The following is a 72089-nucleotide window of genomic DNA, read 5'->3' as shown; positions in this document are numbered from 1 at the left end:
AGAGAAATCATCTACAAATATAAAATAATACTTATTCTTGGACATGGACGCTGTCGAGAAAGGTTCGCACACATCAAAGTGGACCCTTTCAAGGACTATTTGCGCTCTACTATCCCAATCATTGAAGGTGCCTTTTGTGTACTTCCCCAATGTACACCATCTGCATGTATCTCGTTTCTCTAGTGTAACTTTGGGGAGACATGTAGAAACATGGTGCATGATATTCAAAGCTCCATAATGCAAATGGCCAACTCTCCTATGCCATAATTCACCGATGTCTTGGATTTGTACCTTCTTTTCTTTTGTACTCAACATTGCACAATCTACTACATATAATTTGTAGAGGTTCTTCACTCGAACCCAAATATGATTCACTTTTCCTATGACGATATGTCTTAGAAAATCCTTTCTTTTGCTGAAAATCACATCGTAGCCATAGTCTTCCAACACCACTAAGAAAACTAGATTCTTCTTCAGACCTGGTATAAACATCACATATTTTAGCTTGAGAGGGGAGACAAACTCCCTCTGAAAAGTAATTGTACCAATAATGGTCGCATGATACCTTCCATCATCTCCCATATTGATGTGCATCTAGAGATCCTTCTCCTCTAAATCACTAAAAAATTCTTTATCCCCCATCATGTGGAACGATGCATCACCATCCAAATACAACACACTACCCATCACTGTGATTTCCATGCAAGAAATGAGGGTGAATTCCAACTCGAATTATGAAGCCAAAGCTTCAATTTCCACTCCTCCTGATGGATTCTTGCTTGCCTTCTTGTGTAGACACTTCATGGCATAGTGTCCTAGCTCACAACAGTGAAAGCACTTGATTTTGGACAAGTATTTCTTCTTGCCCCCTTGACCAGATTATACTTTGGATTGAGATTTCTTCCCTTTCCCTTTCTTTACCTTTCCAACCAAGGCACAATTCTCCTCATCACAATTGGATGAGGTTCCAATTCTGGTGTTCCGCCTGATTTCTTCTTGCACCAAATCTGACGAAAGGCGCTCCCAATTTGGTAGCTTATACCTCCCATTTACCAAATCCTAGTAGCTATTCCAGCTCTTGGGAAGGCATATAAGCACTAGTCTTACCAAATCATCTTCTACAACAATAACACCAACACTCCCAAGTTCATCACGAAATTGTGTGAACTTGCTCAGGTATTATGGTATTGTGTCTCCCTTCTGCATCTTGATATTCTGAAGCTTGTACTTCAGTGCCAACTTCCTGTGGTCACTAATATTTTAAAACAATTTTGTCAATGATTGCCACATTGCATACAAAGTACCTTTCTCGTGGATATTAGAGACAATATGGTGTCTTACTCCCTCCAATATGATCCTTCAAGCCTTGGCTCCACACTTATTCCATTCTATTAGATCTTGAGCATCAAATGATGGTGGTTTTGGGATCTCATTATCTATGAATTACTTTAACCCATTATCTTCTGGAACTTCCTCCTTCATGTCCTTCCAAGCAACATAATTTGACCTATCCTTAAGGGCATACTCGAGTCTCAGTCCATAAAAAGACATCTTGGTAGCTCTGAAGAATTGATCCTACAAACATGATATTCCTACAAAGACAACTTCAAATTATCTTCTCTACTGAGAAATCTTACTCTAATACCATGTAGAAATTCATATGTAGATTCATAACTGATCATGTAATTTAATACTCAAATCTACTCTACCCATCTGTGGAAATAAATTCACGATTGAGAACACAAATATTAAACATGCATCAAGATTCAACACACGTACACAAAGATTTATCTGGGGAAAGCAACTGCTCAAAACCCATTCCTATATGTATTGCATTAATCAAATAATTTGGATGAATACATATGCTTTCTTAAGCCTAAGCACAACCTACACCTGTATCTTCTATCCTACTGCTTCACTCACTGACTCTGTCCAATAATCATCCCGCCAAGCTCTTATTTCCTTGTGTTCTTCCTTAGGGAGTTATCCCCTATTAATTAGGAAATTTCGCGATTCTAGATTGCACAATTCCTTTAGTCTCTTATCTAATTGCATGCACCACTTGTACAACTTGGATTAGTTTATAATTGATAATACATTTCCCTTGAACTCATGTCTCAACCGGGTAACTCGAATTATTTGCATGCATAATTTATTTTGGGCTAATTGATTTAGTTATTTGGTTAATTAGTACAATGAGTTGAAGTTCCACTTCCACTCTTGGACCTTCCACTATTTCCTCTCGCAATTAGAACTAGTTTAATTGATCTTAACTCAATTTAACTAAAATAGAATGCTAGAAATTAGCAATCGATCATATTGAACTGAACTCAAGTGTTTCCAACTCGAATTAATTGAGTTAATTGAGTGACAAAGGCCATGTCACCTCAGTTAAATTCCTCCAAGTATTCTATTGAAATAGAAATTTGAATTCTAATCTAGTTTGACCAAGGTAAAGTCAAAACTAGATTTTCTTGTTGCATTTTCAACAGACAACACTTGCATCCTTTTTTGGCCATTATCATTCAGACGACAGTGCCTTGATTGCACCAATCCTTGTTGAGGCCACTTGTACTAACCTTCCTAGAAAATCGTAGGTCATTGTATAGGATTGGAGTTCAATTTATAGATATCTTTATATATTGTTAACAACTTTAAATGGACAATAATAATCCACACCATATTTTGATTTATGTATAGACCTGTATATTCATACGTAAATCATTGATCAACTATATTATGTGTCCATGGACACATAAATTATACATGTTATATATTGCATTGTCTTATGCACAAATGCAGGATTTCCTGAAGTTCGCCAATATATTTAGGATTGAATTTTTTTTACAAGTCTGATTTCTTGAACTATGAGGTTTATTTCCCTATTCATAATTTACATGATGTCTTGCATCATGTTGAACTCTAGAACTAGAATTATGGTTGTATCAAATGTTTGGATAATGATGATCTCCACTATTGTCATGATTTGATAGCCCTCTTTCCTATGTATAATTGACATAATATTTTAGGTTGTTATGATTAATGGTATGATGAAGAAAAAATGAGTATTTAGGCCTCTTTTCTCCTTTATCTAATAGTCATAATCAAATTCAACTCAATCAAAAGGATTATTGAGGAAGTTTCTTTCCTTCAACCATATCACTTGTGACCTTCTAGCACAGGAAGTTTGTTTTTGGTGCCACACCTCTCTCCTTATCTCAATAGCTATAAAATATTCATTTTGGATGAGTTTTCAAACATGATAAATACCATCATTCAGTCTTAACTATTTTATGTAATGAATGGGTGTTGGGCTAATAGCCTCAAATGGAACATGTCTAAACTCGTCGTCATCTCCATTTTGAGAAACCTATTGAACTTATTTCATTAAGTTCATAACTATCAAATATGAGATTGTTGAATTTTTCTTCAACCTAAGAATATTGTTGTTAGAGTTAGAATGTTATGAAACCAGCTCACAAAAAGATAGAAAAGATAGATCAACGCCTTAGAAATAAGCCTCTTCAAGGGGGCAACCTCATTTACATTACACAAATGAATAATTCTTACATGATTAAAATGAAGAAACCTCCTTTCTATATATAGGAGTCTAAGGGATCACAATATAACCAAAGTTGACCTAACAATAATAATATAAAGGCACAAAAATAACAATACTGGGATTTTATGGGGCACAATAATAACAATATGGGGATAATAGGGACACAACAATAACAATAAGGGATACAATGAAAATAGTAATGGGGGAATCAATAGTATTATAGGGACCTAACATGCCCCTCTCCTTCAAAAAAGTGTTGTCCTCAACGCTTGAGTAGTTTTGGATGCTTCGAAATTCTCATCCTCCCATGTGGAATCTTCAACGGGTAAGTTCTTCCACTTTATGAGATACTCTGAAATTGATTGATTTCGTAGTTGTCGAGTTCTTCTTTCTTTGACTGCTTCAGGTTCTAATATGAATTTTCCTTCATCATCAATTTTTGGCAATATTGTTTGAACTGGAAGCTTGTCACCTATAACCTTCTTTAAGCATGAAACATGGAAAACTGCATGCACTCAGGAAGTTGCAGGAAGCTCCAATTTGTATGCCATAATACCTATCTTTTGCAACACCTTGTACAGACCATAACAATTTGGTGATAATTTATTATCCTTCTTATCTTCCTTGAGGGACATTTGTTTATATGGATGTAGCCGTGGGAATACCCAATCACTTACACCAAAACTTCTTTCGATGCGATGTTGATCTGCCTGTTGTTTCATTCTATTCTACACCAAGGTGAGGTTATCCTTTAAGAGTTGGAGAACTTGTTTCTGATGCTCGATGTGATCTTCCACTATTTGAACCTTAGAATTTTCTCTTCAATATGATGTGATGGATGGTGGATGATATCCATTAAGTGCCATAAATGGGGTCATTTTTGTTGCAGTATGGAAGGAAGTGTTATACCACCATTCAACCAAAGGCATCCATTTAACCCATTTTGTATGTTTATCGGATATAAAGTAATGAAGATATCCTCCCAAACATTTATTTACTATCTCAGTTTGCCCGTCAGATTGAAGATGATAAGATGAGTTATTAGCTAACTAAGTACCAAGACAAGAAAATAATTATGTCCAAAATTTTTTAGTGAAAATGGGATCTCTGTCACTTACAATAATATTTGGGTTTCCATGTAGCTTTTGAATTGTTTCCATAAATGCAGTAGAAATTGTACTTCCTTTAAATGGATGAGATAATGCACAAAAGTGTGCATACTTTTTAAGTCTATCAACTACCACCATGATAATACTCTTTCCTTTGGACTTGGGTAAACCTGTGATAAAATCCATTGAAACCTCCTCCCAACATTGGCTTGGAATGGATAAAGGTTGTAATAATACTGGGGTCTTAATTCTTTCAACTTTATTTTGTTGGAAAACCAAACATTCTGCCACAAACTTTTGAATATCTGATTTAATGCCATCCCAAAAAAAAATCCTTCTTAACCCTGTGGTAAGTTTTTAGAAATCCTGAGTGCCCTCTTAAGGGAGAGGTGAGCAATTCCCTAAGAATATTTTGTTTGAGTTGGGAATTCTTACATAGGTATAACCGATCCTTGTACCATAACGAATCATTTTTCCAGCTAAATATATCAGATGTACTGGGATTTTGTTGTATCTTTTGAATGAGTGCCCACATTTCCTCGTCATTCTTCCATTCATCCATTTCTTTTTTATCCAATCTGGTTGGATAATAGAAATGGCGCAAAGAAAAGATCCCAGATCCTCATCCTTTCTTGAGAGTGCATCTGCCACAACATTTTTCTTCCCTTTTTTGTAGATGATTTCAAAGTCATAACCCAACATCTTTGTGACCCATTTTTGTTGCTCTTCTGAATATAATATTTTCTCTAAAAAGTATTTAAGACTATCATGATCTATTTTTACCTTGAAGTGTCTTCCCATTAGGTAGGGTTGCCATTTCTTAAGTGCATGTAGTATTTCCAACATTTCCTTCTCAAAAATAGCTTTGTGTAAATAGTTTCCTTTGATTGGACGCTTTAGAAAGAAATGGGCCTTTCTTCTTGCATTAAAACAACACCAATTCCATTTCATGAGGCATCACATTCCACAATAAAGGTTTTTGTGAAGTCCAGCGTAGCTAAGACTGGTGCTTGGAACACTGCCTCCTTAAGATGTTCAAAGGCTTTCGTTGCTTCTAGAGTCCATGAAAATGCATCTTTCTTCAATAATGTTGTTAGAGGTGTTGTTATTCTCCCATAATTCTTCACAAACTTGCGATAATACCCTGTCAACCCGAGAAATCCTCGTAGATGCTTTATGGATGTGGGGATTTTCCATTCCTTAATGGTTTTAATTTTGGTAGGGTCTACCGTAACACCTTCATGAGACACAATATGACCAAGATATTCCACCTCTTGTACTCTAAAGAAACATTTGGAGATTTTTGCACATAATTGTTTCTCATCCAATAGTTTGAGCACCATGCCAACATGTTGGACATGATCCTTCCAGGACTTGTTGTAGATTAGTATATCATAAAAAATACTAACACAAATTTTCTAAGGGTATGAAAATGGAATTCATCAAACCTTGAAATGTAGAAGGTGCATTAGTAAGGCCAAAAGGCATGACCAAAAATTCATAATGACCCTCATGAGTTCTAAATGTTGTTTTTGGAATGTCTTCAGTCTTCATTCTGATTTGATGATATCCTGAACGAAGATCCAACTTGGTGAAGTAAATTGATCCATGCAATTCATCCAATAATTCATCAATGACAAGAATGGGAAATTTATCTTTAATAGTGAGCTTGTTGAGCTCCCTATAATCTAGACACATGCGCCATGATCCATCCTTCTTGTGAACCAATACTACTAGAGTAGAGAAAGAACTTTGACTAGGTTGAATTATACTAGCATCTATCATTTCTGCAGCCATACATTCAATTTCACTCTTTTGGAAATAGGGATATCTGTAAGGCCTGATGTTTGGAGGAACACTTCCTGGAATCAAATTAATAGCATGATCATGATCACAAATAGGTGGGAGGCCTTTGGTAGTCTCAAATACCTTGGAATGATTGTCCAAGGCTTTTTGGATATCTAGATAAATGGATGATTTCGATGTGGGAACCTCTAGTGAACATAATTGTGCAATTATTACTCGTTGTTATTTCTTTAGAAGTTTTGTCGTTCCGTTAGAGCCGATTATATTTCCTGGCTTCCCTGTGATACCCCTTAATTCAACTTCCTTTCCTTCTGAAGAGAATTTCATGAAAAGTTCTTGAAAATTAAAAGCTATTGTACCCAAGGGTTGTAGCCATTGGACTCCTAGTACAACATCAGCACCACCCATTGGAATGGAAAGCATTGGGCTATTCAATACATATTCTCCCATGGATAGCTTGATATTATGGCACTTTCCTGAGAAATTTATGGTTCCTTCACTTGCAACAATCACTTGACACTCTGGTGCTAAATATAGGAAGCAATTCAATTCCTTGCCTATCTTATAATGAATAAAATTATGAGTACTTCCCGAATCAATGAACACAATTACATTTTTCTTCTTGATATGCCCTTCTATCTTGATAGTTTGAGGAGTGGTAATTCCAGCCAATGCATTACAAGATATGGTTGGATTGATTTCTTCTTTTTCTAGGGTTTTTTCCTGGTGTATATCCTCTTCTTTTGACATTTCTTGTTCCTTATCTTCCTCCTCTTCACAATCTATGTAAAATAATTTCTTCTTGCGACACTTATGACCTTTAGTCTATTCGCTATCACAACTGTAACAAAGCCCCTTTGCTCTTTTTTCTTCCAATTGTTGTGGTCTCAACCTTGTAGGTTGTGGATGGCTAGGGGAAGCATCACTTCCATCTTTATGATTGTGAGTGGTAGGCTTCCTTGTTGTCATAATTTTTCTTTCCATTTTTCTTGCCAACTTGAATGTCTTCTCGAATGAATCTAGTTCCCAAAGGCAAACCTCATATTGTATGTTATATTTTAAAGTCCCTATGAACACGTCAATCCTATGTTCCTCTAGAATATCTTTTACTCTTATATTCAATTTTTGGAAGTCCTCAATGTGCTCCATCATTGAACCCTTTTGTTTGAGATTTATCAATTGGATAAAAAAAGTGTTGTTTTTGTATCCTCATAATGTGCTATCATTTCATCCATAAAAATAGCCCAAGTGACAATTTGTTTATGAGAGAAAAGTCATCGATACCATAGAAATTTATTTGGTTCCAAATATAAAGTTGCAATACGTACCTTTTGTGTGTTTTGTACATTATGTCAATTGAAAAATTGCTCCATTTGTAGTATCCATGTTCTGGGATCCTTGCCATCAAACTTCCTCATATCGATCTTTAGAACATGGTGGTTCTTCGATCCAACGTTAGAGTCTATGAAATCATGATTAACATTTATTTTGTTTTGAATTTAGTATCGGAGTATCCACAATAAAAACCATTTTTGTCAACGTTTCAAATCCCAACAGGGATCCATTCAGAATTGTCCTGATGATGGATCCCTCTTGGGATTTGAAACATTGACAAAAATGGTCTTTAATTTGGATACTCTGATACTAAATTCAAAAGAAATGAACCACACATGCCTAAAATCTAGATTTATTTTGTTCTCATCATGAGTTTCCTTTACTACCCTTTCACCATTAGTAAGTGTTTCTTGTAGAAACTTTGTCAAATTTGTCTTCAAACCTTCTATGCCTTTCTCTAAATCATCCATATTATCTTCCACGCCATCCATATTAGCTTCCACGCCATCCATCTTAGCTTCCACATCATTCATCTTAGCTTCTATGCCTTTCTTTAAAACATCCATCTTAGCTTTTGTTACTTTTTGTGCGAGTGAAATTTGTTGCACTTGGTCTCGTAATTTTGATATATCATGTTGTATCTCTCCCTCTTCTTCATGAGTCATGCTAGAGCTTCCAGGTTTCTTAATAGGTGTTTCAATTTTCTTTCTTCGGGGCATCAATTACTGATAATAATGCTTCAGTCTACCCTTTGAATTCCTTCAAACTAATTTTTCAAACCAAGCTTATGAAAAAATAAAAAATAAACTAAACACCATTTTTCACTTTGTAGGAGCTCGATATTGAATCTGATGTATCTCTGTAATTTTGGATCTTCAAGGTCCAAAATTTCTTCCTGCGGTAACCCTCTGAGCAATCTTTCTAACCCTACAAGTCCAATAAAGATTGGATTCTCCAATGAAGAGTTATGTCAAATCTCCCACGATGACCTGAGTATAGATTGGTTCAGTAGAGCGAACTTGTACGATGTGCCACAGGTCACTGTTTCAACCTTGAGTTCTAAAAATGATATCTAAAAAACTACAGTCCGTCCTATTTTTGTAACTTATTACGAAAATTCAATCTGATGCTTAGAGCAAAAGTTATGACGATTTTCCCATGGTCACCTGTTTGGAATGTAATTCGAGGGTCTGCAAAAACCCTAACTTCCTAAGATTATATCTCTGAAAATGTAGCGAGACAAGATCTGAAATTTGGTCCCGAGGTTGATACCAATTCCTTATCAAATGGGTTTGTTTTTTAGCTTCTGAAACTTTGTAGCGAAAAAGTTATTGTGAAAATTCCAAGATGACCTGTTTGGAGCAGTGAAACCCTAGAATCCAAAGCTCTAATACCAAATGTTATGAAACCAGCTCACAAAAAGATAGAAAAGATAGATCAACACCTTAGAAATAAGCCTCTTCGAGGGGGAAACCTCCTTTAAATTACACAAATGAACAATTACTACATGATTCAAATGACAAAACCTCATTTCTATATATAGGAGTCTAAGGGGTCACAATATAACCAAAACCAACCTAACAATAATAATATAAAGGCACAATAATAACAATATAGGGACACAATAATAACAATAAGGGATACAATGACAATAGTAATGGGGGAATCACTAGTATTATAGGGACCTAACATAGAAAACTAAAATTTTGTTATTTGACTTAGGTTGAAGGAATGATGTAGTCTACTCTATGTGCCAAAAGGTTTTTCCTCATATTTAAAGCTTGTAAACCTTGGTAAGGGGGGGTGTTGAGGAAACATGCATTGTCCAGTAACTAAATTAATATTATTTCAAATGAATCTCTAACAATTACATAACTTACTATTACATATTTTCATAGACTCCCTCTTTATGATTGTCAAACAATGCCTAATCTTCTATTAGCATGCATAGATCCCTAGCACATTTATTTAGATTGGTGCATTTATCTCAAGGTTCGAATGATCGAGTCTTTGTGGTGCTCAAACATCCTTGGATGAGAAAAAACTATTGGACCCAAAGCTTGAGTGTCCTGTACATGCACTCACTGCATTTGGAATAACCGTTTGTGAGCGGTTTAAATGTTATAAGAGTAAATTGGTTGGGGCACGTTCTCCTCATGCACCAATAATGTTTCCTCGGTGATTATCATCATCCTTACACTCATGTAGTTCTAATTTTGGTGCTTATATATATATATATATATATATATATATATATATGGTGAAAATTAGAGAGGATCACACCTCTTTTCCATTTTCTATACTATAGTTCGAAGAAATGCAGACACTTATATAATTACACATTGTTGAGTGGCTTCATATATAATAGTCAAACCAATACATATATAATATGAAAAATTGTCTGGTTGTGCCCTTTATTTGGCCTTGACATATTCATGCATGACTGAGTTTTGGAGCTTTATAAACACATATATATGTAATTTTTTTTGTGAAATGAGGCTTGGGGTTGTGCCCCTTTCGTAATTCATGTTTCAATTAGGTGAATATTGCTACCCATCTAAATTGCATATCATTGATATATAAATTTATTGTAAGGGTCACGAGTTTGTCTTAATATTTTCCTTCAATGTGTAATCGAGGTTGCTTGATGACCAAAAGTCACATAAGTCTTGGCTCACCCAACCTTCAAGGTTGTGAAATTGTATTTGTCCTTCATATCACTATGCCTTTGTCTATGGATGGGTATATATACACAAACCCATCGATATAAGGATCGTCCTTCCAACCTTCAACATAATTTGAAATAGTTGTCATGTTGATACTCAACCTCCAGTATTGTTAAAATAAACAATTAATGCATGCCATTTAGTAGTTCAAAATTGTTGGCACTACTTAATGTAGCTTAGAGAGGACACTTAGACTTGGGTATTGAGCCTGAGATTTTTTTTAAACTACCCCAAAATATGGAAATGACCCCGACCCATTATGGGTTATAAGGCTCGAGATATTTTTAATGCCGCATCATAATGTATAAATGCCCCTGACCCACTATGGATTATCTCACCCGAGATATTTTTTAGCATCACACTATAATGTGAAAATGGCCCCGATCGATTATGGATTAAGGTCGAGTGTGCCTTCTTTACCTCGAGCCTATGGGATTTGGGGCAGGTGGTGAAAGTGAGAAATGGTTTGGAACCCGACCCTGAGGAATGCACTGTAATAAGTCACTAGCTTACATGCATTGCAAACATCAAAGAATTTGATGTATAGTCATAAGGTGGGGAAAGTAAAGTGGATACCACCACATAGAAGATTCCACATTATATATATATATATATATATATATATATATATATATATATATATATATATATATATATATATATATATATATATATATATATATATATATATATATATATATATAGATATATATACACATAGATACATATATATATATACATACATATACATATATCTATATATATATATATATATATACATATATATATATATATACATACATATACATACATATACATATATATACATGCATATACATATATACACATACATATATACATACATACATATATATGTATACATATATACATACAAACATATATACATATATATATATATATATATATATATATATATGCTCTATTGCATAGGTAAATTAACTCATTTTTCCCCAATCCGAGGAGTTCTATCGCTTGATGTGGCACCACTGCAAGGACCTAGTGTGATGCCATGTGGGTGCCATTGTGGCATATCGAGGATGATGTGGTTTTCATTAATATATATGCTCTATTGCATAGGTAAATTAACTCATTGTTCCCCAATGTGAGGAGTTCTATCGCTTGATGTGGCACCGCTGCAAGGACCTAGTGTGATGCCATGTGGGTGCCATTGTGGCATATCGAGGATGATGTGGTTTTCATTAATATATATGCTCTATTGCATAGGTAAATTAACTCATTGTTCCCCAATGCGAGGAGTTCTATCGCTTGATGTGGCACCACTGCGAGGACCTAGTGTGATGCCATGTGGGTGCCATTGTGGCATATCGAGGATGATGTGGTTTTCATTAATATGATGAAATTCTTTTGAGCATAAGTTTTGATCCAAGACTCAGATCGAGGAAAACATTATATCATCAGAAAGTTATCACTGAGCTAGATGTGATGACGACACCAATTTCTAATTCCACAAGTTTTTATAAAGAGGAATTTTTATGACCCCATTTTCATGATTAAATTTGATAATTGGTTTAAGGCATTAGTACCACCTTCCACATCTTGCAATATTATAGGGGGTGGTAGGGAATGTTACAAAATGGTATCAATGCATAGGTTCAAAACATGGACTAAATGGGCCTTGAAGAAGTACACATTAGAGCCCTAATACAAAATGATTTGAGCTAAGGTCCATTTCTGGACCTAAAATAATTCATAGAAAAAAAGTTAACATTTTAGCCATTGCATGTGAAAATCTTATTTGTATATAATTAGTGATATTAGTACACTCGCAAGTGTACTTGCATGTTTGTTATTAATTTTTTGACTAAACTTGAAATTAGAGTAGATTTGGAAAAAGAGTAGTTATCAACTTAGATTTGAAGGAAGAACAATTATCTCATTTTCATATAGGGAAAATAGTTTATGGCCTTGGGATGAAGATAAAGAAGAAATTTTCAATGTCCAATTCCATGATGGATGTGGGCAAAGAAACTTTTAGGAAGCTAATGGTAATTTCCAACATTGTTTCTACCATATATCCAGAATATATTAGTGGTGATCCTTCAATGAAAATGGGAGCTGAATATATTTCTATGCGACATACTAATAAGGACATTATTGATACACCAGGACAATATTCACGTGAGGGTGTCCACCAGAGCCACAATAATCACATAATGATGTTCACCACAGTGGTGAAAAATTTCCTATATCCAAGAATGGATGGGTCTTGAAAAATAAAATTTTATTCTGATAATTTATAAGTACACTGACATTGATCTTACGGATGTTGTGAATAAGAGAATGTGTATGTATTTTTATTTTTATGTAATTGACATTGGTGTTAAGTGTGTGAGCAACATTAGATCAACATGCTTAATGTTGGCATGACAAGGTAATAGATTAATGATTATGTTTGAAGTAACTAACAATTGGGTGTGTGTAGCAACATAGAAGAAGATATCATTTATAATAGTAAATAGAGGAATGTGCAGCAATATGGTACAATGCATCATGGACTAATCCCATCCTAAGCATGGAGAAGAAAGTCTCCCTAATAGAACATAAACCTTCAGAAGCATGAAAGCCAAGTTAAAGAGTTGCAAGGTATAAAACAAAATGCTCATTAGAGCACAAGAAGATAATATAAACACGGTGTTGCTACAAAACTTGTCCTACATGAAACAATTATTGCAACATGCAACAAATGTCGGAAATATTGAAGGACATCAAACTGAAAAGACCAAAGAGAAACGTCATAAGTATGGAGATAAAAGAGAGTAATTGACATGTTGGAGCTGTGCGGAACACTTGAGGAGAGACTACTCTAGCAAACATCAAAGGAAGAAAATCTCATGTAAATTTATGACAATAGGAACAACTACTAGCAATAGAAAAAAAGAGGAGGAAATATTGCCACAAGCCTTCTAAAATACTACAAATTCCCCTTGAACCATTTATAAAGTTGTTTTGGTTTTCGAAGTTGTTGTAGACCTCAAGAAAGACTTTAATTAAAATTTGTGCATGTAATAAGTGATCTTTTTGAAGTAAATATGGAATGTTTGACATGCTATGAATTGAGATATTTTGCAGTCCTGTGTTTGATATCTTGTTTTTGTATTGTTTTATTGTGAGTATGCCCATGCTTTTTATTGTTGTCACATGTTGTTGTTGTAGTATTTTTATGTTTTCATTCATTATCCTTGAATTCCTCATTTTTTCTTGATTTGAGAAAAGGGGCGTGAAGAAGCTCAAAGGGAAGAAGTAAATAAAACCTAACTAGAAGTTCAAGACCCTGATTAAACCCTGTGCATGAGATAAATTGCAATAGAGGGAAAAATAATGCAATATATCAACTAAGAGGTCATGGTTGGGACCACTTAAAAGAAATAGACAATGACATGAAAACTATGAAAAAAATAACATAAGAAAGAAGTTTTCCTAGCCTAAACAATGATGTTGATGCATATTCTACATTTTTTGAATATGAAGGTATAATGATGCCATTTCATTTGACAAGTAATCTATTGAGAAACACCATAGTAGGAGGATGATTAATTAATGTTCTTAATTATGATGATTATGTGAATGGTAGGTTTAAGTTAACATGATGAGGTTACCCAATAGAAATCCCTGTTACATGGAGATCCACTCAACAAGTGTGTAGGAATGATCTCCTACTATTAATGTACTTATGCTTATAAATTATTCATGCTCATGCTTATGGAATAGTTTTTCTCATGTTTGTGCCCATGCATATGACCTTGTTGCGCTCATGTTATGTTATGCTTATGGAAAGGAATTATTGAATATTGCAACAACAAGTATACTAATAGCTAGATGGAATTCTTGAAAAGACTTTAGATAGGAATACTTGTGATGAAAATCAAATCAAATCATGAACAAAATATGCCACTGAATGCTTTCTGGGTCTATGAAACCACTCAGTGCTTGTAGCTCGACTATTCCACAACTAAGTGTTTGCTTTGTTTGTAACACCACATAGTTCGTACCAAATAATGGCACCTACCTTAGTGACAGATGATATGGGAGTTTTGATGATGATATTCCTGTCTTAGTGATAGATATATACCCAAATAGTATATCATACGCCCACGCTCATAGGGAAATCAATGAGAGGAGGGGGCTTATTTGGACCTGTCTGAAAAGACTTCATGGAGCAATATGTCTGCCATTGAGTGCTTGCTTTGGTTGTGAAACCACTCAGTGGGCTCGACTTAAAAACAAAGCTGGATGAAGACTTCTTGTACTGTTCAACAACCCGCATTTTGATATATTATAAATTTCCTATGAAATTAATTATATTAAAAATAAGGATCCTTTAGTTTTAAAAGGTATTTGATTTTATTTCTTAAAAAAACAAAAAATTAAAAAATAGAAAATCGACATAAAAACTTGTTAATAAAATCTATAACCATAGTTTAATACTTCAGATTTTTAATTAAAACCCAAGTATTAAACCTTGATTATCAAAAATGAAATTTTAAATAGCCCCCTGTAGGTTTTAACCCCGTACAAAAATTACCTGCATACGAACTCTAAGAACAGAAAATAAACAAATGCGAGAGCTTAACACATAAAAACACAAATATACAAAGATTTTCCCCTCGATGCCAAAACTGGGACTACCAACTTGATTTTTCATTATGTTCCTTTCAATGTTACAATACATATTTATACATGCCGAAGCATCCAATAACATGGACCGAAAACCATCGCGTCCAAAACCATTTGAGAAAATCATGCACAAAACCATAGGTGGGTCCGCCCAACCTAACATAGCGTACAAAACCAAAATTTCCTAAGGTGCTACCCCAAACCCCATAGAGTGGAGTTACTTGCACCCCTACAACCCCCTGTGACCCCCCTGCTACGCAATCGGCGCAACGAAGGGAGGGCTCCGCCCCCCCTCTAACCCCTCGGTTAACTATGTGGGCTAGTCGTGGAAAGAATATAACACAACCCAACATTCTCCCACTTGTTTTTTTCTTTCCACATGGGGCCACAGCAAAGATTAGTCATTTATCCAGCGCTACAAATGCCCATTGTTTCTCTACACCAAGAGAACTTCTCAGAGCTCACAGATTTTTCAATGCATCTACAGTATTCTTCAAAGTCTCCACCTTTACCAGCAACATCTTTTTGTCTTCTATCATATCCCTCACAAGGTGATACTGACAATCAATGTTCTTTGTATTTGAATGATATGCAGGGTTCTTTGCCAAGAAAAATGCACTTTGGTTGTCACAATCTATCCTTATAGCTCCATGTACTAACCCCATACTTGAACACAATCTCTGCAACCAAACTGCTTCCTTGCTTGCATGAGTGGCTGCCATGTATTATGCCTCTGTAGTTGATAGTGCTACTGCAGATTGTTTCTTACTCATCCAACTGACTGCACCTCCAAATAGGTTAAACACATACCCACTTGTAGATTTTCTCTGATCCAGATCTCCAGCCTAGTCTGCATCAACAAAGCCATGAATATCCAACACTCTGTCCAATTCTTGTCTTCCTTGGTAGCACAAACCATAATCACTAGTGCCACGCAAATACCTGAAAACCTGCTTCATTGCTTTCCAGTGCTCCTTCCCTGGTTTTGACATAAACCTGCTCAATACTCCCGCTGCATGTGTAATATCTGGTCTAGTACATACCATTGCATACATTAGGCTACCAACTGCACTTGCATATGGAACACAGGACATGTCCTATTCCTCTTGTTGTGCCTTGGGACACTGTTCAATAGATAACCTCACACCTACAGGATTAGGAACCTTCACCGGTTTACTATCCTGCATATTAAACTTCTGCAGTATTTTCTCGACATACTTCCTCTGGTTTAACTAGAGCTTCCTCTTTGCCCGGTCTCTTTTAATTTCCATGCCCAAAATATATTTCACAGCACCAAGATCATTCATGTCAAATTTGGAGGACAATTGGGTCTCCAAATCCTGGATAATTTCTTTGTCATTTCCAACCAGCAACATATCATCCACATACAAGACCAGATAAATAACACAGTCACCAATTAATTTAAAATACACACAGTGATTTGCTTTGCTTCTGGTGAAGCCAAGTCCCCATATAAATGTATCAAATTTCTGATACCACATCCTTGGTGACTATTTTAACCCATACAGAGACTTCTTTAACTTGCATACCAGTTCTTTCTTACCCTTCACCGCAAAGCCTTCAGGTTTCTTCATGTAGATTTCCTCTTCCAGATCCCCATGAAAAAATGTTGTCTTCACATCCATCTGTTCTACTTCAAAATCAAAAGAAACAACAACAAATAAAAGTAATCTAATAGAAGTTACCTTGGCAACAAGACAAAAAATATCACCAAAATCAATTCCCGGCACTTGGGAATAACCTTTTTCTCCCAACCGAGCTTTGTATTTCTCCACCTTTCCTTCTGCATTTGTCTTTTTCTTGAACACCCATTTGCTGCCATTAGGTTTCCTTCTAGCTGACAACTCCACTAGATCCCAAGCCTCATTTTTGTGCAAAGATGCCATTTCATCAACCATGGCCTCTTTCCAGAGTTTTCCATCCTCTGAATCTACTGCTTCCTTCACAGTTCTGGGATCATCATCAGTAATAGATAAAGCAAAATTTGAACAGAAAGAATATGGACTATACCTTTCTGGTTTCCTTCTTTCTCGAACTGATATTCTCACACCTGGAGTTTGTGGCTCTTCATCTTCTGATTCCTCCTCTGTTGTAGAGTCTGATTCTTCCTCCTTAAGCTCAAACTCTATCTTCTCAGGTTCCTTTGGTTAAACTTCATGTTTAATAACATTTTTTACCTCTTTGAACACAACATCTCGGTTGTACACAACCTTTCATGTTACTGGGTTCCAAAGCTTATAACCCTTTAAACCATCCTTATACCCAATAAAGATGCACTTTTTAGATTTACTATCCAACTTGGTTCGTTTCTCCTTTGGAACATGTACATATGCATCACATCCAAATACCCTCAGATGTGAAAGAGAGGGTTTCTTACCAGTCCACACCTCTTGTGGAGTCTTATCCTCCAACGTTGATGAAGGTGATCTGTTGACTAGGTAACATGTTGTCTCCACCGCCTCTGCCCAGAGTTCCTGTCCTAACCCAACACCACTGAGCATTCTTATTGCCCTTTCCATCAACGTCTTATTCATTATTTCTGCAACTCCATTTTTCTGAGGTGTATATGGAGTAGTCTTCTGTCGTGCTATACCACACTTCTTATAGAATTCTTCAAATTCCGTACTGCAAAACTCTCTACCGTTATCTGTCCTCAGCACCTTTATCCTCTTCTCTGTCTGGTTTTCCACCAGAGCCTTAAATTCTTTAAACCTATCAAAGACTTTAGATTTCTTCTTAAGGAAATATATCCATGTATTCCTTGAGAAGTCATCTATAAATTATACATAGTACATAGACTTACCTAGTGATGGAACCTTCACAGGTCCAAACACATCACTGTGCACAAGCTCTAATATCTGTTTCACCCTCTTACCACCAGAAGGGAAACTCACTCAATTCTACTTCCCATATACACAATTTTCACAGAAATCAAAATCCAAAGAGATATTACTCATACCTTCTACCATACCTTTACCATGAAGTACTTGAAGGCCCTTCTCTCCAATATGTCTAAGCCTTTGATGCCACAACATGGTCTTCTCTCCAGAGACCACTAGATTTTCTGCTCCACTTTCAGGAACCACTCAACTATTACACCCATCAACAATAGTGCTACCTTGCAGCTTGTATAGCATTCCAATCTGAACTCCCCGCATCAATACCAATGCTCCCCAAACCATCTTGCAAGTATCCTTCTCGAACACTGTTTTTACACCTGCATCATCTAGCTTGCTTACAGAAATCAGATTTCTAGCCAATGTAGGAATATGCAAAACACCCAGAAGTGTTCTAACCCTTCCACCTTGCAACTTCAACTTTCTTTTTCCACGACCAATGATTCTAGCCTTCCTATCATCCCCAAAGAAGACATCACCACCATCGTATTTGTCATACTTGCAGAACCACTCTCTATGGGGAGTGAAGTGAAAGGATGCACCTGAGTCCATCAACCATGCCTCATGATCTACATGTGTACTTGAAGAAGCCAAGTACACCTCCCCACCTTCATCTAAGGTGGTTTTCACCTTTGTAGAAGGAGCATCATTAGATCCCTTTCCTTTATTAGGAGCTTTAGATTTACAGCCCCTTTTGTAGTGCCCTTCCTTTCCGCATTTCCAGCACACCACCTTTACAAGTTTTCCTAGAGATTTAGATCTCCCTCTAGATTTAGATCTCCCACTCGATGACTTATTTTTGTTTTTGTTCTGGGATTGTCCTTGTACAGACAAGGCATCACCATTCTGGCTCTCCATATTTTTCCGTCTCATCTCCTCCATCAGCAAGGATGAGACTATTTCATCAAACTACAAGGTAGTTGTATTGCTACCTATTGCAATAACCATACCATCCCACGAATCTAGTAGAGAACACAAAAAACTAATGCACTTATCTTCATCTGAAATTTTTATATCAACAGATTATAACTAACCTACCACAGTATTAAATTTTTTCAGATGCTCTGTCACCGAGTTTCCGTATTTCATCCTCAGGTTATACAACTTTTTCCGTAGGAACAATTTATTCACCAGAGACTTAGATTGGTACAAAGTCCCTAACTTGTCCCACAAAGCCTTCGTCGTAGGTTCCCCTGATACATTCAACAATACTGAATCTGAGACACACAATCATATTATGCTTTTTTCCTTCTGATCCAACTTCTTCCATTCTTCATCGGACACTCTCGTTGGTTTAGTAATTGGATCTACTATGACCCACTGATCTTTATCCACCAACAGATCCTCCATCTTGAGTTTCCATAACTCAAAACTCTAACCATTAAATTTATCGATCTCTATCTTTCCACTACTCGCCATCTTCTTTCACCACCAAAATCGATCCCGCAGATCTCCCATTGAACAGGGTCTACCACAGGCCCGAGCGAAACTCCTCAGCAACAAAGGTGTCCCCTTGAAGCAAAAATAGCTCTAATACCAAATGTAGGTTTTAACCCCATACAGAAATTACCTGCATATGAATTCTAAGAACAGAAAATAAACAAATGCGAGAGCATAACACATAAAAACACATATACTCAAAGATTTTCCACTGGATCCCAAAACCGGGACTACTAGCTTGATTTTACATTAGATTCTTTTCAATGTTATAATACATATTTATATATGCGAAGCATCCAATACCATGGACCGAAAACCATCGTGTCCAAAACCATGTGTGAAAATCATGCACAAAACCATAGGTGGGTCCGCCTAACCTAACATAGGGTCTAAAACCAAAATTTTCATAGAGTGGGGTTACCTGCACCCTTCAAACCCCCTGTGACCCCCCCGCTACACAATCGACACAACAAAGGGGGGGGCGTAATCATGGAAAGAATATAACACAACCCAACACCCCCGAGACCAAGATCAAACCTAGGCTTTAAAGCCTTAAGTATTAAAACATGTGTTATTTAATTAAAAACCAAAATAATCAATTTTTTTAAATTCCCAAAGGTTAAATTCTTTATAACTCCACCATACCCTCACATCACAAATCAACATAATAAAATTTCCATGGTTAATGCCCTCTAAACTAATGCGATTGTGATATATCCTAGACTTGACGAAGTCATAGACTCCATTTAATAAGCTCCATGCATCTAGGCAATCACAAAAACAGCCAGAGGTTGACCCCTCTCCGTCCCTTTGCGATTGCAATTGAGATATTTAAACTAGACCCAATCATGGATTTAAGCCAATTAAATAAAACATCACATCCGGAATGATCACAAATAAACCAAAAATCTTAAGTCCATACTCCTCTCCACCACCGATTGTGATATGCTGTATAGCCCGGACCCGACGGTATTATACATGTCAGTCCATAAATTCCCTGCGTCCACGCAATCACAAGTTTTCATGGGACTTAAGCCATTCCTCCTTTGTCCATTCCGATTGAGATTTGGTCTTGATTGATAAATTCATATTTTCTTCTAATTCGATAGGGATTATCCCTGCTCGAAATATGACAATAATTCATCCCCTCCCAGTTGCAAAGTGATTGCAATTTAATCAAAATAGCCTGCCTGTTTTTATTCAATTTTATATGAAAATACAATCTCGATTCATGATTTACTTATCCATGGCTTATCTTTCCAGGTATACATAGAGCTCAACAGCCAGGAAGATATAACTATGTAGAGAAAAGACATCTTCGTTCCTTAGAATCTGCAAAAAGGGAGGATATTTAGATCGAAAATCGGGATAATAATTCAGAAATGGAAAACTGTTTTTATTTTTCATGATTCAAGGAACTTCATTTAAAATTTTCAGCGTTGTGCACAGACCTGGTATTTTTAAACAATGTGTATTATTATTTAAGCAAACATGATGGATCGATTTATAGGTCCATAATTTGACAGAGAAGTCCTAAGGAAGAATTCACATTTTTGTATTTCTTCTTGAATATTTATTTGAATAAAATTTCAGATCATAGCCTCTTTTATTTTTTGCAAAAAATCTTGAGAGTTCTTGCATTTCTGTATTACTTTAAAGCATTGGAGAAAAGGAGAAAAGGCCAAGACTGCTAATTTCTTGGAAGAAAGCGTTTTTGGATACAGGTATTTCTATCACTATTTTAAAGTGATTATGTTTTCTTTTATTGTTTGCAATTTCTCTCTATTTTGAGCTATATGCATTTCCATAAAACAACCTTAGCATCAATTCATTTCTGAATATGTTTAAGTGTTGTAATATTTTAATGGCATGTATAGAAAACAGTTAAAATTATTGTGATTGTGATATAAGCTTATCATAGTTCTTTTAATTAATTTCTTAATTTAAATAATTAATTTAAATCATTTTTCAATTCTAAAGTAAATGATTAATTTCGTATTCATCTACTAAGGAAAATTATTCTAGATTACAATCAAATTGTTAAGAAATAACCTGGGTAATAAGTATATTTTTTTCATATGTTTTATCTTTTAGTCATAAACCATTCCAAATCCATATTTTCCATCCCATTATAAGCATTTCTTATCCATATTATCACCTCTCATTGGGAAATTGGTCCCATTATATCCATTCGGAGCCACTACCCCAAACAAAAAAGATGTTGTTTAACGTCTAACTAAGTGTTTATCCCTCATGTTGGCACAACAAATTTCAAGGCATCAATATTTTGGCGTTAGGAGGGCCAAGAATATGAATGACAAAAAGAACTCAATCTAAACTAAAAAGCCCTTCCAAGAGTCACTCCCCCTCACGATCACCTCCAACTTCTTGATCCTCATCTAAAACTCCTACTTCTAGATCAAAAGTTGAGCAGTCACTCCAAAAATCTCCTAGAACATTACCCCCATCGACTGATTCATCTTCTTCACATCAGGAATCAGAGGTTGAAACTTTAATTGAAAAATTAGAAAGTATTTCTATCTCTGGTAAAAAACCTCAATGATCAGAAACATCTGAAGGTAGTGTATCTTCATCTTTTCAACCCACTCGGATTCTAACTCATTCTCAAAGTGAGAAGCTTGGAGTTCCTCCATTTGAATTTCCTCTTCCTACTTTTCGAAAGAAAACTAAGAAATCTGAGTCACAGACATCAACTAGCGAGATTTTGTCAAATTCCCCTCCACAAACACCTTCATTCCCTCCATTCGTTCCCACTTCTTCTTCTCAAAGTACTGGTGCTAGCACTCAACTTGCCTCTACTTCCACTCAAACTCCCACTCAAACTCTAATAATGGTAGGAAAACAACCAACCAGACCATGGGCTAATCCTAGTGCTGTGAAAATGCCAACACCTCTCCATGCTCTACCTAAACATCCTGAAAGATGGCTACCAAAATTCAATCCCGATGATGGATTGCCCGCTGAGGAAAATCTCCATAATTATATGTTAGCTATCAATCTTAATGGAGTATCTGAAGAAGATTATGTAGTAATATTATTTCCCTACACTCTTCAAGGATCAGTAGGATCCTAGTACTTTTCATTGCTAGTCAGATCCATTACTAGCTGGGATATATTTTAAGAACAATTCTTAACCAAGTTTGGTGATGATCACATTACTACCACTTTGATTAATGATCTCTCTAATCTTAAAGCAAGTCATAGTGAAAAATCAAGGATTTTAACTCTAGATTTAATAAATTCTTAAATAAAATCCCAGATACATCTAAACCTAGTGTTGATGTACAGAATGAGTGGTATATAATTTCCTTACCTTCAAATATCGTAATTTTTGTCGATAGGGCTAATAAAAATACAATAGTTGAAAGCATGAAAGAAGCATTAGCAGTTGAGAAAATAATACTTGCTTTAGAAAATAAAACTACATTGGATGAAAGAAAAGCCAAAAAGGTTTCATTTAAAGATGAAACAAAAAATAAAAATCCTAAAGATCCCTTTGATCTTGATGGATTACAAAAATTCCTAAAAAATATGTCTAACAAGATAGTAGAGATTAAAAAACAAGTCGTTGAATCTTCTTTCAAGAAACCATTTAGACCATTTAGAAGAAATCAACCAACTAATCCTCAACCTCTAAACACCATATCAAATGTTGAAACTGATGAGGAGGATGGGGATGAAGCGGCATTTTCTGCTAACGAATTCCAAGATGAAAAAACTATTGAGTTAAACGGAATGTGGGATTTCATTATTCCTATATCTGATAGTGAAAATGAACATGAAGCACTACCTGTTAGCACAAGAAGTAAAGGTCTAGTTGATCCTATACAACCAATTAAAAAACAGAAACCTTTAACTCCTCTCGCTAAAGATGAAGTTGTTAATAAAAAAATCCACTTCCACATCTAATCAAGTGATTCCCTCTTCATCTAATTGACCATCTCCACCCAAAACCTTAGTATCTTCAGATAATATTGAGTATAACATAATAGAGGACATGAAAAAAGTAAAATAAAACATCTCCCTCTATGAAATCATTAAACTCAAACAATAACAAAAGCTTTTATTGAAAGAATTGAATGCAGTGCCTGATTCTCCTCTCCCTGCTGTTGTAATATCCAAGGCTGCAAATGGAACAGATAAACCTCTTGTCAATTCACTGTTGGATTCCTCTTATGCTATTTTGATAGGTGACAGGTCTAATTTACATACCCCTCCTTTCTTGTTGACTTTTGAGATACTCAATAAAAATGTACATATCTGCGTGGTAGATTCAAGAGCTTCTTTGAACATAATGCCATATTTAGTTTGTTTAAAATTAAACATGTCTCCTAAAAAACATGTAGTTCATATTGTGCAACTCGATAGGACAAAAGTTGAAGTCATAGGAGAAATGAATCAGTCCTCATTCGATTATCTTCAAAACATAAACTCTGTCAAATAATTGATATACTAGTTGCCGACATTCCAATTTTCTATGGTTTGATTCTTAGTATGGATTGGTCAAAAAAAATACACGGTTATTTTTCCATTGATTGGTCTCACTTGTGGTTTCCTTACAATGGTAATCCAAATCAAACTAAAATCAACCAAGAAAAACACATGAAAAATTCGGTAACAGATTTTGAGGGTGAAAAATGAGACAGTAGCTTTTAATAATAACATCCTTGGAAATTACTCTACTAAATCATTTTTTAGGAATTTCAACACAAAAATGTCACCTTTTCTAAATAATTTAGTAACTTCCCAAATTGAAAACTTTTCACAAATAGATTCTTCTAGATGTATAAATATGTTAGAAAAACCATTAGTTAACTCTTTGTTTTGGAAATTGTATTTTGATGGATCAAAGTCAAGTGATGGTGCAGGAACGGTTTGCATATTGGTTAATCTTGAAGGTGAGAAGAAAATGCTAACTTGCAGGTTATAATTCGAATTCACAAACGATATTTCAGAATACGAAGCATTGGTCCAAGGTATGTAAAAAGAAATAGGCCTCAACATTAAATACCTCAAGTTTTTGGAGATTCATAAATTGTAATTAAACAAGTAAGAAACAATATGCATTGCATTTCTGGACACTTGAAGCATTATCAATCTTTAGCTCAATCTCTCACTTCACACTTTTTAGCTTTTAACATTTCTTCGATTCCTAGAATTCAGAATGCTAGTGTTGACCTTCTCGCTAATATTGCATCAAAACTAATTCCATCAGAAGATTACATCCCAGATAGATTTTGTATAGATTGAATTCTTAGACCATCCAATCCTGATAATATTAGCAACTAGCAGGTCTTCGACGATGATGAAGACATCTTAAGCTTCTTAACTTCAGAAAAATCATAAGATAACAAAATAATTAATGAAGACAAACACGACAATCAATTAAAAAATAAAATAAACGATAATCCCATCCCAAAATCTGTAGTTAAACTTGAGGATCTTTACGATTTAAAAGACAAATTCAAAAAGGTCACTAATTCAAAACTTCAAAGTTCAACTTTAAGATTTGAATTAATAAACCTTGGGATAGATCTTAAACCTCAAAACATTAACTTAGGACTTGACGAAAGATTATCCTTCATCCATTTATTAAAGAAATATAAGGATATCTTTGCTTGGAGTTACGAAGATCTCAAAACATTTAACACTTCCATCATTCAACACACAATTCTGATGACATCTAAGGATAAATCTGTCCAAAAGAAATTAAGGAAAATCCATCTGAACTTAGAAATTCAAATCAAAATGGAATTGAATAAAATCCTTAAGGCCAAAATCATTTTTCTTGTTAGGTATTCAAAGTGGGTTTCCAAATTAGTGCCTATTATGAAGAAAAATGGTTATATCCAAATTTGTATAGATTTTAGAAACCACAATAAGGCTAGTCAAAAGGATAATTTCCCATTGCCTACTATGGAACAAATTTTTCAATCAGTTGCAGGTTCAAAACTTATGTCTTTCTTTGATGGGTTTTCAGGATACAATCAAATCATGGTCCACCCAGATGATAGGCTTAAAACTACTTTCAAAACTAAATGGGGAACTTATGCCTACCAAAAATGCCATTCAGGTTAATAAATGCAGGGGAAACTTTCCAAAGGGCTATGGATATAACTTTCAAAAGTCTATTAAACAAAACATTTTTTGTTTACTTAGATGACATTACTTCTTATTCTAAGAAAAGAAATAACCATTTACATGAATTTAAAAAATCTTTGAACGCTGTAGAAAATATGGGATTTCATTAAATCTGAAAAAGTCTTTCTTTGCTCCTAGTGAAGGAAAAAGTTTAGGATTCATTGTATCCAAAGATGGAATTTTTATTGACCCTGCTAGAATAAAAGAAATTTCAGAAATTCCTCTCCCACATAATAAAAAATCCATGCAATATTTTTTTGGATAGATCAATTTCGTCCAAACATTTGCCCCTAATTTTTGATAAATCGTTCTGATCAAGAAAAACTCAACCTTTAAGTGGGGTCATAATGAAAGACAAGATTTCGACTCAATCAAATAAGAAATCATTAATGATCCCTCTCTAAGTACTCTAAATTTCTTTGATAATTTCACCTTGTATACTTTCACTTCTTCAACATCTTATGTTGTTGTCTTAATACAAATTAATGATAAAAAAAAATTGAAACTCCTATCTCCTTTTTTAGTTCAAATTTTCAAGGTGTTGAACTAGATTACTCAGATGTAGAGAAACGAGCATTTGTTGTTTATAAATCTATAAAGAATTTTAGACCTTTTCACTTAAAAACACATACGAAAGTGATAGTCCCATTCCCAGCAGTGAGATAATTACTTATGTAGAAAGAGTTATGAAAAAAGAGAGAAAATCAGGTAACAACTCTGCAAGAATATGATATTGAAATAAAACTAGCCAAAATTGTAAGAGGACAAGGATTATGTAGATTTCTTACAGGAGCATCCAACATAGTAGTTGATCAGGACATAGGTAACAATGAACACCTATCTGAGGTAAGCCTTATTGATACTGAGTCCCAATATGTTGATCTGATTTTCTACTTACAAAAATGGATATGCTCCTCCATAACTAAATCATAAAAGAAAAACGGCTTTAAGATTGAAAGAAAATCAATACGAGATTGTTGATAATGTGTTATTCAGAAGAAACTATGATTCTGTTTTTTTAAGATGTCTTGAAAAATCTAAAGCCCAAAATGTTTTGCAGGAACTTCACGATGGACCAGCAGGAGGACACTTTGGAGGAGATACTACCGCGCATAAAATCCTGCGTGTAGGATACTATTTTCCCACTCTCTTCAAAGATACTCATGCATATGTAAGAAAATGCAAAATATGCCAAATTGTGTCTGGAAGACAACGAAAACCAACTTTACCTCTACAACCAGTCAACATCGAATAACCTTTCGAACAATGAGGACTAGATATCATAGGTGAGATCGTTCCTCACTCTTCTAAACAACATAATTATATTTTAACTACTACATATTAGTTCATTAAGTGGGTGGAAGCAATTATGTTAAAGGTAGCCAATTCTGACGTCGTTACAAAGTTTATTGATCAATTTATCATTACAGTATTTGATTAACCTTCTGCACTTATATTTGATAATGAATCTTACTTTTCGGGTAATAGTATGACTGATCTTGCACTTAAGAGAGGCTTCAAACTAAAATATTCCGCTAACTACTAGCCCCAGGGAAATGGTTTAGCAGAATCCACTAATAAAAACCTCCTAAGAATAATCAAAAGCACTGTTGACCAAAATCAATGTAATTGGCATAAATCATTAATATTTGCTCTATGGGCTGATAGGATAACTTAGAAGGCCTCTATAGGTACTTCTCCCTTTAACCTTGTGTATGGGAAGGAAGCCATCATTCCATCACATTTAACTCTTCCCTCACTATCGCTAGTTGAATTCATTAAAGAAACACCTACTTCTTCTTTACAATGAAGACATTCCCAAATCTTAAAACTAAAAGAAGAAATGGAAAAATCCAAACTCACACATGCCAAACATCAAAAGATAGTGTAAGCTTATTTTGATGCAAACTCAGTAGCACAAAAATTCTTCCAAGTTGGTGACCTGGTTCTCAAGTGGGACAAAGCACATGAAGAGAAAAGGAAATATACGAAATTTAAGAAATTGTGGTTTGGTCCATTCCTGATTATCGAACAAATAGGCCCATATACATTCATACTACAAGATTTATCAGGAAAGAGAGATTCTCTTCCTGTAAATGGGCTCATCTTAAAGAAATTATTTTCTTAAAGATTCAATTTCGCACCAAAAAAATAAAATAAATAAATAAATAAATAAAATATGTAAAACATCACTTCCATTGTACATCCTGCTGCAATTTATTTTCCTTTTACATATTCTGTTAATAAAAATGTTAAATAGTACTATATTGACTTTTCAAACATCTCTTGAAATTATTTTTCATTTTTCAATTTGAAGGTAGGAATTTTTTAAGAAGTGGTTACCAAAATTGAAAACTAGATAAAAATTATATAACTCTGAAATTTTTCCATTAAGTTGTGAAATCTTTAAAAGAACCTTAAAAAATTATTATATCGGTTTACTCCGGTTTCAGTGGAAAAAAGGTTATCTTTAACAAAGTAAAGACTATCTTACGACTATAGCACTTTCAACTTATATTTGTCATCCAAAACCCTTAAGCAGTTAATGATTCTCCCCATCCATTAAAAAGAGAATTTTGAGTGTAATTCTAAAATATAATAAATCTAAAAGATAAGAGGTCTCATCATGAGCCAACTTACCATGATCATAGGGAACCAATTAAACTGACACTACCAATATTGAACACAAAATCAGGGTAATGACTTATGATTGTTTCAATTATAAGACAAGGGGTCTCATCACGAGCCAACTTATTCAGTTTGATTATTACCAGTGAATGGCATTGTCGCTATTTGGCCACCAAACCAGGACAATGTATTTTAGACATCAGTTAAAAAAGAAAAGAAAAGAAAAGAAAAATAAAAACTTACCTCTAATTATTGCATTATTAAATGGATGGGATACTGGATTATTGTTGGTTAAAAGGTAACCCTATCGAAGCTATGAATGCTTAATGGAAGCAGTGGCTCTACCTATGACAAATGGGTACATCAAAAGCTAAGTCGTATAAGACCCCCTACTTTATGTTTATAACTGATTAATGACTGATACAAGTAAATAGGTGTTTTTTCATTCACAAAAGGTTTTTAAAAGAAATTGCAAATTAAATGAGTTCTATAGTCAGAGTAATTTTATTTATCTAAATATTTCGAAAAGTAATTTCCACTTCTTAAATTATTTTTACTAAATTTTTTGGAAAATTTCATTATTATCAGAGATAACTGATTCTTCCAGTGAATCGCTAATTGTTGTACTGTTCAAAAACCCCCATTTTAATATATTAGAAGTTTCCAATGAAATTTATTATATTCAAAATAGGGACCCTTTAGTTTTAAAAATCCTTTGATTTTATTTCTTAAAAAAAAATTAAAAATAGAAAATCGACATAAAAAATTGTTAATAAAATCCCATAACCAAAGCTTAATACTTAGGATTTTTAATTAAAACCAAAGTAAACCTTGATTATCAAAATCCAAATTTGAAATAGCCCACGAGACCAAGATGACACTTAGGCTTTAAAAGCCTTAAGTATTAAAATGTGGGCTATTTAATTAAAAAACAAAATAATCAAAGTTTTTTTAATTCCGAAAGGTTAAATTCTTTATAACTCCGCCATACCCTTACATCGCAAATCAAGATAATAAAATTTCCATGGTTAATGCCCTCTGACCTAATGCGATTGCAATATATCCTAGACCCGACATAATCATACACTCCATTTAATAAGCGCCCCGTGTCCGAGAAATGGCAAAAAACGCCACAGGTTGACCCTCTCCACCCCTCTGATTACGATTGTGATATTTAAACCAGACCCAATCACAGATCTAAACCCATTAAATAATCTATCACATATGGAATGATCGCAAATAAACCAAAAAGCTTAAGTTCATACTCCTCTGCACCACCAATTGCGATATGCAATATAGCCCAGACCTAACGAGATTATACATGCCAGTCCATAAATTCCCCACATCTGCGCAATCGCAAGTTTTCATGGGACTTAAGCCATTCCTCCTATATCCATTCTGATTGTGATTTGGTCTTGATTGATATATTCAAATTTTCGTTTACTTCGATAGGGATTCTCCCTGCTCGAAATATGACGATAATTCATCCCCTTCCAGTTGCAAAGCGATTAGAATTTAATCAAAAAGGCCTACGTGTTATTATTCAATTTTATATGAAAATACAGTCTCGATTCATGATTTACTTATCCATGACTTATCTGTCCAAGTATACATAGAGCTCAATGGCTAGGAAGAGATAACTACGTAGAGGAAAAGGAAAATTTGTTCCATAGAATCTGCAAAAAGTGAGGATATTTAGATCGAAAGTCAGGGATAATAAGGCATAAATGACAAACTGTTTTTATTTTTCATGATTTAAGGAACTTCATTTAAATTTTTCACCACTATGCGGACCTGCTATTTTTAAACAATTTGTATTGTTATTTAAGCAGACATGATGGATCGATTAATAGGTCCAGGTTTTGACAAAGAAATCCTAAGGAAGAATTCACATTTTTGTATTTCTTCTTGAATATTTATTTGAATAAATTTTTCGGATCGTGGCCTCTTTTATTTTTTGCAAAAGTCCTTTAGATTTGTTGCATTTATGTATTGCTTTAAACCATTGGAGCAAGGGAGAAAAGGCTGAGACTGCTAATTTCTTGAAAACAAGTGTTTTTGGAGACGGGTATTTATATCAGTATTTTAATTCGATTCGTTTTTCTTTTATTGTTTGTTGTTTCTCTCTGTTTTGAGTTATATGCATTTCTGTAAACAAAATTAGCATAAATTCATTTCTAAATATGTTTAAGTGCTGCAATATTTTAATGGCATGTATCAAAAACAATTAAAAATATTCTGATTGTGATATAATCTTATCATAGTTCTTTTAATTAATTTCTTAATTAAAAGAATTAATTTAAATTGTTTTTCAATTTTGAAGTAAATGATTAATTTCTTATTCATTTACTAAGGAAAATGATTCTAGATCACAATCAAATTGTTAAGAAATAACCCAGGTAATAAGTAGATTATTTTCATATGTTTTATCTTTTAGTTGTAAACTATTCCAAATCCATATTTTCCATCCCATTATAAGCATTTCTTATCCATGTTATCACCTCTCATTGGGAAATTGGTCCCATTATATCTAGTCGGAGCCACTACCCCGAACAGAAAAGGAGTTGTTTAAGGTCCGAACCGAGTGGTTATCCCCCATGTTGGTGCAACGAATTTCGAGGCATCAACAAGACTGCAAGGAGATATGGGGCATATACACCATTGAGTGTTTTCTTTGCCTGTGAAACCACTCAAAGCTTGTAAAACCAAAGGAAGCAAAGAGTATCAGGGAAAAATTTAAGGATGAAAAATTATCTTAAAGTTTAAAATCTTGGCGAATCTTATTAGTCCCTAATATGAAATATGTAAAATGTTTGGTTATAATTTTGTAAAACTATTCAACTTTTTAATGATTTTATATATCCTTTGTAAATATTTTGGAAATTTTTAATATAAAACATTTTTATACTATAAACTTTTGGGTCAATAATTTTTTTAGAAAATATGGAAATTGGTGGTTTTTTTTTGGAAAAAGCATGAAAATTAACTAGCCTACAAATATTAGTCCCTAATTTTTCTCCTTGAAGAGTGACTATAAGAGATAAATATCAATTATTAGTTTAAAGAAGTTCTACGTTGAAATTGTGGTTTAAATTGATTTAATTTTTTTATCTCATTAGAATCACATTCTTATGATTTATGTGAGCTACTAAACTATGCAACATGGATATATGAACTTGATTACAAGAAACATCAGAGAAGTGCAATAAAATCATGTTCGACCTAAAGAATTCTAGAACTAGTCCATTGCGGAGACACTGAAACCCTATGATATGCATTGATCACCATGAAGAATGCACTGAAAAATGTGTTGTATTTTTAATAAAGTCATAAGGATTCCTTGGTTTTGAAGACTCTTCCTGTGTGAGGAAGCTTTGCTAAGGAATGGATCACCCAAGAGATTGGGGATGCAAATAAGGGGATGCTTGAACTTAGAAGGAGTGTAACTACAAAGAAGAGGAAAATGAAGTAATTTTATTTCAAGGAGTCATCGGCATACTTAATGGGATAAGAAATGCATTAGGTGTGTCCTAGGAAGTAATGAACTAACTTTGTTCTTATGAAGAAATTGAAGATCAGGAATCACAGGGTTGGATTTGACAAATTCAAGACAAGGAAGATGTCACTGATGTAAGAATCCATGGCTATATGGCTTAGGTAATTGTCTTATTCATTTCAAAACACTAAGGTGTTCCTTTAAGGGGGCGGGGTTTGTAACACCCCCCTATTCTACCAATACTATTGTGACATGCACATCAATATGGAGAAAAACCATGACTGGAAAAAACCCTAATTAATATATGATATTATATAATAAAAATCAATTAATTAAAAAAATTGAAGATTGGATCCCTTATAGATCCTTGGTTTGAGTGAATATTACCAAAATTTTCTTTTTTCCCTCAAAAGTCATAACAACCTTATCCATTGAATTAATTGTGGAAACCTTACCAATGGGGAAATCCTTTATTTTATGACTGACTTTTAATTAAATTATAGTTGGGTTGATTTGGAGTTAGTTGACTATTTGCTCCTTGAAGAGGAAAAGAGACTAGACCAATATTTAGAGTCAACAAACTCAATTGATTTTGTGAATTGTGAAGGGACAAGTCGACTATGTGATGCTAACCTTCATTTTTACCTCTTTACAGTCTAAAGAGCAAGGAATGATGGAAAGGCACCAAGGAGATTAGGGCGATGCTCTCTTGGCATATGCAAGGGACATTGAGGTGGTGCCATTAATATGTATAAATTTTCATGTATAAAGGAGATACCGATTCGTATATTTGTGTTATGCAACCAACTCACAAAAAGATAGATCAATGACTTAGAAAGTATCCTCTTTGAGGGGGAAACCTCCTTTACATTACATAAATGAACAATTCTTTGATGATACAAATGATGAGACCACCTTTTTGTATATATAAGTCTAAGGGGTCACAATATAATCAGATCCTACATAACAATAATAATGTAAGGGCACAACAATAATAATAAGGGGGATACACTAACAATAAAAATAAGGGGGCTGCACTAACAATAAAAATAAAGGGGCTACACTAGTATTATAGGGACCGAACATGCCCCTCTTCTTCAAAAAAAGTGTTGTTCTCAATGCTTGAGTAGTTCTGGATGCTTCATATAAAATTCTCATCCTCCCACATGGAATATTCAATGGGTAAGTTCTTCCACTTAATGAGATACTTTGAAATTGATCGATTCTGTAGATGCCGGGTTCTTATTTCTGTGACTTCTTCAAGCCCAAATATTTTTTTTTCCTTCTTCATCAAGTTATGGAAACATTGTTTGAATTGGAAGTTTGTGACTGATAACCTTCTTTAAGGATGAAACGTGGAAAACTGGGTGTGCTAAGGAAGATGCAGGCAAATCCAATTTGTATGCCATAGTACCAATCTTTTGCAACACCTTGTAAGGATCATAGTACTTTGGTGATAATTTATTATCCTTCTTAGCTTGATTGAGAGACATTTTTTTTTATGGTTGTAGCCATAAGAATACTCAGTCACCTACATAAAAACTTCTTTCATTGCAATGCTGATATGCTTATTGTTTCATTTGATTTTGTGCCAGAGTGAGGTTATCCTTTAAGAGTTGGAAAACGTTTTTTTGATGCTCGATGTAATCTTGCACTTCTTGAACCTTAGAATTTTCTTTTAAAGATGATGTGATGGATGGTGTATGATATCCATAAAGTTTCATAAATTGAGTCATGTTTGTTGCAGTATGGAAGGAAGTGTTATACCATAATTCAACTAGAGATAACCACTTGAGTCATTATGTTTGTTTATCATATATAAAGAAACGAAGGTATCCTTCCAAACATTTGTTCATTATCTCAGTTTTCCCATGAGATTGAGGATGATAAGATGAGTTATGATCCAATTGAGTACCAAGACAAGAAAATAAAATGGGATCTCTGTCACTTACTATAATCTTTGGGTTTCCATGAAGATTTTAAATTGTTTCCATAAATGCAGTAGCAACTGTACTGGCTTTAAAAGGATGAGATAATGCATACAAGTGTGCATAATTGGTAAGTCTATCAACTACCACCATGATGACACTTTTTCCTTCAGACTTGGGTAAACCTATGATAAAATTCATTGATATATCCTCCCAACATTGACTTGGAATGGCTAAAGGTTGTAACAAACCCTGTGTCTCAATTGCCTCAACTTTATTTTGTTGGAAAACCAAACATTCTGCCAAAAAATTCTGAATACCAGGATTAGGTCCATCCTAAAATCATTCCTTCTTGACCATATGGTAAGTTTTTAAAATCCCTAAGTGCCCTGCTAAGGAAAATGTGTGCAATTCCAAAAGAATCTTTTGTTTGGGTTGGGAATTCTTACAAAGATATAAGTGATCTTTGTACTTGTAGTTTTTAACCCTATACAGAAATTACCTGCATAAGAATTCTTAAACAAAGAAAATAAACAATGCGAGAGCATAACCCATAAAACACATATGCACAGAGATTTTTCCCTGGATCCCAAAACCGGGACTACCAGCTTGATTTTTCATTATGTTCCTTTCAATGTTACAATACATATTTATACATGCCGAAGCATCCAATACCATGGACCGAAAAACCATCGCGTCCAATACCATGTGCGAAAAATCATGCACAAAACCATAGGTAGGTTTGCCCAACCTAATATAGGGTGCAAAAAAAATTTCCCGGGGCGCTGCCCCGGACCCCGTAGAGGGGGACTACCCGCCCCCCTGTGACCCCCCCGCTGCGCAATCGGCACAACAAAGGGGGCTTCCGCCCCCCTCTAACCCCCCGTTTAACTACGTAGGTTAGTCATGGAAAGAATATAACACAACCCAACAGTACTGTAGTAAATAATTTTTCCAACTAAATGTATTAGGTGTACTAGGATCTTGCTGCAACTTTTGAATGAGTGTTCACACCTCTTCATCATTCTTCCATTCATCCCTTGCCTCAATTATCCACTCAGGCTGGATGATAAAAATGGCACAAAGCAATGCTTCCACATACTCATCCTTTCTTGAGAGTGCATTCGCAACAACATTTTGCTTCCCTTTTTTGTAGATGATTTCAAAGTCATAACCCAACATATTTGTCACCCATTTTTGCTGCTCTTCTGAAGATAATATTTTTTCAGAAAAGTATTTAAGACTATCATGATTTGGTTTTACCTTGAAGTGTATTCCCATTAGGTAAGGTCACCATTGCTTTAGTGCATGTAGTATTGCCAACATTTACTTCTTATAAATAGGTTTGTGTAAATACTTTCCTTTGATTGGACGACTTTCAAAAGAAATGGGTCTTCCTTCTTGCATTAAAACAACACCAATTCCGTTTCCTGAGGAATCACATTCCACAATAAATGTTTTTGTGAAGTTTGGTGTAGCTAAGACCGGTGCTTGGCACATTTCTTCTTTAAGATGTTTAAAGGCCTTATTTTCTTTTGGAGTCCAACCAAATGCATATTTCTTCAGTAATGATGTTAGAGGTGCCGCATTCTCCCATAATTCTTAACAAACTTGCGATAATAGCCCATCTGAGAAATCCTTGAAGATGCTTTTTGGTTGTGGGATGTTCCATTCCTTAATGACTTTCGTTTTTTAGGGTCTACCTTAACACCCTCATTAGATACAATATGACCCAAATATTCCACCTCCTGTACTCCAAAGAAATATTTGGATATTTTTGCATATAATTTTTTCTCCTCCAATAGTTTGAGCACCCTATCAAAATGTTGAACATGATCCTTCCAAGACTTGTTGTAGATTAGTATATCATCAAAAAGTACTAACACAAATTTTCTAAGAAATGGTTTGAAAATGGAATTCATCAAACCTTGAAATGTGGAAGGTGCATTAGTAAGGCCAAAATACATGACCAAAAATTCATAATGACCCTCATGAGTTTTGAAAGTTGTTTTATGAATGTCTTCAATCTTCATTCTAATTTGATGATATCCTGAATGAAGATCCAACTTGGTGAAGTAAATTGCTCCATGTAATTCATCCAAAAATTCATCAATGATAGGAATGGGAAATTTATCTTTGATAGTGATCATGTTGAGCTCCCTATAATCCAGACGCATATGCCATGATCCATCCTTATTGTGCACCAATACTACTGGAGCAGAGAAAGAACTTTGACTAGGTTGAATTATACCAACCTCTAGCATTTCTACAACCACGCGTTCAATTTCACTCTTTTGGGCATAAGGATATTTGTAAGCCCTGATTTTTGGAGGAACACTTCCTGAAATCAAATGAATAACATGTTCATGATAACGAATAGGTGGGAGGCTTTTGTGTGTCTCAAACACTTTGGAATGATTTTCCAAGACTTTTTGGAGATTTGGAGAAATAGATGATTTCGATGTTTGAACCTCTAGTGAGCATAATTGTGCAATTACGCCCCATTGTTGTTTCTTCAGAAGATTTTTCACGCCATTAAATTTTATTATATTTTCTAGTTTCCTTGTGATACCCCTTAATTCAACTTCCTTTCCTTCCCAAACAAATTTCAAGAAAAGTTCTTGAAAATTGAAAGCTATCATCCCCAAATATTATAACCAATGGACTCTTAGTATAACATCAACACCACCCATTAGAATAGAAAGCATTGTACTATTCAATACATATTCCCCCATGGTTAACTTTATATTATGGCACTTTCCTGAGCAAATTATAGTTCCTCCATTTTCAACCATCACTTGACACTCTGGTGTTGTATATATGAAGCAATAAATTCCTTGGCTATCTTACAATGAATAAAATTATGGTTACTACCCGAATCAATCAACACTATTACCTTTTTATTCTTGATATATCCTTATATATTGAGAGTTTTAAGAGCGGTAATTCCCGTCAATGCATTACAACATATGATCAGATTCATTTCTTCTTTCTCTGGGGTCGTTTCCTGGTGTATATCCTCCTCTTTGGATGTTTCTTGTTCATTTTCTCCCCCCTGTTCAGAATCTATGTAGAATAATTTCTTATCAACACACTTATGACCTTTAGTGTATTTTCTATCACAACAGTAACAAAGCAATTTTTCTCTTTTTTCCTCCAATTTTTGTGGTTTCAACCTTGTAGGTTGTGGAATACTAGGAGCAACAACACTTCCAACTTTATAGTTGTGAGTGGTAGACTTCCTTGTTGCCATAATTTTGCTTTCAACTTTTCTTGCCACCCTAAATTGCTTCTCTAAGGAATCAGGTTCTCAAAGGAAAATGTCATGTTGGATGTTATCTTTTAAAGTCCTTATGAAGACATCAATCCTATGCTCTTCTTGAATATCAGTTACACTAATATTCAATTTTTGGAAGTCTTCAATGTGCTCCACCATTGAACCCTTTTGTTTGAGATTTATCAATTGGCTAAAGAAGGTGTTTCTCTTTGTATCTTCCTAATGTAAAATAATTTCCTCCGTAAAAATTAACTAGGTGACAAGTGATTTATGAGAAACAAATCCATATATACCATAAAAATTGATTGGGTTCTAAATATAAAGATGCAATACATACCTTTTGCAAGGGTTGCACATCATGTAGATCAAAATATTGCTCCATCTATAGTATCCATGTTATCGGATCCTTGCCATCAAACTTCCTCATATATATCTTTGGAATGTGGTGGTTCTTAAACCCCACATTGAAGTCTCTAAAATCATAATTCATATTCCTTTTGTCCTCATGATGATTTTCATGGATTACCTTGTCACCACTGGGAAGCCTTTCTTGCAACAACTTTTTCAAACCTTCCTTCAACCTTCCATGTATGCTTTTAAACCATTCATGTTGCCTTTTAAACCATCTATGTCACATTTTAAACCATCCATGTCACCTTTTATTTATGATTTTAAACCATCCATGTCCCCTTTTAGTTCATCTTTGGTTTCTCTTTGTGAGAGCGAAATTTGTTGCACTTGGTCCCGTAATTTTGATATATCATGCTGCAATTCTTCCTCTTCATGCATCATAGTAGAGATTTATGAGGGTTTAATGGGTGTAGAATTCTTTTTTTGGGAGGAATTTTAGAACCCAATACTGATATCTATGCTTCAATATGCCCTTGGAATCACTTCAAACTGATTTTTCAAACAAAAGTTATGCAATTTAAAAAAAAATACACACCTTTTTCTTGCTTTTAGGAGATCGATATTGAAATGGTTGTAACTCTATAATTTCAGATCTCCAAGTTCTAAAATTTATTCTTGTGGTATCCCTATGAGTCTTCGTTCAAACCCCACAGGTTAGACTGAGATTGGATTCTTCAAGAAAGAGTTATGCCAAACCTCCCTTGATGGCCTTCTTATGGACTGGTTCAGTGGAGCTAAGTTGTACGAGATGCCATGTGTCATTGTTTCAACCTTCGGCCCTAAAATTGCTACATGAAAACTGTTTGTGACTGAATTACAAATCCTGAAAAAACCCTAATTTACCCATATCATGTCTATGAAAATATAGGGAAGAAATGACTAAAATTTGTACACGAATTTCACCACGATTTCATCTCCATGTGGTCAAAATTTCAGCTTTTGAAGCTTTGTAGAAAAAAGTTATAGTGAAAATGCCATGATGACCTGTTTGTAGCAGTGAAACCCTAGAATCCAAAGCTCTAATATCAAATTTTATGCAACCAACTCACAAAAATATAGATCAACTACTTAGAAATTATCCTCTTCGAGGGGGAAACCTCCTTTACATTACATAAATGAACAATCCTTGGATTATACAAATGACAAGACATCTTTTTTATATATAGGAGTCTAAGGGGTCACAATATAATCAAAGCCTACATAACAATAATAATGTAAGGGCATAAAATAACAATAGTTGGATTCTAAAGGGTACAAAAATAACAATATGGGGGCTACATGGGCACAATAATAACAATAAGGGGGCTACACTAGTATTATAGGGACCTAACAATTTGGCACCAACTCATCTCTAAGAGATTTAGAGAACCTGCATCATTTCTTATACATTCTATTTCAATTGAAGACTATATTTGTATCATCTTATGTTGGTACTAGTCAACTGCATCATTTCTCTTCACCCTAGCTAGATATTTTCTATCATGCTATTTCTTGCCCAGTCGGTTAAATCAATAAAGCTCTCTTAGAGCTTTAGTGCAATTGCACTATCGGCTCACATGCATCATATCTCTCACAATAGCTCTCTCCCTTTTGCAACAACTCTTATTTTACTTTTTTGGTATGCATGTACCATTTCCTTACCTTGGTCAACATTCTATTGCACCATATATCCTTTGTGATAGGAAAACACTTGGATCCTTCCTTAGCCATTATGGTTCAAACAACAACCTCCTAAAAACACCAATTCTTGCTGAGGCCGTCTATACTAACCCAAGATATCTAGATCCCTCATACCATCTCTTGCTAAGAAAGCACATACCATCTCTTATATAGATGTGCTTGTTGCATCTCTCTTTCTAGCACTAGTTATTGTTCCTCTAAAGATGAGTGACACTCTCCTTTAAATTTTGGCAAAGACACATGTCTTGAAGTTTTTGGAAGCTTGGAAAATTCATTGGCATGAATTTACTCTCATGCAAGTAGTGACTTATACCCTAGATCTAGCTCAGGGGTGTGCAACTGCAAGAGACATATAGTGTAACTAGCCTACGATTGGGAGGAGAATGTAATTTTGTCCTTCAGTTTCCCATTAAATTCACTCAGATAACTATATGAACTAATGCATATCCACTCTATGAATGTACTGGTATATTGACGGATTGATGTAAAACTTTGTGCTATTTGTAAAAGAATGCATAATTTATTATATATTCCTAGTTATATTGTTGTTTTGATCATCCATATGAACACATGAGGCACGTAGTTACTGCCTTCCTAGTAAATCATAGGTCATTGTATAATATTGGAGTTCAATTTAGATATATTTTATGAATATCTGGAAAGTTTTGTATTATTAACAACTTGAAATGGACGATGATAATCCATGCCTTATTTTGATTTATGTATAAACATTTATATTCATACCTAAATCACTGGCGAACTATATTATGTGTTCCATGGATAAATAAATTATACATGTTATATTTTTCATTATATTATGCTTCGTGAAGTTCACCAATATATTTATGATTGACTAAATTTTCTTAAATGTCCAATTGCTTGAACTGTGAGGTTTATTGCCCTATTCATAATTTACAAGATGTCTTGCATCATGTTGAATTCTGGAACTAAAAGTATGGTTGTACTAAATGTTTGGATTATAAATATTTCCACCATAGTCATGAATTTATAACACTCTTGCCTATGTATAGTTGCCACAAGATTTTAGGTTGCTCTGGTTAATTGTATGATGAAGACAAATTAAGAATTTAGACTCATTCTCTCTCTCTTTATCTAATAATCATAACCAAATTCAACCCACTCACCAATATTATTATGGTGATCACCTTCTTTCAACCATATTTCTTGTTACCTTTCAGTGAAGAAGCTTGGTTTAGGGGCTAGGCCCCTCTCCTTATCTCAATAATTCTCGAATGGTTGATTTGGATGTCTTGCCAAACCTGATAAATATCGTGACCCAACCTTAATTATTTTATGTAATGAATGGGAGTCAGGTTTTTAACCTCAAATCGCACATGTCCAGACTCATTGTCATCTCCCTTCTGAACAACCTCTCAAACTTATTTCATTAAGTTCCTAACTATCAAATATGAGATCATTGACTTTTGTTTTTTCCTAAGAAGCTTGTTGTCAGATTTAGACCACCAAATATTGTTGTTTGACTTGGTTTGAAGGTATGCTATAGACTGCTCTATATCTCTAAAGATTCTCCTCACATTTATAGCTTGCAAGTCTTGGTAATGGGGGGGAGAGAGAGGGAATTTAGGAAACATGCATTTTCTAGTTTTGGATTCTTTTAATATTTCAAATTGTGTTATACTTAAAAAAATTAATATTACTTCAAGTGATTCTCTAACAACGATGCAACTTACTAGTACGTCTTTGTGTACACTCCTTTATTTTTTTAATTTCTTTTTTCAACTAAAGAAATCATGCTCTCGAGCATACATTAGTCTTGTCCAAGATTGGACCATGAGACCTGTGGGACCAAACCTCCCCACCTAAACATTGGACCATATCCTCAGGACTTCTCCCTCTTGATGGTTATCAAAAAATGAATAATATTCCATTAGCATGCCCAGATCCCCAACATATTTATTCAGATTGGTGTGATCACCTTGAGGGAGTGATTGGGTCTTCATGACACTTAGACATCCTCAGCCAAGAATGCATCCGATGGACCCAAAGCTCGAGCGTCCTGTACATGCACTCACTGCATTTGGAACAATGTTTTGTGAGTGGTTTAAATGTTATAAGAGTAAATTGGTTGGGCCACACCCTCCTTAAGGCCCAATAATTCCACTTGGGTTATTATCATCATCCTTACACTCACATAATGCTTAGTTTGGTGTTTATTCATGATTAGGTGGATGGTGCTCACATTGGCAAAAGACTGGATTGGTTATTAGTTCATGAAAACTTGTTGGAGAGTCTATGATGTATGCAATCATGGGTAGTAAAATCTATGATCTATGACCACATGCCTATTGTATTATAGTGGAGGCTAGAGCACCCTCGCGTGGGCATACCATTCAAATTCAATAGAATCTAGTTGGAGGAAAAGGAGTTCATTTCTTTGGTCAACACGTTTTGGAGGGAAAACACCCAAGAGGAAGGAAAATCCCCAATGCAGTACCTGTCAAGTCTACTACAAGCATTAAAAGCCACGTTAGGATGTGGGAAAGAGAAAATAAAAGAGAAATGTCTATGGAATTGAAGGATATAACAATAGAAATTTGAAATGTTTATAATTTGGAGAGGGGTAATTCATATAGAAACATTTGGGACAAACTCAAAACACTGGAGTGCAGGAAGTGACAGATCCTTCACATACAAGAAGTGACCTGGAGGCTAAAGAGAAAAGCCCTTTGGTTGCGGTAAGGCGACAAAAAGACTAAGTATTTTCATAGATATGGAAATCAGAGAAAAAATCAGAATACTATATGGAAAATCCAGAGACAGGATGGGTCAGAAGCATATACAACTGAGGAGATCCAAAGGGAAGTTGTATACCACTTCAAGAATTTCTTTCAAAATCAGCCTAGAAATTATATTGAGGATCAGATTTGGGGTTTGATTGATTACCCACATATGTTCAATGAGGAGATGACTGAGGAAATATACAGACCGATCACATTAGATGAAATTCTATAGGTAATGAAATATTTTGCAAAGGATAAAATTCCGGCTTTGGATGGGTGGACTGTCGAATTCTTCCTTCATTTATTTGATTTGGTTGTGGTAGACTTGTTAAACATGGTGGAAGAATCATGGTCTCTGGGGCATGTTACTGGAGCTATAAAATCCACTTTTGTAACTTTGATTCCTAAAGCATCTACCACTTCTACATTTCTTGACTACAAACCCATTTCTCTTTGCAACATCACATACAAGCTCATCTCAAAAATAATTGTGAATGCATCAAAGGAACCCTCTCAATCCACATATCAAGGGAACAATTAGGTTTCCTTCATAAAATGTTGATACATAATGTTTTTGCCACCGCTCAAGAGGTTATACATTCAATTCATACCAGAAAGATGAAGGCAATTGTGATTAAAGTGGATCTATGGAAAGCATATGACTATGTCGACTGGACCTTACTATGCCTTATTCTCATCGAGATTGGCCTATCTATTGCTATTGTAGAATGGATCATTGCATGTGTAACATCGACACATTTTGTGGTATTGATCAATGGCGATCCCTAAAATTTCTGAAGTGTTGGCAGGGGAATTCGTCGGGGCTATTCACTTTCACCCTTATTATATTGATGATGGACTACCTTAGCCTTAAGATCAAGTCGGTATTTTCGGGGGGTCATTTTAATGGAATAAGACTAGCAACAAGTATTAAGATCTCACATAATTTCTTTGTGGATGACATATTAGCTTTTGGAATGATTTCCCACCCTCAATGGAGGTTGTTCCATAACATTTTGTAGCCATTTGGGGATGCTTCTGGTATGAAGGAAAATGAATGAAAATTGTTTATATTATATGCAGCAAGAGACCTCGGGGAGATTAATGAGATTTGGAGTATGTTTAATTTCCAAACACAACCATTATGTGAAGGCCTCACATACCTGGGATTCTCGATTAAGCCAAACAAATATAAAGTTTCAGATTGGCTTTGGGTAATAGACAAATACAGGAGACAGATAAGTGGATGGGCGCATAGATATTTTTCTTTGGGGGGTAGATACATTTTGGTACAAACTATATTACAACAACTGGTTGTATATTGGGTACACTTGTACATCTTTCCAGGGCAATTTTTAAGGATGAGAATTTATATTAAAGTTTAGAAACCTTGGCTAATCTCCCTAGCTTTTAATACACAATCTCTAATATGTTTAGCAATATTTTTGTAAAAATATTAAAATTTCTAATAATTTTACATATCCTTTATATAAAATTTTGGCGATTATTAAGGTAAAATAATTTTATACCATAAAATTTAGGCGAATCATTTTTAGAAAATAATCAAAATTGGCAATTTTTTTTTTTGAAAAAATAAAGAAAATTAGCCCACTTGCGAATATTAGCCCCTAAAATTTTCACTGCATCCTTCCTGCGGCTATCATCAACAATATCAAACAAATTATGGTACAATTTATCTAGTCTGGAAGGGAGGACATCCACAAATATCACCTAACCAAATGGGATAATATAGCTATTCCGAAGGATCATGGTGAATCAGGAATTTTAGACATCAATGTATTCGGGCATGCTCTCATCATTAAATCAATACGATGTGGGTTCTTCAAAGAGGGTATATGGAGAGATATCATTGCAACAAAATACTTACAGAAAAGGAGGGTAGAAGATTGGATCAGATTAGGACTAATTGGAAGCAATATAGGTTTCTACATATGGAGATGCTTCCAAAAGGTGAGAGATATGTTTCTACAGAGAATATGTTGGACTTTCGGAAGTGGGAATCATATTCTGATTGAGATTGATAGCATCAAGGAAGTGGAGGCTACTCAGAAATTGACTGGAGAATTGATTCAACGCCTTCACCTAAGAGGTATCTTCATGTTCAAATAGGCCATTGCCAGATGGAATAGTTGCTCTCTAATTTAGAAATAAGCGAAGCTGTTTGAACTCGTTGTCATTTATCAGTTGCTGAGTGGGAGGAGTATATCCTGAATCTTAGGCTCACGGGACTTTGCAGATCCGATGCTGGGGACTCTCTCACTTTGGCGGGAAACCTACGATCAAATATGGTCGATGTGGCAGAAAATTACAGGTATTTCGTTATTTCTCATCATGATCTACACCAACCTTGCTAGTTTTCTTTGGTATGGAAAATCGACATCCCTATTAAAATCATCCTTTTTAACTAGCTAACATGGAGAAATAAGAACCTTACATGGGAGAATTTATGTAAGAGGGGATTTAATGGACCTCATAGATGCCCCCTGTGTAGGACATCTACTAAAAATAACTCTCATTTGTTGTTTGAATGCTCAATCACATTCTGTGTCTGGAATGACATATGCACTGCTTTAAACCTTCCTTGTAGGAATTTTGGAAACATTGTAGATTTTTATTTATGGTGGTTGCAGTGGGGCTCAAAAGAAAATGTTGTTCCTTTTCTCACCATCTGGGAAATATGGTGTGCTAGAAACCATCTTATTTTTAGGGGATTCCGGCTAACACACATTTTCTTATCCACAAAGTCCTTCTCAGATTGCATGATTGTAGGAATTTACAGGGTAATTTCCTCAGATAGAACACCAAAGGACACCGCTCACAAATAGATCACAGATCAATACACCAGTATTGTTGACGTGGTTAAAACCCTCAAAGAGGGAAAAAGTCCACAGCCTGATCCAACGTGGCCACTTCAGGCAATTTATTAACAAAAGAATGAGAAATTTACATAAGCTTCTCTCATGAACGGTTACCCTACAAATGACCCTCCATGCTCTTTAAATATAGATCATGGACCAATCGGGTGTTAAGCCATGGATCAAGTGTTGGTAATATCAAGGAGAGAATGAACCGTCGGATCACTACATATCGTGACTGTCGGATTGTAAGTTACAAAAGTACATAATAAAGAAACGCACTTTACCTAACTCTACACTAGACCAAGTTATACTTAACTATTTCCTGTGTGTCAGAATATCCTTACATCCCCCCTTAAGAACAACTTGGGATAGGATTGAAGGATGTATAAATATGACACAATAGGAGAAGGAAGGAGGCACTAGAGCCTATCCCCCCTTAGTGACAACTTCCTGAACTCCAACCATAAATCGAAGTTTAGTAAACTTCGCCTCTGTGAGTGCCTTTGTAAAGATGTCTGCAACTTGATCATCTGTTGAACAATATTGCACTTCAAGAACATGGTTGTGAATGAGCTTTCTGATGAAGTGCATGTGCAGTTCAATGTGTTGGTTGCGCTGATGTTGGACTGGATCTTTGCATAGTTAAATGGCACTTTGATTATCACACCAAAGTGTAGTCGGATGCTGTTGCTGAAAGCCAGACTCTGATAGGATCTAATGAAGCCACAGGGATTCCTTACTAGCTTCTATGGCACCATGATACTCTGCTTCTACTGAAGAAAGAGAAATGGCACTTTTTTCTTGCAAGCCCATGTAATAGGTCCTGAACCAAGAGTGTAGACATAACCTACAGTAGACTTTCGATCATCAGGGTCACCAGCCCAATCGGAATCAGTGAAACCAACCAATAGAGGAGAAGCTTTTGCACTGTAATTAATCCCAAACTGGGTTGTACCTCGAACATAACGAAGTATTCTTTTAGCTACTTTCCAATGACTTTCATGTGGGTTTTGCATAAACTGAGAAATAAGGCCAACAACAAAGGAAAGGTGAAGACGAGTATGGGTCAGATACAAAAGTTTTCCTACAAGTTGACGATATAAGGTAGCATCAACTTCAGGGGAAGTGCAAGTGACTGAAAGTTTGGCTCCAGAATAAAACGTTGAAGAGGTTGGCTTACAGTATTCCATGTGAAAATGGTGTAGAAGATCACATGCATACTTGGACTAGGAAAGGGAAATACCTTCCTTGGATTGCAAGATTTGAAGACCAAGAAAATAATGCAAGTGTCCTAAGTCTGTCATTTCAAACTTCTTTTTAAGGCTGGACTTCACATGGTTAATAAGGTTGGGATCACTACTAGTGAGGATAAGATCATCAACATAAAGAACAAGAAAGATAAGAGACTTTACCACTTTCTTGGTGTAGACAGTATTGTCAAAATGACACCTGGAAAAGCCAGATTCTAAAAGAAAGCTATCCATTTTGGCATACCAATCCCGAGGAGCTTGCTTGAGACCATAAATGGATTTCTTAAGCCGACATACAAGGCTGGAGTCTGTTTGTATAAAGCCAATAGGTTGTTCTATATATATTTCTTCATGCAAGTCCCCATGCAAGAAGGCAGATTTAACATCCATCTAATGGAGTTCCCATTTGAAAGAGGCAGCAAGGGAAAGAACAAGGCAGATAGAGTTCATTTTGGCAATAGGGGAGAAGGTTTAAGTATAGTCAATGCCTTCAACTTGTGAAAAACCCTTAGCAACAAGACGAGCTTTATGTTTATCAACTGTCCCATCAAGTCCATACTTGGTTCTGTAAACCCATTTGCATCTAACAAATTTTCATCCCTTTGGTAGAGGAACAAGATCCCATGTATCATTTGCCAATAATGAACGATATTCTTCATTCAAAGCTACATCCCAATTTGGATGGCCTGAAGCTTCTGCAAAGATGTCAGGATCATAATTCGATGAAGCTTGAGCCAGTAAAGAAGAGGATCTATCAAACTGAGAACGTGTACGTCACTGATCTGTAGGATCACCTGCTGCATCCCGAGTATCACAAACCCATTTTGGAAGTTGAGGAGCTGAAGGAGGATCCTGAGAAGGTGGGGGAGGATTGTCATCCTCGCTTTCATCATCTGAAGAAGAAATATTTTTAAAAGTAGAAGAGATAGAGAGAGGTGGCACATCCTCCGAACTAGGCTCGTAGGCTGATATATTTTCGGCAAACTTTATATCTCTTCTAATGATAACATTTTTGGACTTAAGTGGAATAAGTCTATATCCTTTGACATCCTCAGAATATCCAACAAAAATACATTTTTCACTCTTAGGTTCTAAATCTTTATGTTTCTTATCTGGAAGATGGGCCCATGCTTCACTTCCAAAAACACGAAAGTGACTTACATCTAGTTTAATTGAGCTCCATGCTTCTTCTGGAGTGATATTCTTTAAAACCTTAGTAGGAGTACGATTTATTATGTAATTTTCACAGTTAATTGCTTCTGCCCAAAAATTAAGACTAAGTCCTTGAGATTGAAGCATACAATTAGCCATTTCCTTTAAGGTGTGATTCTTCTTTTCAGCTACACCATTTTGTTGTGGAGTATATGGAATATTATGTTGCATTTGAATTCCGTTCTCAGTGCAAAAGTTGATGAATTTGTTGTTAACATATTCTCTGCCATTATCAGATCTTAGCTTAAGAATTTGATGTCCAGATAATTTTTCAACAAAGGCCTTAAAGGCCAAGAACATGTTAAATACTTCACTCTTGAGTTTTAAGAAGTATACTCAAGTGTGTCTAGATAAATCATTAGTGAGAGTTAAGAAATACTTGTAGCCAGAGAATGAAACAACTGGAAGTGGACCACATAAATCACTATGCACAAGCTGTAGAGGGGTTAAGGTGTGCCAAGAGGCACGTTTTTCAAAACTATCCTGATGATTTTTTCCGAGTACACATCCGAAACAAACACCGTCTTTGCAAGATACCATTGGAATACCTATCACCATATTTTCTTTACATAGATTCTGAAGGAAGCGATAGTTTAAGTGACCAAATCGCTCATGCCAAAGTTTCCTCACTTCATCATTATGAGCAACAAATACTGAGGGAAGATTTGATGATCCAAAGTTGTTAAACTTATACAACCTTGTAGAATCATTAGCAATGCCAGTAGCTAAAATCTGTCTAGGATCTCTTAGGTCCTTAATTACAACATCATGAGGTGAAAATTCAACGATTTTACCTTCACCTGAATGAGTTATCTGATATACAGATAGAAGGTTGCAGGATAAGGTTGGAACACATAATACATCATCAAATTGGCCATTGTTTATATGAACAGTTCCAGTCCCTACAACACTAAGAGATCTATCATCACCAACATATATATTTTTGGTGTTACAATCATTTAAAGAACAAATCATGGCTTTCTTTTTGGCCATGTGATAAGAAGCTCCAGAATCAATAAGCCACTCATGAGAATGAGGAGAAGAAGATACATTTAGTGCATAGCCAGACCGAGATGCTTGACAACCACATATAGAAAATGCTATTCCTGAAGATGAAGTTGAAGTTGAAGAGTGCTCCAAATGGATGTTATGCTTCTTCATTGTTGCTTCCAAGGCTTCCATCTTCTTAAAGAATTTGGATTCTAAGTGGCCATCTCGATTACAAAAGTGGCAATGTCTATCAGTCTTCTTCCCTTTGTTTTTATTTGCCTTATCATTTTGTTGAAATGATTTTTCATTTTGAGACTAGAATTGCTTAGGACCCTTGTTTGGTTTAGGACCATTCCTTTTAGGATACGACTTCTTAGGATTCTTTGAATTTGGTTGATGTTGAGTGGCTAAGGCTTTCTTAGAAAAGTTTCCAAGATTAAGAAGACCAAGATGTAAGAGTTTTTCTTGTTCTCTTATTAAAGAATCACAAAAGGAATCAAAGGAAGGGGACTTGTAGGCTTGTCCTTGAGAAATGAAGGCTTCTCTTGTAGAATGGAAGGTGGAAACAAACACAGAGTAGGCTGGTCCCAACTTAGTAAGAATGGAATAGATAAGGTTATTATCTTCTTTCTTAACCTTAACACCTTCCAAAAGAAGTCTAAGGGTCTTGAACTTGGACAAAAAATCTTCAATAGCAGAAAAATTATTGGGGTCCAATGTAAGAAACTCATTTTCGAGTTGATGGGATCTAAGTTCATTTTTAATTCCAAAAACTTTAGTGATCTATTTCATTGCTTCATCAGGAGTATCAAGTTCTGTAATATGGAATTTAAGATCTAGAGAAATAGACATCCCTATCAACCCACGTGCTTGATCTTGCCTACTTTCCCATTTAGCTACCTTATCTTCATCTTTCAAGTTTGGTTTCTTGGCCTAGGGCTATTCTATAAAGACCCTTACTTCTAAGTAAATCCACAATGTAGGACCACCATTGGAAGTAGTTGGTGCTGTCAAGAATAACTTGGCATGGAATTTTCATTTTAACAAAAACTGAAGCTATAGATGTTGAAACTAAGTGTTCCGATGGAAAGATCTCGAAAAATTAGGCTGATTAAAAAAACGGATTCTGGATGAAGAAGTTACGGCTTTTTGAAGAAAAGTTGTTGAAGATGTCGACGAAGTGCGGGAATGTGCGGAAATGAATGATAATGTTATATTAAAAAAAATATGCCCCCTTTCCAAACTTAATCTAATAAAGTAGCTTTGGACCAAGAAGGATTTGAACTCAAGGCCTCTATTCTCATAAAGTAGCTTTGGACCAAGTGAGCTAGATTGAAAGATTAGTAATTTTTGGAAAAGAGGAAGGGGATTTTTTTTTTTTAGTCACTGAAGCTTTGGGTTGCATGCTTACTTGAGAAAACTCTTTTCTCCCTACAAAACAAAAAACACAAAACCCAACATAAACATACAAAAAAAACAAACATTACGGCTTGAAGTTAGCTTTAGCCCGAAACTAGCTATTTTCCTCAATGTTTCTGATTTTCCGAGATCACACTAAGGCACGGCGGAAAAGAGCATACGCATGAGAAAAATACTTCCTCTCTGTTTCTGATTTGCCCAGATCACACAGAGTCATGGGGCAAAAAGCATACACCAAAATGAAAGGTATAGATCCGGTAATAAAAAAAACAAAGAGCTAAATAAACCGAAATAAACAGAGAGAAAATAACTAGAAATTGCAAATAAACATTGTATACCTTGAGATCTTAAAAATGACATAGCTAGGGCTACCAGAAACCTTTTCGCATGAAACGAAAGGGGCTCCACGCTGAAACAGATGCTCCTAACACAATAGAGTAGTCCTCTCGGCCTGAAAGTAGTAAAAAACAATAGATCTAAGAAACGAAAGTTTGATGAAGTTCTACCGGCTTCAGATTTAGATCATCAACGGATGCGGCCCTCAAATAGCTCTGATACCATGTAGGAATTTACAAGGTAAGTTCCTCAGAAAAAACACCAAAGGACACCGCTCATAAACAGATCACATATCAATATACCAGTATTGTTGACGTTCTTAAAAACCTCAAAGAGGGAAATAGTCCACGGCCTGAGCCAACGCGACCACTTTAGGCAGTTTATTAATAAAAAAATGAAAATTTTACATAAGCTTCTCTCATGAACGGTTACCCTACAAATGACCCTCCATGCTCTTTAAATAGAGATCATGGACCAGTTGGGTGTTAATCCATGGATCAAGTGTCGGTAATACCAAGGAGAGAATGAACCGTCGGATCGCTACATATCGTGACCGTCGAATTGTAAGTTACAAAAGTACATAGTAAAGAAACACACTCTATGTAACTCTACACTGGACCAAGTTATACTTAACTATTTCCTATGTGTCGAAATATCCTAACAATGACGTCACAATTCTCATTCACATAATAAAGAATCGATCCCACAGAAATGCTCCAAATGCACTACATTTCATGGCGAGTTTCTTTGATGGTGTCGCCGAGAATTACAAATGTGGTTGCGGTGTTTGGCTTTGGGTGGACCAAGTATGCCATTACAAGTTTCATTGGAACGATGGACCAGGTACCAACATGAGGGCCAAATCTTTGGCACTCTAGGGCCTTTTGTGGATCTCTAGGCAGTTGTGCATCGACATTTTATTTGTATATGGGGACTCACAAGTTCTCATCAATTGTCTATTGTCAAACTTGGACTTCTCCCTCCACATATTTATGCTTGGATCTCCCAGATTAAATTTCTCCAAGGTACTTTCACTGCAATCACTCTCCGACACATATTTCGCGAGAAGAATCAAGTTCAAATCTTGGGATTACTGATAATTACGGTATCATACATTATACTCATTTGGATGAAGAGACAATATCGGCTGAGGATTCTTTTCTCCTCCCATAGTTCCTATTTTTGACTTTACATTTTTGAACTGTGCTAGTATATATGGTTATGTTTCCTCATTTTGATACTTAAATTATTTGGATAGATGTCACTATCTCACTTGTGACAGTTTGATGATATTATTATCAAAAGAATATGTATTGATCAATTTTTGCTTGATAGGTTAGTAAATCTCAAGGATAATTTTAGGGGCGAATGTTCGCCCTTTGGCGAAATTAAGGGGTTTTAAATTTTTAGTGGACGAATATTTTGTATCATAGTACATTTTTACAAATCACCTCAAATAGCCCACCTTATTTTAAGGGAGAGGGTAAAAAAGGTAAATTTAGCCCTTGAAATTAGGACTTACAACCTTCCATTCGCCCATTTTCAAGAATAGGTTTTATTTAAGTGAATCCTAATTCAAGAATAGGTTTTATTTAAGTGAATCCTATGGGCCAAATACCATATTTATAAAAGAGGTATGCTAAATTAATAAAAATATAAATAAATGAGAGGTATGGTAAATAAATAAAACATTTTTTATATTTATTCCATAAGTCACCTTATAATAATAATAATAATAATATCCATTTTTAAGGTCACAGCCAAGCCAGACACCAAATTGGTGTATGAGACCCCCTTGTCCCCTTGTTTGTGGGACAAGGGACCCACCTCCGCGCAGCGATTTGACTGCTAAGTCTACGAAGGCATACATACTCTACCCCCCTCTGGTTTTGAACCTGTGACCTCTTAGGAGGAAACACATGCTCTTAACCATTAGGCCCACTCAAGCTGTATATACATGTAACGGTGTAAACAAATAAAAATATAAGTAAAGTGCAGGTATGGTAAATAAATAAAATGTCTTTTTATACTTACTCAAATGGTATGGTAAATAAATAAAAATACAAATAAATTAGACATATCGTAAATAAATAAAACCTCTTTTTATATTTAGTCCATAACCCTCGTTCTATCAAGAAAGAGGTTTTATTTAAGTGAATCCTATGGGCCAAATACCATATTTGTAAAAGAGGTATGGTAAATTAGTAAAAATATAAATAAACGAGAGGTATGGTAAACAAATAAAACATTTTTTTATATTTACTCCATAAGTCACCTTATATTTACGAACACTCAAAAAAGGGGTTATATTTAGGTGAAACCTATGGCCAAAATACTATGGGACAAATACCATGGACTAGATTGTTACTAATACCATGCAAAAAACCATTATTAACCCTAATATTAGAATTAATAAAAATAAAAATGGCACATGGTATTGACCCATGGTATTCACCAAAATGGCGCATGGTATTCACCCATGGTATTCATCTGGAATGTAACCTATTTAAATGGAGGAATTAAACCAGCATGTAGCCTATGCTAAGATTCACTAGGACTTTACAAAGTTATATTATTTAGTGAAAGACTCGCCAAGATCTTACAAGATTTTATAATTGAGTAAAATATTCGCCATGCCTGGTGAGAGATTCGCCAAAAAATTATATATACATATTATATTATTGATAAAATCGCCTTCCATTTTTCCTATATACCATGGAGATTCGCCCATTTATTATATTTATAAATTTAGGGGGGTTCTTAAAATTTTCCCTCGTAAATCTATAAAAACTAGTTATAGTTATGATTCATTGAATATATACACTAATACATACTATAAACGAGCGTTTTTTTCGTATGAAAAAAAAGAGGTGACACTAACCACTTTTTGGGTTTTCATACTGATGAGCCCCAAAAATGGACAAATATTTGGGCTCATCCAATCTCCTAATTTGACTTGATCCACCATTCTCATTTGTTTATTGCATGTTTTTGATTATTTTTATGTTAATAGAGTGAATTTGGTTAGTCATTATGCCAACAAGTCTAATGGGTGCTTTGTGTAGCCTTTTTGGTCAACTTGGAGACAAATTTGAAGGTCTTAATGAGCACTTGGCAGCCAAATTCGTGGGAGAACAAGCTAGAGGATTTGTAGGAAGGTGTCACCCTCATTTATGGGCCCTTAGCTCGAATTCTCCACCATCAGCTCGGAGTTCAAGGGCCACCGAATCAATCAGCTCAAGGGCAGCCAAGCAAGTCAAGTTGGACTACTGTTAACTACAAGTCTTGGGCAGCCAAGTCCCTAACTTTTAGGAGGACTGTTGGGTCCTCAAATTGTATAAATAAGAAGGCTTGGGGCCTCATTTTGGTTAGCTAGTGGTTAGTCATTTTGTAGCTAGTTAGTCATTTTGTTTTAGCCATTAGTTAGCTAGTTTGTAGTTCGATTTTTATGCAATAGATTAGCTTTGCTTTCAGCTCATGTTCAAGTTCTCCTTGTGGACAGTTTTGATGTACTTTTCATTTCTTGATTAATAAAGATGGATCCAGCTTTGCACCAGCTCTAAATCTTTCATGGGAGGCTGTAGCTCTTGGGGTTGGGCCCATCTCAAGCGCCCAGTACCTCCCTTGTTTCTCTTTATGTGTGTTTGCTGCGTTCTTGAGAAAAAATCTGCTCTTTAGATTTAATTCATGTTGTGTTACTTAGGTTACTTTTGATGGTTAAAGTAGTTTCTTATGTTTAAGATAGATTGGTAGGAGTTATTCATGCGTTTATATCTCTTTGATAATGTTTTTTTCACAGGTTGTACGTGATTCTTTTCATGAATAAGGTTGCTGTCCACCGATTTCATTAACTTGTTAGATAGATCACATGATATTTCGATTGCATGCAAGATGTAGTTGGTTTGATCAAATAACCACTATGCAGGGCATCTTCATCACCTCCTCGTTCATTTGAGCCTCGTTCAGATCAGCTCCTCCATCACCAAGTCTGTTCCCTCATCTCCCATCTTCTCTTTTGCCAAGTAACCTTACCTTCTTCCCCATTGTTGTCTCAACCACCTTCAAGCCAAGTCATCTTTCCACATCATCTCACCACTCCATCCATCAGTTCCTGGGTCATTTCAGACCCCCATCCTACCTCCATAACCATCCATGCATCTTCCATCAACCATCCATCCTCAAACATCCCATTTCAGAACATCCTGTAGAAGAATTGCAGACCTTCCTGTAGAAACCCCTGCGTTTCCTGTAGAATCCCCTGCAGACATCCTGTAGGAGGCCACTCACTCGGTTGCTGAGCCTCTGAACGTGAGGAACCTCTGTGGACTGATGCTAAGGATCTCTGGGGACCTCTCCTAGCCTCCCCAACCTTTCCCAAGCTTTCCTTCCTTCCGCATCACATCTGCACAACCAAACCCTAATAAGCACAAAATCCCAATCACTCCATCCACCTAAAGAAAAAATACAAAAACATGTCTTTTAAGATGCAAGTAGATTAGATTCATGCATTTTCACTTATTAGAAGTAATGGCATCATTGGTAGAAGTTTCCTTCACATTCTTTGCATCATAGAGGTTAGACTAGTTAAATTAGGGTTTCCTAGGGTTTCCATGTTTTGATTTGCTTTCAGTTCATTTTTGCCAAGTAGATTAGTCTTCTTTGAGCTAGCCTTCGTCCATCATTTAATAAGCTTCTTCTGAGAGCCTACAGAAGTTGGCTTGAGCCCTAGCGGACTTGTGCCAGCTGACCAAGTGACAGCTGCGACAAGAGCTAGTACTTGTGCATACAACACCGTCGCTTCCAAGTTTGTACGAACTACCGGGTTGATAAAATTAAGAGACAGGAAGCCCCAGGAGTTGTAGCATTATTGCTACAATACTGGAGCTCACCATCTTTTTGGCGCCATTGCCGGGGAAGCGGCAGAGTATTGGTGATTGTTGCTATTCTTCTATTTTCTACTACAACCTTCTGCTAAGTAGTTTATTTCATTTCCATTATGCAATTTCATTTATGCAAAAGTAGATTAGCCTTTCTTGCTTTCATAGATTAGCATTTCCTGCTTCCCTAGAATAGCCTTTCAATTCCGCATTTCAATTCTGCAAGCGTAGACTAGCATTTCATTCTTGCAATTTCATTTGAGAAAAATAGATTAGTCCTTTCCTGCTTTCATTTCAATTTCGCAAGATAGTTAGTTGCAGTTCAATCTATTTCATGCCTTGTAGGAGTAGAGATAAGTTAGAAAAATGATTGCACAACACCCCCACTGCTTCACACAGCCAACGTTCTTCTTCGATGGCTGTGATGAAAGAACCCCTGGGTGGACATCAAGACATATCTGAAGAACCTCTAGGGGAGAAGAAGAAGAAACATTCCTCTGAAGCAAATGGCTACAAGCAGAAATGTTGGGAGCAGTCCCTTGTCCAAAGATGAATTTGCAAATCAGATCGAAGATTTCAAGAGTGATATGAGGCAGTTTCTTGCCATGCAACTGGATACCTTGCGGATCCAAAAGAAGCAAGAAGAAGCCAAGAGGGATTTGGTGATTTTTTGTCCTAGGTGCCTTAAAAAGCATCCTAGGAACGAATGTCCAATGCACTCCCTAGAAATGTGTTTTGTATGTGAAGAATACCATCCTACAGATCAGTGCCCTTCCTTGCCCAGAATCAAAGCTGCATATCAGAGAGCCAAGGGAGCCACTGAATCACTCTATTATATGAACCAAAGGAGGCCACATGGACCTAGATCTTACCAGCAGGAACTGCAAGGGATACCCAAGACCTATTATGACCCTTATCAAGCCACTTTCATGCCTTCTTGGGATCCCCCTGCTCATCCTTCCTAGTCTACACCTCCTCCTTGGTCATATCCTCCTTGTTCCTTCACAGATCCATATTATGCCCAACCAGTTGCTCATTCATTTCACTCTTATGCTCAGCCCCAGCCTCAGTGGAATGCACCTTATCAGGAGTGGAGGTCCCAGTACAACTCTCATCCCGCTCACTTTCCTCCACCACCTGCTCATCCACAACCATCACCTCCTCCTCCACCAAGGCAACCCAAAATGCCTACCCAACCACAATGCCATCCATCTCCATCTCAATTTCACACCTCCACTCAACTACCCATACCACCATTTCCAAAACCACACAATGGATCAGCTCAACCCCATTGCAAATCTGAGGCACAACATGTGCAAATGACTCCTTTTGAGCTCAATGATGTTCACCAAAGCTCAGGAAGAGTGTTGCAAAAGAGAGAATCTATTGACAACATTGAAGGACCAAAAGCAAAAGAAGATTCCAAAGAGGAGATCAAAGAACCATGGGCTGCACTTAATGAAGAGAAGAGATCAGAGTCAGAGATCGAGAGAGTTCCCTCATGGTTACCATTAAATCTTCCATGTACTCAAGAGAAAGATCAACAAAAAGAGGAAGATCAGAAGGTCATGATAGAAGGTGACATGAAGAATGATCCAGATCAGCAAAAGAACCAAGGATATCAAAGCTATATTGAGATATGGTTTCAGAAGGTCACTCAGTTGCAGCAGTACTCTCTTCCTCAGCTATGTTTTTTACTTTCAAAGTCAGATCATTTTGTCTCTGAAACTTGGATAGTTGTCAAAGCATGAATTCCGAGCCTTCACATCATCTTGTCTCTAATCTCGATGTGCACATGGCTCCATTGGAAGTATTCTTATACTTGAAAATGATTTTGTTTTTTTCAAGTAGGGTAGGGTAGAGAAAAAAAAAAAAAAAAGGGAAAAAAGGAAAAGAAAAAAAATGAAAAAAAAAGGAAAATAGAAATCTAAGGTGAAAACCTCCTCGGAGGCGCCTTAGATTGGCTCATTGATTGAAAACCTCCATGAGGCGGTCAATGGGTTGAAAAAAAAAGAGAAAAGAGAATAAGATCTTTGGGTGAAAACCTCCCTTGGAGGCGCCCAAGGCAGGAAATTAGGGTGAAAACCTCCATGAGGCGCCCTAGTTGTTTTTCAAAAAAAAAAGAGAAAAAAAGAAAAAGAAAAATGAAGCTAATCTCCATTGAATAAGTTCATGTTGCAGCAATGACATTGCGGGTTAAAGAAGGACGTTTCATGACAGGAGGAGCACTCAAATCAAAGACAAAGGAGTTTTTGTGCCTTCTACAGGAAGCTTCGTATCTTCTACAGGAAGCTTACAAAAAAGCCAAATTGATCTCGGAGGAGGACCTGAAGGCTTGGAATATGTCCATGAGGCCTACCCACATCCATGTTTCCATTCCTCGCCCCTTTTCCATCATTTTTTTCATGTCATTATGCTTCTTTCCTCAAAACTGTGTCTTCTACAGGAAGCTCTGTATTTCTACAGGAAACATCCTGTAGAACCTTTGGACGAGCCAAATACAATTTCAAAAGTGAATCCAATGGTGGGAATCTGTTGACTAGTCCTGCAAGCACTTGTGTGTCCATCCCTTGCCTTCATCCATCATTTTTTCACCTCCTTGTGCTTCTCATTGTGCTTCTACAGGAACTTCCTGTAGAAATTGTGGGAAACTAGGCATGCATTTCAAAAAGTGGTTTGGCGAACATGCTAGCTTCCTCAAGGGTTCAGAAGTCCTCATGCAGTCTTCCAACTCATCCTCCATCATCTCCACACCTGCATCACAGCCAAAATTCATTTTGTCATACCATGCAACCAAAATGCAAAGTGCCTTGAAGCAAAAACACATAGAGCAGAATTTGTTTTTGCCATAACTTGAAAACCATGCATCCATTTGACAAACCGTTTTATGGAGAATTGTACAAGGTTGATGACAACATGCCTGAGCAGTTTCATGCAATTCCGGTGCACGGCTTCCAAGAAATCAGCCTCCATCACCATCAGCCATGTTTGCATTTTCTCCCTAACCGTGCATCCGTTTCAAAACCTGTTTCATGGAGAGATGCACATGGGTGATAGTAGCCTCCCCAAGCAGTTTCAGCCGATTCCGATGCACGGTTTCCGAGAAATCGACCTTTGAAATCTTCAGCCATTTTCCATTTTTCTCGAAATCCGTGCATCCATTGATCACGAATTTGCTATGGGAGATGCATAATGATGGTAGTAACATGCTCACCGAGTTTCAGATCAAACCGATCTACCGTTTGGGAGAAATGGCAAAAAGAAGTCTGGTTTTGTGACCATGCAGCAGCAGCAGCTTGAACGGGCAGAGTTGAACGTGGAAATGATTGCATGCACTCAGATCCGGCCAAAGGACACCTGCACATGAAAAAATCAATCAAGGATTAGCAGCCAAGCCATATGCAATCAGGAAAACTAAGCATGCAGCAGCAAAATCAGAGCAGACAGCAGCAAAAAGCTCACGGTAGCCATTCAACTTCGAGGTATGTGACAAACTCATTCCTCTATTGCATAAATTTAATTTGAAAACTGCATGAATTAATGGAATGGTGGGATTAAGCCACGAATTAGTAAGGTTCAGCTGATTGTCGTCCCTAAGAACTTAGCCGGCAGTCACGCAGCATGGTCATTCACGTGAAACTGAAAAAACACAGCCAGTTGTGGATAGTTTAAACTCTAGTGAAACAAATGGTAAGGGATTACAGGCAGATGGAACTGCAGGGGACGAACAGTTTGCATGGGCTAAGCGCAGGTCTCTGCCACCTCACCACAAATCACGCAGTGAATAAAGGAACGCTCGGCTGAAGACTCACGTAATTGTTGTTCAGGTACACTTGCTAACTGTTGTTCATTTACACTTGCAAATGTTAAACTCACGTCCTTCATCAAGTTTTGGGCTTGTTAACAATTCTCCCGCATGCAAAGATCATTCAAAGGCGCAGAGACATCCTACAGGCGTTTCTACAGGATGTCGTCTACAGGAAAGTGCAGCAGAATCTTCCCGAGCAGAGAAGCCTAAGGTTTTTCATCAAGTTTGGAGCTTGAAGAAAGATGGACAATTATCATATGGCCAAGGGTTAAAAACTTCTCCCTCCTTATGCTAGACAAGGGTATAATTCCTCTTGCAATACCACTATCAGAAGACCAATCAGGTGCTTTCACAGCTCTTCTAAAATGGCCAACCAGTCCAGAAAGCATGGAGATGCCCGTTGTACGAGTTCAGAAGTATGGTGTGTCACGTTTAGCTAAGACTGTAAGCCACTGATTTCAAATTGAAAATGAAGCTCTTGAAGTTTTGCATGTGGATCAATATATTCATAGGATTCTGGTAGAAGAAGATTGGAATGGCTATGAGGACGCAGCAAATAGCCTCTTTGCTGCTTCAGGAGATGCTAGCTGAAAACTTAGAAGTTAGCAATGCATGCAGAAAACTTAGAAGTCAGCAATGCATGGTGAACCTATACATGGGTGTGAAGGCTTGATTTCATAAATTGGTTGTTAACTTGTGCAATTTATGTCATCCTCTGCAGCAAAAGCAAAATGGTCACACGTTTTGGCTTCATCAAATCCTCACTGCAATTAGGTTCACCCATTGTCATTCCTCATATTTCTTACCTTTGTTACATAAGTCTACTTGCCAGCTGCAGCATAAATGTTTTATAGCAGCACATAAGTTGTTGATACAACGAGTCCAAATAAAAACGCATTCTGCCGCATGTTTCCCTAGCTCCATATTCCCATGGGTTCTTTGGGCATCCATGAAAGCTGCCACATTATGGCAGGTGATTCATATAGCATTTTGTTGATCTTCTGCTTTGGAAACATTTCTAGCTTGGCCATGGAGGTCAACCAGGCATATTGCTCCAATTTTATGTTGTGCCATGACCCTAATTAATGGAAGCAAATCATCAAATCACACTAGCTCAGAGTTACAAGCAGCAGACAGTGAACAATGAGCGGGTTACATGTTCAGAGTTACAAGCAGCAGGCAGTGAGGAAGAAGAGCAGGAAGGAGGAGGAGATGAAGGCTGCCACAGCCCAGCTGAAAGGAAAATCGCCCACAGCCAAGCAAGATACAGTGGTGCTGTCTGTTTCTACAGGAAGACAGAGGACTGTTTCTACAGGAAGACAGAGGACTGTTTCTACAGGAAGCCAGTGAACTGTTCTATAGGAAGTTTGAAAAGAGGGAAGCCAAAGGAGAAATCGGCTGAGATGTTAGCCAAGGAAGCCACCAGGGCCATCAAAGACAAGGGGAGAGATTTGGTTGCTCAGAGGATGAGCAACACTTTCAGTAGGGGGGTGATGATGAGCCCCAAAAATGGACAAATATTTGGGCTCATCCAACCTCCTAATTTGACTTGATCCACCATTCTCATTTGTTTATTGCATGTTTTTGATTATTTTTATGTTAATAGAGTGAATTTGGTTAGTCATTATGCCAACAAGTCTAATGGGTGCTTTGTGTAGCCTTTTTGGTCAACTTGGAGACAAATTTGAAGGTCTTAATGAGCACTTGGCAGCCAAATTCGTGGGAGAACAAGCTAGAGGATTTGTAGGAAGGTGTCCCCCTCATTTATGGGCCCTTAGCTCGAATTCTCCACCATCAGCTCAGAGTTCAAGGGCCACCGAATCAATCAGCTCAAGGGCAGCCAAGCAAGTCAAGTTGGACTGCTGTTAACTACAAGTCTTGGGCAGCCAAGTCCCTAACTTTTAGAAGGACTGTTGGGTCCTCAAATTGTATAAATAAGAAGGCTTGGGGCCTCATTTTGGTTAGCTAGTGGTTAGTCATTTTGTAGCTAGTTAGTCATTTTGTTTTAGCCATTAGTTAGCTAGTTTGTAGTTCGATTTTTATGCAATAGATTAGCTTTGCTTTTAGCTCATGTTCAAGTTCTCCTTGTGGACAGTTTTGATGTACTTTTCATTTCTTGATTAATAAAGATGGATCCAGCTTTGCACCAGCTCTAAATCTTTCATGGGAGGCTGTAGCTCTTGGGGTTGGGCCCATCTCAAGCGCCCAGTACCTCCCTTGTTTCTCTTTATGTGCGTTTGCTGCGTTCTTGAGAAAAAATCTGCTCTTTAGATTTAATTCATGCTGTGTTACTTAGGTTACTTTTGATGGTTAAAGTAGTTTCTTATGTTTGAGATAGATTGGTAGGAGTTATTCATGCGTTTATATCTCTTTGATAATGTTTTTTTCACAGGTTGTACGTGATTCTTTTCATGAATAAGGTTGTTGTCCACCGATTTCATTAACTTGTTAGATAGATCACATGATATTTCGATTGCATGCAAGATGTAGTTGGTTTGATCAAATAACCACTATGCAGGGCATCTTCATCACCTCCTCGTTCATTTGAGCCTCGTTCAGATCAGCTCCTCCATCACCAAGTCTGTTCCCTCATCTCCCATCTTCTCTTTTGCCAAGTAACCTTACCTTCTTCCCCATTGTTGTCTCAACCACCTTCAAGCCAAGTCAGCTTTCCACATCACCTCACCACTCCATCCATCAGTTCCTGGGTCATTTCAGACCCCCATCCTACTTCCATAACCATCCATGCATCTTCCATCAACCATCCATCCTCAAACATCCCATTTCAGAACATCCTGTAGAAGAATTGCAGACCTTCCTGTAGAAACCCCTGCGTTTCCTGTAGAATCCCCTGCAGACATCCTGTAGGAGGCCACTCACTCGGTTGCTGAGCCTCTGAACGTGAGGAACCTCTGTGGACTGATGCTAAGGATCTTTGGGGACCTCTCCTAGCCTCCCCAACCTTTCCCAAGCTTTCCTTCCTTCCGCATCACATCTGCACAACCAAACCCTAATAAGCACAAAATCCCAATCACTCCATCCACCTAAAGAAAAAATACAAAAACATGTCTTTTAAGATGCAAGTAGATTAGATTCATGCATTTTCACTTATTAGAAGTAATGGCATCATTGGTAGAAGTTTCCTTCACATTCTTTGCATCATAGAGGTTAGACTAGTTAAATTAGGGTTTCCTAGGGTTTCCATGTTTTGATTTGCTTTCAGTTCATTTTTGCCAAGTAGATTAGTCTTCTTTGAGCTAGCTTTCGTCCATCATTTAATAAGCTTCTTCTGAGAGCCTACAGAAGTTGGCTTGAGCCCTAGCGGACTTGTGCCAGCTGACCAAGTGACAGCTGCGACAAGAGCTAGTACTTGTGCATACAACACCGTCGCTTCCAAGTTTGTACGAACTACCGGGTTGATAAAATTAAGAGACAGGAAGCCCCAGGAGTTGTAGCATTATTGCTACAATACAGGAGCTCACCACATACCATAGTTCAAATGAAAGCAATCACTTATATAATGTGTAATTATCGAGTGGATTCATAAACATTCATTAAACACATATTTAATATGAACAATTTGGGGCTATGCCTATTATCGGGTCTTGAAAAATTCATGCATGAATGAGTTTTGACATATTCATGCATGAGTGAGTTTTGGAGCTTTATAAACCCATATATGTAAACATTTCGGTGAACTGAGGTTTGGGGCTAATCAGGCTAATGTTACCACCCGTCCAAATTACGTATCATTGAGTTATAAACATATTGTAAGTGCCACGAGTTTGGCTTAAATTTTTCCTTGAATACGTAATGACCAAAAGTCACACAAGTCTTGGATCAAGCATCATTCAAGGTTGTGGAATTGTATTTGACCTTCAAATCCTCGTGCCTTTGGTTATGGATGGGTCGATATACACCAACCCATCAAGATGAGGATCGGCCTTTTGGCCTTTGACATAATTCGAAATGGTTGTAGCGTTGGTACTCGATCTCCAGGCTCATTAAAACACACAATTGATGTAACTCGTTTAGCAGTTCAAAACTGTCGGCGCGATGTAACGTAACTTGGGGAGGACGCCCGATCTTGGGGTATCAAGCCCAAGAGATATTTAAAGCCGAACCATAACGTGGAAATGACCGACAAACTATGGGTTATTCGGCCTGAGAGATTTTTTTACGGTCGCACCAAAATGTGGAACTGGCCCTGACCCACTATGGCTTAAGGCCCAGTGGGGCCGCTTGACCTCGGGTCGTCGGCCTTTGGGGCAGGTGGTTAAAGCGAGATATGGTTGGGACCCCTACTTGAGAGGAACACACTGTAAGAAGCCGCCAGCTTGCGGGTCGTTGCAGACGTCAAAGGACTTGACGTATAGTTGTAAAAGGAGGAAAGTAAAATGGGGTCAGTCCTATATGGACCTAGTCGGATCCGATTCCACGGTGCATGACTATTATATATATACATATATAATATATGCCTTGTCCCATGGGTAAATTAACCCGTCATTCCCCAATGTGAGGAGTTCTATCACTTGACGTGGCACCGCTGCAACGACCCAACGTGATGCCACATGATCACCATGTGGGCACCAAGTGGAATCTTGGGTCTGATGTGCCTGTCATTAATGGACCAAAATTATTTTGAGCATAAATTTTGATTCAGGATTCATATTGGGGAAAATATATATTGTTGGAAGGCACTCACCGTGCTAGACACGATGGCAACATCAATTTCTAATTTCACAGGTTTTTAGAAAGAGGTATTTCCCCATTTTTATTAAAGATTTTGATAATCGGGTTGAGGCATCAATAACAACTAACATGATGGCAAAACCTTTTAATTTCCCGAGTTATTAGAAAAATACATTTTTATGTCTTCACTTTTATGAAATATTTTGATAATTGGATTCTTTTGATAATTGGATTGAGACATCAATAACACTTTCCACAACTCGTGATAGTACAAGGGGATGGGGGGAGGGTTAAAATGAGGGTCACCTTATGCATATCTATATTTTATTGATGCAATTCTCAAACCTTCAATCGTTGGTCAACAAAATAATGTATAGCCTAAAATCTAAATTATGCTATACCATTCGACCTTAGCATGATTTGTACTTTATTTCCTATTTCTAGATATCTTCAAACTTTAATTTAGATGAATCCACAACCTTTAATAGCTGTGATGATGTATTTTTTCTCCTTGGATGCTTTTTTTTGTTTGATTCCCATGACCCTTTTTGCAACATCAAATGCTTTCACATATGCAATAATACATACAATCGATTTTCTATTGAGAGGTTAGAAGTTCAATTCTTTTTATTTTGTTAGGATCAAGCTTCATGGTTTAGTCGAAAAGAAGCGATCTCTTTGGGTAGATTTGCCTAGTTCAAATATTCCGTGGATGTAGCTATAATAGATCTACAAGTTTGTGAATCACATAGAAAAAAATATATACAATTGATTGGGCATGACATGTCTCAAAATATCACCCAATTCCCCATATTGACCCTCTTTGTATTATCCCATCAAATTAGAACCTATTGAAATCACGAATTTAACCAAAAATTTCATTGGAAATCAAAGAATTCACCAAGACATGAAAAACTACATAATGGAAGGACTCTATAATGTATCATATACATATAGTTTATTTTGTTATTTTATTTTTCTATATGAACTATATCATGTGTGTAGTCACTATATTATGATAGAAAACTTCATATATCATGAGTGTAGTCGCTATATTATGATAGAAAACTTTCAACACCTCTAGATGCAACTGTGACAATTTCCACTAGTGTAGTAGTACTAGTAGTCTTCTTGTTAGGTGTACTACGCAAACGTGTTTTATGACTTTGTTCAACCTTGCAATCATGGTGTATAAAATAGGCTTCCTTACACATAAATGTTTGCATGAAGTTTATAGATATGTATATTCCATTGCTTACATGTTTTAGTATTTTCATTTTATTTGTTGGATTTTCACACTCACTTCATTGGGAATCGATCACGTGGACTAACAATGATTCTGGGATCCACCCGAGGACAAGTCAAAAAGGTAATGATAATGATTTGGAATTTTACTAATTCCTGTAGGTTTTGGTGTAAAGGAAGTCCTCAACATGGTATCAAAGCCTTGGCCCAGGTTCGATTCCATGATTTGTGCTTGAGGGAGGGTGTTGGATTTTCACACTCACCTCGTTGGGAATCGATCACGTGGACTACATGTCATTCTAGGATCCACTCTGGGACCAGTAAAAAAGGTAATGATAATGGTATGGAAGTTTATTAATGCCTGCAGGTTTTGTGATCCAGGTGGATGTTGGTGGCCACCCACCTATCCCACTTGCGCCCCCACAATTGTCTCTTTCAATTTTTCAGCTTCCTTAATTGTAGCACAATTTACTATTTTCAGCAATTTTTCGGGTCTTGAACTTCTGGGGCTGTTTTAAGGCCCTAAACGACGTTTTTTGGGAAAACTCAATGCAACATCGATCTATTTACCAATGTTGCCCTTCCCAAAGTTATAGTCCTCAGATAGATATTTCTAACGAGCTATTGTGCGCGTTAAATGAAGATCGTATGCCAAAGTTACGACCCCGGGAAGTTGATGTACCAATTTACTGAAACGGGGTCCACAGTTTGACATTTCATCTCCTAGGGTTAGGTTTTTGGATGTTTAGGGTTTTCCATTGTTTCTCAACAATAAATAGGCCTTTGCGGCTCATTGTAACACAGTTCAGAGGCATGTAGCCACCAAATCTCTTCTCAGAGATAAGCTACCATCGCCCTAGCTGGTTTATTTCCATTTCTATTTGTAAGTATATTTCAGTATTTTACAGTAATGAAATGAAGTATTATTTCTGCTGCATATCTGTATTTATGGTTATCTCTATAATTTGTTGTGTTCCTGTTTAAATCCGAATCAGTGATATCAGAGCGGTCTGTTTTTTCTCTTTTTTTCTTTGCATGTCCCCAACGAGGTCGAGATATAAGGATTTAGGGCTTGAACTGGTCGAACCTTTGCAATACCAGCCTCGCAAATCCCGACAATCTCCCATGGCAAATGGAAAGAAAGACGAGGGGGTAGGAGATCCTATCAAAATATTGCTTGAAGAAGCCCTCGAGTGGCAAAGGAACGCGATGATCGACAGCTTTACCCAGATCCTTCAGCGGCTACCCAGAGGCGACGCATCGACTTCCAACAGCTACTCTGAAAATGCCAGACCCTTTAAGATACAAGTTAATTTTGAAATCCCCATCTTCGAGGGTAAAATAGACGCAGATGCCAGAGATAAATGGTTAAATCTGCTAGAAGGGTATTTCTTTGTTCATAATTTTTCCAGTTGGGAAAAGATTATTTTTGCTCTTCTCAAAGCATCCCCCCACATTAAGGACTGTTGGGAATCCTACTGCGAGCAGAAGGATGAAAGTACGGGCTCACTATTTTCAGCCGCAACTTGGAATTCATTCTAGGATACCATCAAGGAGCAGTACTACCCTGTCAAAAGCTATGAGGACAAATACATAAAGTGGACCACACTGCAGCAGGGAAGGGACCAAGATGTGATGGATCTCACAAACATTTTTCATACCCTTCGCCCACAGTTGGGTATCAAGGATTCTGAACTGCATTTTCTACTCAAATACTCCGGTTGCCTACACAAATACATCTAGGACAAGATGGAGTTCTTGAACATCTCCTCGCTCGGCACGGCATATTGATACGCTATCAAAATCGAGCAAAAGTTTAAACAAAAGAAGAGAGACTTTAGATCTACGAATTTGAAGAACAAAGGACAAAGCCAAGGCGGGGTGACCCAAGACAACCTGTCGAAGCCGCAAGAGAAGAACAACACCACAAAGCCAAAGAAGGACACAGGAAAGTGGTGTGAGTTCCATAAGAGCCCCACTCACAACACAAGTGAGTATCGGACCAAGCAAATTTTGGTGGCCGAGTTGAAGGCTTCAGAATCAGATGCATGTTCTGACCCTGAGTCAGAACCCGACGAGGGGAATGGCAAAGGGAAGCAAATCATTGATGCGGAGCCCGGCGCCACTGTAGCCACCCCTAAGATCTAGAAGAATGAGTCTGAGGATCTAAAGGAGGGGGAGCGTCTTATTCACTCACAGATGTGGGTGAAGAGTTCGTCACTACAATTCATTGTTGATAATGGGAGCCAAAAGAATCTCATTTTAGCAGAGGTCGTGAAGTGGTTGGGCCTACCGACTACACCACACCCTCAGCCGTACAGTATCAGGTGGCTTCACCAAGGACGAGATCTCTGAGTTCGACAGTAGTGTCGCCTTCCCTACAGCATCAAACCCTTCACAAATGAGGTATTGTCTAATGTTGCACCTCTGGATGTTTGTGATGTATTATTAGGCTAGCCATACTTATGGAGGCGACATGTTGTGTATGAGTCAAGGCCTCGCGTTGTTATTATTTCTTTGTGTAATTCATTATAAAAGATACCGAAGCTAGCCCCACCTACTACCTCTGCTAAGAAATGCAACAAGATCATCTCCCAGACTAGGAAATTCATTTTCTGTCTAGTTCACTCTCAAAGTAAGGGGAATATCATTGCCACATCCATGACCCATGCAAAGGGTTCCTCCATGCAGCAGCAGCAATAGATGGATACCGTCAAGAAAGAACACAGGAACATCTTCTCCTCACCCACAGGGGTACCGTTGTACTGTCAAGTCAAGCATTCATTCAATCTGACTCCCAGAGCACCTCTACCCAACGGGCTGATATATCACCGCTCCATTCTGAAAAATGACAAGTACAAGAAGCGACATGGTCCTTACAACGGTGCCAAGGTTGTGGGGAACAATGCTTTGGAGCACAACATTCCCCCATTCCTTCTCTTGCAGCGAGTGTTCAATGTGGACCATCCTCTACCATGCTTCCCACCATTACTAGACACATCAGAGATTGCAGAACAACTCACTAGGGACCAAGTTTAGCACATGGAGGAACTAAACACAATGTGGACCATTTCTTCCTAAGGGGGGAGGAATGATCGAGGTGGATGTTGGTGGCAAACCACCTATCCCACTTGGACCCCCACAAATATCTCTTTCAGTTTTTCAGCTTCCTTAATTGTAACACAATTTACTATTTCTAGCAGTTTTCGAGTCCTGAACTTCCAGAGCCGTTTTGAGACCCTAAACGACATTTTTTGGGAAAACTGGGAGCAACATGGGTCCATGGACCAATGTTTCTCTTCCAAAGTTATATTCCTCGGATAGATCTTTCTAACAAGCTATTGTGCACATCAAATGAATATCGTATGCCAAAGTTATGACCTCGCGAAGCTGATGTATCAATTTACCCAAACGGGGCCCACAGTTTGGCGTTTCATCTCCAAGGGTTAGGTTTTTTGGATGTTTAGGGTTTTCCATTGTTTCTCAACAATAAATAGCCCTTCGAGACTCATTGTAACATAGTTAAGAGGAATGTAGCTGCTACATCGCTTCTCAGAGATAAGCTACCATCACCCTAGCTGGTTTATTTCCATTTCTATTTGTAAGCATATTTCAGTATTTTACAGTAATGAAATGAAGTATTATTACCATTGCATATCTGTATTTATAGTTATCTCTATAATTTTTTGTGTTCCTGTTTAAAGCCAAATCAGCGGTATCAAAGCAGTCTGCTTTTTCTTTGTTTTTCTTTGCATGTCCCTAATGAGGTCACGATATAAGTAGTTAGTGCTTGAATTGGTCAAACCTTTGCAAGACTAGTCTTGCAAATCCTGATGGCCTCCCATGGTGGATGAAAAGAAAGACGATGGGGCAGGAGATCCTATCAAAATATTGCTCGAAGAATCCCTCGAGCGATAAAGGAACGTGATGATGGACAACTTTGCCCAGATCCTTCAGCAGCTACCCAAAGGCGACGCATCGACTTCCAACAGCTATTCTGGAAGTGCCACACCCGTTAAGGTACAATAGACGCAAATGTCGTAGATAAATGGTTAAATCTACTAGAAGAGTATGTTTCTGTTCATGATTTTTCCAATCGTGAAAAGATTATTTTCACTCTTGTCAAAGCAACCCCCCACATCAAGGACTGGTGGGAAACCTACTATGAGCAGAGGGATGAAAGTACGGGCTCACTATTTTCAACTGCACCCACTTGGAATTCATTCTGGGATGCCATCAAGGAGCAGTACTACCCTGTTAAAATCTATGAGGACAAATACATAATGTGGACCACGCTACGGCAGGGAAGGGACCAAGATGTGCCAGAGTTCACAAACATTTTTCATACCCTTCGCACATAGTTGGGTATCAAGGACTCTGAGCTGCACTTTCTACTCAAATATCACGACTGCCTACATAGATACATCTAGGATGAGATGGAGTTCTTGAACATCTCCTCGCTCGATACGACATACCGATACGCTGTCAAAATTGAGCAGAAGTTTAAACAAAAGAAGCGAGACTTTGGATCTGTGAATCCGAATAACAAAGGACAAAGCTAAAGCGAGGTGACCCAAGACAACCCGTTGAAGCTGCAAGAGAAGAACAACACCACGAAGCCAAAGAATGACACAAGAAAGTGGTGTGAGTTCCATAAGAGCCCCACTCACAACATAAGTGAGTGTCGGACCAAGCGTGGCTGAGTTGAAGGCTTCAGAATCAGATGCATGTTCCGACCCTGAGTCAGAACCTAACAAGGGGAATGGCAAAAGGAATTAGATCATTGACACGGAGCCCAGCGCCACTGTAGCCACTGCCAAGATCCAGAAGAATGAGCCCGAAGATCCAGAGGAGGGGGAGCATCTTGTCCACTCACAGATGTGGGTGAAGGGTTCGCTGCTGCAATTCATTATTGACAGTGGGAGCCAAAAGAACCTCATTTTAGTAGAGGTCGTGAAGCGGTTGGGCCTACCGACTACACCACACTTGTAGCCGTATAGTATCGAGTGGCTTCACCAAGGACAAGCTCTCCAAGTTCGCTAGTAGTGTCACATTCCATACAACATCAAACCCTTCACAGACGAGGTATTGTGTGATGTTACACCTCTGGATGTTTGTGATGTATTATTAGGCCAACCATACTTGTGGAGGCGACATGCTGTGTATGATTCAAGACCTCGCATTGTTATTATTTCTTTGTGTATAATGAATACCGAAGGTAGCCCCACCTACCGCCTCTGCTAAGAAATGAAGCAAGATCATCTCCCAGACTAGGAAATTCATTTTCTGTCTATTCGCTCCCAAAGTAAGGGGAAGATCGTCACCACATTCATGACCCTTGCAAAGGGGTCCTCCACGCAGCAACAACAATAGATGGATACAGCCATGAAAGAACACGAGAACATCTTCTCCTCACCCACAGGGGTACCGTTGCATTGTCAAGTCAAGCATTCATTCAATCTGACTCCCAGAGCACCTCTACCCAATGGGCTGATATATCACCGCTCCATTCTGAAAAATGACAAGTACAAGAAGCGACATGGTCCTTACACCAGTACCAAGGTTGTGGGGAACAATGCTTTGGAGCACATCATTCCCCCATTCCTTCGCTTGCACCGAGTGTTCAATGTGGACCACCCTCTACCATGCTTCCCACCATTACTGGACACATCAGAGATTGCAGAACAACTCACCAGGGACCAAGTTCAGCACGTGGAGGAACTAAATGCAATGGGGACCATTGATTCCTAAGTGCGGAGGAATGATCCAGGTGGATGTTTGTGGCCACCCACCTATCCCACTTGGACCCCCACAACTGTGTCTTTCAGTTTTAAGCTTCCTTAATTGTAGCACAATTTACTATTTTTAGCAGTTTTTTGGGTCCTGAACTTCTAGAGAGGTTTTTAGGCCCTAAACGATGTTTTTTGGGAAAACTGGGAGCAACATAGGTCATGGACCAATGTTGTTCTTCCCAAATTTATAGTCCTTGGATAAATATTTCTAACAAGCTATTGTGCGCATCAAACAAAGATCATATGCCAAAGTTACGACCCCGGGAAGTTGATGTACCAATTTACCCAAATGGGGCCCATAGTTTGGCCTTTCATATCCTATGGTTAGGTTTTTGGATGTTTAGGGTTTTCCATTGTTTCTCAACAATAAATAGTCCTTCAAGGCTCATTGTAACACAGTTCAGAGGCATGTAGCCGCCACATCTCTTCTCAGAGATAAGCTACCATCGCCCTAGCTGGTTTATTTCCATTTCTATTTGTAAGCATATTTCAGTATTTTACAGTAATGAAATGAAGTATTATTTCCACTGCATATCTATATTTATGGTTATCTATGTAATTTTTTGCGTTCGTGTTTAAAGCTGGATCAGTGGTATCAGAGAAGTCTTCTTTTTCTTTGTTTTTCTTTGCATGTCCTCAACGAGGTCAGGATATAAGGAGTTAAGGCTTGAACTGGTTGAACCTTTGCAAGACCAGCGTCGCAAATCCTGACAACCTCCCATGGCGGATGAAAAGAAAGAGGAGGGGGCAGGATATCCTATCAAAATCTTGCTCGAAGAAGCCCTCAAGTGGTAAAGGAACGCGATGATGGACAACTTTGCCCAGATCCTCCAGCAGCTACCCAGAGGCGGCGCATCGGCTTCCAATAACTACTCTAGAAACGCCACACCCTTTAAGGTACAAGTTAATTTTGAAATCCCCATCTTCAAGGGTAAAATAGACGCAAATGTCATAGATAAATGGTTAAATCTACTAGAATGGTATTTTTTTGTTCATGAATTTTCCAATTAGGAAAATATTATTTTCTCTCTTCTCAAAGCAGCCCCCAATGTCAAGGACTGGTGGGAAACCTACTGCAAGCAGAAGTATGAAAGTACGGGCTCAATACTTTCAGTCGCACCCACTTGGAATTTATTCTGGGATGCCATCAAGGAGCAGTACTACCCTATCAAAAGCTATGAGGACAAATACATAAAGTGGACCATGTTGTAGCAGGGAAGGGACCAAGATGTGCCGGAGTTCACAAAAAAATTTCATACCCTTCGCACATAGTTGGGTATCAAGGACTCTTAGCTACATTTGCTACTCAAATACTACAACTGCCTACACAGATACATCCAGGACGAGCTAGATTTCTTGAACATCTCCTCGCTCGGCACGACATACCAATACACTATCAAAATCAAGCAGAAGTTTAAACAAAAGAAGCGAGACTTTGGATCTGTGAATCCGAAGAACAAAGGACAAAGCCAAGGCAGAGTGACCCAAGACAACTCGTCGAAGCTGCAAGAGAAGAACAACACCACGAAGCCAAATAAGGACACAGGAAAGTGGTGTGAGTTCCATAAGAGCCCCACTCATAACACAAGTGAGTGTTCGACCAAGCAGTCACTAGTGTCCAAGTTAAAGACTTCATAATCATATGCATGTTTCGACCCTAAGTCAAAACCTGACAAGGGGAATATTAAAGGGA

This window comes from Pinus tabuliformis, chromosome X (genome assembly GCF_031772625.1).
Source record: "Pinus tabuliformis cultivar Carrire ecotype Pingquan chromosome X, CPIR1, whole genome shotgun sequence".
NCBI classification, from domain to species: Eukaryota; Viridiplantae; Streptophyta; class Pinopsida; order Pinales; family Pinaceae; genus Pinus; species Pinus tabuliformis.
This window is presented reverse-complemented; position numbering follows the sequence as displayed.